Source organism: Triturus cristatus, chromosome 2_1, assembly GCF_964204655.1.
Source record: "Triturus cristatus chromosome 2_1, aTriCri1.1, whole genome shotgun sequence".
NCBI lineage: Eukaryota > Metazoa > Chordata > Amphibia > Caudata > Salamandridae > Triturus > Triturus cristatus.
In genome coordinates, this window is record NC_140581.1 from 461864936 (window position 1) to 461937024 (window position 72089).

Genomic DNA, 72089 nt, shown 5'->3' on the forward strand with positions numbered 1-72089 from the left:
CGTGTCACGCACCGTGCAGACGGGGGCACCTGCTGTTGCGGGGCAACCTACGGACCACCACGCAGTGGTTATTAGTCCTGTTATGGTTAATTCAGTGGTCGGCAAGCGCCCCACCAGTAAGGATGAATTTCCTTATTGGCTTGCTGAGAAATTTGATCAACTGGAAGCAGTTTTTCCAAATACTGCTCCTGTGGAAAAACACAGGATACTCACCATTACTTTGCCTAAAGACCTGGTCCCGGACATTGCCGATTGTGACAACTGGGGGAAGGTCTTTGCGGCGCCCTATTCGAAGTGCTATGGCACTCCGTCTATGTCCGTACTACCCTCCGTCATCAAAAAGGTTCAAGAGAACCATGGGGCAGAGGCGGCTATTGAATTGGGAATGAGGCTTGTCGACAGCTTCGATGTGGTTTGTTCCATGGTGATGGGCAACCTCAAAGGAGATGCCATGCAGTTCCAAGTGGGTAATATGCTGGAACTTGTGGATGTGAACGACAGGCCCAGGGAATTCGCAAAAATTATTGCGAAAGCCTACAGAATGGTAGGTCGTAGCGCCTTGGGTGTGAAACCCACCGTGATCATTCCTGATGTAGAACAACAAACTAAGGTGAGCTCGTCTACTAAAGATGAAAAACCCAACTTTCCAAAGCAGAGTTGGAGAGCAAAGAAACAGGGGAAACAGCAACAGAAACAGGGTTCTCGTTCTGCCTTACCCGACCGGTCGTCCAGTGACCGCACGTATGATCTGCGCGATCGTTCTCGTATTAAGTCACCTGATAGATTTCAGGTTTCTGAACAACGCTCTCCTCGTTCTTCACAGGAAACATCGGCTTCACAATCCGGTGGCGGAGACCGTGGGAAAGGAAGAGGTGCTCAAGGTCGCCAGACCGATGGTAAAGGCAAACAGGACGAGTCTGTACATCAACAGACCCCGTTTCAGAAAAAGAAAGTTGCTGCACTAACAGCGAGGTATGCCTCAGATGGTACGGACACAGCTTCTGAACCTGACATGGGCGCTAACGCTGCTAGACAGCGCGGTGGAAGTTACAGTAGTGCGGCAAGCACTGCGTCCATATCTGGAGGTGACAGCAACTGATACATTTGTAAGTGTTGAAACTGCTGATACCCGCGTGGCTCCCCCTGAAAGACTGTTTAAAATTGTCCTTTTAATTGAGGGTGACATACAACGTAAAATTAGAGTGGTTTTTTGGGATAATCTGACCTCCACATATGATATTCTTTTGGCGGAGGCTGATTGGCCCCCGGCTTTCGTTTTAGATGCTCCTCGAGGGGAGGACGTGATCCTCCCGTCCTTTGGGCACACAGTGCTGACGGAACATTCTACGAGGTTGGCCGGGGAGTGAGCGCTGGTGCTTGCACCTGCGTTGTATCATAATCAGGTCGGCTGGGATAAATTTTCTCCCAACCATGAGATTCCGTTGCGGTGCACGCCCCAGCCACAACCCCAATATCCCATGCGTCGTGAGGCACGACCTCACGTCGCTTCCATCCTTGAACAATTGGAATATCAGGGAGTAATTGAAACATGTGTGTCACCTATGAATAATCCTTTATTCACTGTGACGAAGCCTGACGGATCGTACCGCCTAGTTTTGGATTACCGGCACTTAAACTCACACTGCCGGACGTGCGCGGTGCAAAATACTCACGGTTCGGCTCTCGTCGATAGTCTCGTGAGAAAACGGTTTAAAACCACACTTGACATTTCCAATGGCTGTTATAGTCATAACCTGGCCCCTCTCAGTTATGAGTGGACAGCGTTCACCTCGGGTGGCATACAAAAACAATTCAAAAGGCTCCCGATGGGCTATAAAAACAGCCCTGGGGTCTTTGCTGCTCGAGTGGTCTCTCTCTTAGAGATGGTAGACCCAGAGGTATACTCGTATGCCGACGACATATATCTAACGGACGACGAGTTGCTTCCACACCTTGCTCGCGTGGATAACATAATTACTATGTTTGCTGACTTCGGTTACAAGTTCAACTTTGCGAAGTCCCACATTGCCGAGTACACAGTGTTGTTCTTGGGGTACGAACTCAACAATGAAGGTCGAGGATTGGCTCCGCAATTCCTTGAGAAATGCGCACGCCTCTGTGCTCCTACTACACTGAAAAAATTACAATCCCTGCTGGGCTTTCTGAATTTCGGTCGCACGTACATTCCTGACTATGCCCAGCGTAGCAAGCCACTTTATGCCTTGGTACAACCTACTTTTTCCAAATCATGCTGGCTGCCGGAGCATTCCGCTAGATTACATTTATTGCAGGCTGACCGTCTTGCTTCGAAATACTTACAAACGCGTGATAACCACACTAACCTGGTCATTAGAATTGTGCCGGGTGCAGTGGGTTTCACATACTTAACGCTCGATGAGGGCGACACCGTCCCCATTGCATACAAATCACACCTGTACACTTCAGCTGAGCTGCGATTTTCCGCTGTCGAAAAAGTACTGACAGCAGTTCAGATGGCAATCCTAAAAGAACGTGCGCTATCACAAGGGAAACGTATGCTGGTGGTGACACCATATCCTGCCCTCGAGGCAGTGACGAAAGCTAGTGTACCAAATTCTAAGGCTTTGCATCCAAGGTGGATACAATGGGCCACTTCCTTGACTTCGACGGACGTCACATATATCTTTGACGCGGCATTACAGACACAGGAGTTCTTGCAATATGAATTCGTTCATCCACCTCCTCTGTCTTTGCGCCCGCTCGAGGATTACCATTGTGTCATTTACACTGACGGGTCTGCGCAGCCCGCAACTGGATCAAAGCACGCCTATTCAGCGGCTTGCGCAATTGTGGTTGGTACATTCGTAAATGGTGAGTTCCAATCCGATGTTGTACATACACAGTCATTGGGTGATTGTACCGCACAGTTGGAGGAGCTTCGTGCTCTGGTGCTTGCACTGGAGTTTGCTGATCCTCGAGTCACTACTCTTATAGTGAGTGACTCATTTTATTGTGTCCAAGCCTACAACGACAATCTCCATTTTTGGTCTCAAAATGACTACCATGAATCCAAAGGTAGCATGATTAAGCATAAACTACTTTGGGTTCGAGTGGCAGATCTTAAAGAACGTCTGCCTCTCGTGAATGTAATTCACACTCTTGGTCACCAACGTGTTGGCGTCCATGCTGTCGGTAACAGTTTGGCTGACGAGGCAGCAAAAACCGCAGTGGCGACATTCTTAGTAGCAGCAGTTACAAGATCCAAAAGTAAGATCGATGATGACATCTTGGCGGCTATTGCTGCTACAGAGACGGGTAAGGGCTTTCCAAAAGGTTTCCCTTCTCGTTACCATTATCACTTAAGTCCTGATAACGTCCCGTTAGTGAGGATTAACGACGTTGGTGACAGATTGATTCCCAACGCGGACTGCAGACCATCTTTGATATCAGCAGCCCACGAGGGCATGGCGTCTGCACATGCCAGCGTTGCAGCTACGGTATCTTTATTACAGCAACGTTACTGGTGGTTCGGCTTATACAAACAAGCACGCGCCTATGTTCTTGGTTGTGACATTTGTCAGCAGATCAAACCTTCATCTGCGGCGCGTCCACCACAAACGCAGTTGTATATTTCGAATAAACAACTTGCTTGTGTTTATTTAGATCATTGCGGTCCTTTTACCTCTGATACTGCGTGCAAGTACATCTTGGTTGCAGTGGATTCGTGCACACGTTTTCTGTGGGTGTGGCCACAAAGGAGTGCTGATGCCCGTACTGTCATCAAGGATTTGCGTGTCTTTGTTGGAAGTTTTGCGTGTGGTACCTTTCATTCTGATCACGGCCCTGCGTTCGCCTCTAAGGCGTAGAAAGAAGCTATGAGAAATTTGGGGGTCCAAGTCAAATTTTCGTCTCCATACCGGCCTGAGGGTAATAGTGTGGTGGAGCGGATGAACCGTGACTTAAAGCAATCTTTGACAGCCAGGGTTTTAGGTAAGGGTGGGCGTAGTTCGCGAAGTAGCACTTCGCGAAGCTACGCAAAGTGAAGTTCGCACTACGCGAGCTACGCGTAGCACTTCGCGAACTGCGAAGTAACATGTTCGCACTGTGCAAGATGTTGTTTTCAATGATTGCACAGTGCGGACAAGCAACCGGCACTGTGCAATCATTGAAAATGGCATCTTGCACAGTGCGAGCTGTAGTTTTCTGCTGCTCGAGTAGATTTTTACTCGAGCTGCAGCTTTCTCAACGCGAACTGGTAGTTTCTCATCGCGAGCGGTCGCGAGCATACGCGACCCCTCGCAATGAGAAACCTTACCTTCTCGCGTTGGGAATCTCGCCGGGAGGTTTATTTTCCATGCTCGCGATCGCGAACAAGGAAAAAGTCTCGCCAGGATGTCATTTTGCTTGCTCGCGGTCGCGAGCAAGCAAAAAATGACCGCAGCACTACGCAACACTACGCTACGCGTGTTCGCACTGTGCTACGTGCAGTTCGCGTAGTGCGAAGTAGCGCGAACTTCGCAAACTACGCGAGCGTAGCGTAGTGCTTCGCCCAGGCCTAGTTTTAGGTACTGGCCGGAACTGGCTACCCCCCTTGTATGACATCCAACGTGCACTTAATAATCTCCCTAGAAGGTCTCTGGGTGGGCGGACCCCATACATGATGCTCTTTGGCATACAAATGTTTGTCCCAGACCTTGATGGTCTAGACATGGCGGCGTCGGCCGCACCCTTTGACTTAGATGATCACTGTGCTGTATTGCAGCATCTTCAAGAAGCCAGAGACACTCTAGCGAAGGAACACGTACCCTCCACATCTGATGCTGCACTTCAGATTCCGGTAGTCGGCTGGCTACCTCGAGTTGGTGACCTGGTCCGTGAGAAGGTGGAGAACAAGAAGGAGTTCGGCCCCTCTTATCGTGCACCAGTTGCGGTGCTTGGAGTACAGGGTACTTGTACAGTCATTTTACCTCCACTTCCCGGTCGCAAGGATAACAGATACATCTCTATTGACAATGTCAAGCTACAGCGAGTGGCCGAGACTTCTTAGTATGACACCAGCAGTTTCTTGCCCTTCGATGCTGAGAAATTCTGTTGTAGCCCCTGCTTCTAACACCTTGCCTGATGTTGCCGTCGAGATGCATATGGTTACTGGTCCTTTACTGCCACCGACGGCTGGTGATCTGCCTGAAGATCCTGAGTATGCTTACCCTACAGAAGTCCCGGTGCCTCTTTTGCAATCAACCGCAATTACCCAGTCACATTCTTCCTTTGACAATAATTCCATGACTTCCATTGCCCCGTCGAAGGTTTCCATTTTTGTTGCCTGGTTCAAAAGACATTTTTTGATTCCCCCTTGGACTTACATTTGGCTGGTGCTCATAAGTATTTTTTTGTTTATGTCCATTGGCTTTGTAGTAGTGTTTTTTAGACTTATCAATGGACACTACCTGAAGGAAAGATCTACAATTTGTCTAATTGATGGAACTTTGGCCCCCCACTCCTCATCACATATCATGAAAAGAGACCAGACATTTGTGAACATTACTGCCTGGCCTGTCCGTGATGGGATTGCTTGGGATGCTGTTAAGTTTCAAATTCATGGCCCCACTGAAGTGATTAATGTGCCGAATGTATTTCGTGTTTCTATGGGTGATGTGGTTAAACAGAACATCCACTCGGATGATTGGGATGTCAAAGCCATTGAAGCACTGTTTTCTGATTTGAAATATTATGCTGCATTTGATGCTGAAGATTTGTATTTAGATACTGCAAATTATGATGAGCAATTCTGCTATCAACATTATGGCACACACTTCCTGCACAAAGCAAATACGTTTAGGAATTTTGTAAATTACACTCAATGGGAACACTGTCCCGCACCTAGGCTGGGCAGCTCAGCCACGTTGGTGCACAAATACGCTTATTTTTCTGATGTCAGTGTATCAAACCCGGCCTCCTTTTATTTTAAGGTAGCGCCTGAGTCTGCTTCTAAAGTTAGACTGACACACATCAAAATGTTGTATTCCAAGTCCTTTATGGACGAATTGGCAATTGGAGGATATGATCTGTGGAAGGCTACTATCGATCTTAAATCGGTTTGGGGTTCTAAACCGTGGCAGGTACAGGGAACAGAAGCTTTGCATTGTGCCTGTCTTATCCCGAATCACATGTTATTTTTAAATTCTTCAATTTTTCAGACCACCTGTTTTGGATTGGGTACTACAAAAAAATTAAATTCACCCTCGATTCCGGATCTGGGTGCTTACCCTGGTTGGGGTAATCATACAGATCTTCCCCTTTCTAACTTGCAGGCATACGTGTCCAACACATCCTTGACCATTACTGATTTGAATCCGGAAGGGTGGTTGGTGTGGCAGACAAGTTCAGATGTCTGTCAACATCGGTTTCTTGGTTTCAAACAGGGGTATACACAAGTTCGTGTGGACCCTCGTTTTGAATCCTCTCATAGTGTAACTACCTACTCTGTGGGGAAGTTATGCCAATCATGGCTGCAACATTCTACTTTAGCATCTGTTAAACTTCATTTATCAAAATTAAAAGACAAAATAGATTTGAATGATTTTGTTAAGGGTCCTGCTACTGGCAGGTCCAAAAGATGGGTATATGCTGTTTACAACGAAGTTTGGAAGCTGTCACAGATTGAGGATGCATCCAGGTTACGAGCTATTGACCAAGCCAATATGGAGAAAGTATTGGGTGTAATAGATAATAGCATTCACACCCTGTCTTCCAGAATTTATACCTTAGATAATATTGTGTCATCTGTGTTAGACATTGTGCAAGATTTGTCTGTATTGTATCATGGTCAAAACCAATTGCGTTCTATTATGCAGTTTGCATGGACATTGCAAACGTTAAAGGCAGGGAAAGTCCCTTGGGATTACATGAATGTTTCATCTTTGTTCCTCCCTTTTAATTTAACTGCAAAGCAACAGTTTATGTCCATGAAAGATGCTACTTACTCACTACTGCACATTGAGAAGTTAGAACCTTTACCTTTCTCTGTTGCTGAATTAAATTCTGCCGTGTGGCTTATCCACGTGTTGATCACTTTACCTTTTCCCCTGTTTAAGTTTAGTTTGTGCATGAAACATTATGCTCTTGGCAGATATGAACAACTTGGTACTGCCTTCCTGCACGAAGTTTGGTCACTCCCATTCACGTATAGATGTGTGAGAGACAGTGCGGAAGTTTACTTGAAAGGGGAGGAGTGTACTTGCACTCCAGATCACTCTGTAGTTTGTAGACATATTCAGTTACATGGTGCTTGTAATGTACAGGCCCCTAATTTAGCGTGCATCCTGAAAGGGATTCCGGTGCCAGTTATAACACCGTCGTTTACGCTGCTTGCTAACGGTAGTTATTTGATATTAAATAATGAAGCTTGCTGGGATGTTAGTGGGAATTCCTTACATAGTAACTGTATCACAGCGAGTAGTTTGCTGCAATAATGTCCTTTTCCCACCCCCGCATGGCCGGCTCGATGTTTCTATCTGGCCTTCTATTCCAACCTTGAAAGCAGAGTTCAACAAGATGAGCAGAATAAGGGCTCTATTGTCTCAGAAAGAAGTCGCGTTGACTTCATCCCGTGAAACATTTGTCCTTCACGTAGCTAACACACGCACGGAAGTACAAGCTCTTTTAAATACTGATCTCCCACTACATTTTGGAAACCTGATTCAGACTATCTTTAATGCCTCGTCAACAAGTGGCTTGGTTCATTTTTTAAAAATTGTGGGCTCCGGCCTCGTGACCTCCTTTCAAACTATTTTTGGTGTGATCCCCGCATTTTTTCATTTTATTTTTTTCCAGCGTCTTCGGAGGTCTCCCTTTGCTTCTCGCCCTTGTAGCTGGGGTGCTTCTACTGATTTGTGTGCTGCGCAATGGATGCACAACTTGCGTACCAAGGAAGCATGCCCAGGCTGCTCCATCTGCGTAACCGGATGCTTGATAACTATGGCACTTTACCGTTGGCGACCTTAAGCAGCGCCTATGGATTGTCGTTCCGGTTTCCCCTCTTTACTTGTGTGCAACCTGTTTTTCATTGCCTAGATTGTCCATTCCAGTGGGCTCTGGATTTGTGCTTGTCGTCATTGGTGTCTCCTGCTCCGGATTATGGTCAGCTGATGAGCCCCTTGGTGGTTCATGAGTTGGACTGTTCTGGCATCGGGATTATGGCCTGTGCGGCTGCGCATGGAGTCCTTGGGAATTGGGACATCGGAAAGGTGGCTGCTGACTTCTTGGAACGGAGTTATCTTGAAGTACCCGCCTGTTGTCCAAGTTTGGTACTTGAGGCTCCTTTAGTCGAGGAACACGTGTGTTCCTTTCCCTTGCTTAACTGGATGGCAGATAATTTTGCAGACCGTTCCAATGATTTTCTCTTGGAAGCTGTTGCAACTTATTGTGCCTACACCCTGATGGATTGACTTTGTGCCTTCGTCATTTCATGGTACGGCCATCGATGTTTTGCTTTTTTCCCTTTTAAAGAGTTTTTTTCCTAACAACATCGTTTTTCTTTTTTCTTTTTTTCTTCGAACTTTTTCACTCACCTTATATGGACTTATAGTTCATGCCCTTGGTTCCGTTCTATCGAACTTGAACTCTGCGTTCTTGAAAGTGCGCCACTAGTGGTTAGTGGTCCGATCATAGGGGGGTGTAGTGATGATACCTATCTCCCTATGTACAATGCTAAGTTAACACAACCGCGTTAGATGTTAGAAAGCCATCTTGCCGCTTCTGCTGCTTTTGCACGCGACACTGTTGTCGCATGTTATTAATTAAGAAATGCTTACTCGACTTTGCTTCACATGAGAACTGTCTGTTGTTTAACATCCTTAACAGTGAGCAGTGACCTTGGTCTGTACACCGTGTAAAGAACGAGTCTGGGTCACTAGATGGTGCATGTTGTTGTGTTCAGGTTGATCGTACCACTATTTAGCCATAACATGCGCGCAGCTGCAGATACCTGAAAGACGAGTGCTTTTTAATATTGCAGTGCAGCATGTTTTAGAGTCAGTCGGCAGAAGAGTGTTCCCAGGAGAGAGCCTAGCTGATCCTGTGATGTGATTCCACTAAGCTGACCTATACAGTGGCGGCTGGTGACATTTGAAAGTGGTAGGGCGGAGAGTTTGTGGTGAGTGCGCGGTGGCTTCGATGTCATAGGGAGGGTTCGGGGGGTGCCCCCCCCCGAGAAAATTTTGAAAAAAGAGTGAGCAAATGGTGCATTTTAAAGCATATTTGCAAAAGCAAGAAGGTTAATAAAGCAATGGTCATAGTGTCTTTTCAGACTCACAAGCCTGTCAAAATATCTGCAGGCACTGCTCCAGCTCAGCTGTCCTTACAGACTCCTGTACACCCTTTAGCACTCCCAGGCCTGCCAGTAAGTCTAACGTCGCTGCCCCAGCTCCACTATCCTTTCATACTTCCAGCCCTACCTGTAAGTCTACAGACACTGCCCCAGCTTCACTGTCCTATCAGACTCCCAGGACCGTCAGCAAATCTGCTGGCAATACACCCAGTTCCACTATCCTATCTTTGCTCTCTCTCTGGCAGGAGAGGGCCCTCTAGGCACTAGCAGTACACACACACACTTGATCTTAGCCAAAAGGCCAAGAAGCACTAACAGTTATTTCTTGTCCACTTTCTGACAGGAGAGGACCCTGGCAGGGGCTGGCAGTGGTTGCCGGGAGGATAATGTCTAATAAGTCAGACTTTTTCTGGCTCAAGACCTGTTTCCCTGAACCAAGTGCATTAGCCGGGAACTTTTAAGGGATTTCAAATCACTCTTATTAAATGGGATCCTCATGCACCTGGCAGTGCCACGGGCTGCCAATAATGGGTATCAGGAGTGGGGCACCCCCACCACCAGAGTGCGGGCATTGGGGACATTAGCGGAGACTGCCTTTCCTATCACAGGCACTAGGAGGGAGAGAAGGTAAGAGGCAAGAGAAAGAGAGGGGGAGAAAGGAAGTGCAAAGGAAGAAAAGTGGAGAAAGGAGGGAAGAGAAAAGGAGAAAGTGAGTCAGTAGGGACAGACAGACGAGAGAGGACAATAGAGAGAGAGAGAGAGAGAGAGCGAGATGGGGATTGTAGGAGAGTAGGGTCTGCTATCCTATGGTCACCCCAAATTTTTGCTTTTTGCTTCACTGGTTTTTGACATATTGAGGCTGTGGGCCTGCCAATCAGACCCCCAGCCTGCTGTTCTCTCTACTAAATTAAAACTATGCACCCTAGGTGCATAACCAATTGGAAGTGGATCACCCTGTCAGCCCCTGTACCAGTGTACACTAGGTACCCAGGGCATTGGTGTACCCAAGGCCTGCCAGGGGCTGCAGCATGTATTATGCCACCCCAGGCTTGGCCTAACAATCTGACACAACTGGCTGATCACTCAGCTGGGGTAAGTTGGTGTAATCACCTCTTACTTAGGTGTAGTATACCTATACCTAACCTTAAATGGGACACCTGGTAACCTATGAGTCACTCCTATGGCAGGCCTTAACAATCCTGAAGGCAGAGTGCTTGGTTCCATGTGAGATGGTGCTCTGGCATGAGCTGAGCCTGTCTGCAGTGGTCGGAACAACTTCCTTCTACTGTTTCCAGATATCGTCATACCATATACTCTTAAGTGCATTATGAACCTCGCGGTTAAATGCTATCTTTGGTTTGGCTTTATCAAAACATGTCGAGTAAGGTGTCATACGAATTGGAATACTAACCCCTCGCCAATTCTGGCGACGGGGTTAGCATTCCACCCTTCTAGAGGGACACGACATGTACAGTACCTGAAACCCGGGTAAAATCAGACATAGCCTCAGCTCCACAAAATGGATGCTGCCACCACAGACACAAGTCTGCCCTCCTGCTGCTGGGAGTCCTTCCAGCTTGGGAGGTGTGGACAAAGGGTTTCCTGCCAGGGGAGGTGCGTGCACCACCCCAGACAGGATTTTGTGTATTGGTCAGGTAGGGCTTGAAAGAAACCAGACATGCCTGTGGCTCACAAGGAGCCTCGGTGCAGATGCCAGTTCAAACCGGTCCTGGGGCACACCAGTCCCGGGCCTGGGGCGAGCTGGACAAAGGATTGGGGGTGTAACCACCCCCCTTCCTGGTCCCACCCATAGGGAGGGACCTAGCAGGTAGTCCGGCCCCTAGAATCCGAATAAAGGTAGGAGCTGTGTCCTAAGACTTCAGACATCCTGGAATCAACTTGAAACTAAGAAGAAGACGGGAACTTCGACATTCTGCTGCACAGAAGACTGAAGAAAATCTCCCCTGTGGTCAGGGAGTGACCACCTTGCTAACGCAAGCACCATCCAGCGAATCACCGTCTGCTTTGCCGCCGCCTCCCGCCGGAGCCCGAGCCCAGAGACTGACAAGACCTGGACCTCCAGACCTCTCACCGCCCGATCCACAGTCCCTGAAAAGAGGAGACCCGTGGAGGCACCGAGACACGTGGAGCCAGCCATCTTGGAACGACTACGACAAGCTGACCAGTGCAACAACCGAGGCTCCCTCCAAGTTGTGCTTTGGGTCCTGAGAAGCCCAACCCTCGAGCAGCATCTGCACCAAAGGTGAGCCCTCCAGCATCTCCACGATCTGCGTGGGGCCCTTCTGCATTTTGCCACTCGACGCGCCTAACCGGTTGCTGGCCCGCTGGCTAGTGGCCATCTTGGCGACGAAATCTACGACAAACACCGCTGGTCTGGTTGCTCCAGACTGGCCCTTGCTCCCCTCCAAAGGAGCAATCCCTCTGACCTTGCTGGTCAGAACCAACAGCTGATTTCCGAATCCTCCTGCAATTGCTTTTGCCAAGGCTTGTTTGCTTCGATCAAGTCGCCGACACCGCCGACAGCGAGAGCCTGCGTGGGACAGCTCGTGAGCCGACTCCTGGACGTCGTCGACCTTCAGGGACCACGTGGCTGCGGAGACAAGCTACCCCTCATCACCTGTTTGCACCCGACATCGCCTGGTACCCACCTGGTGCCACGCTGGTCACTGGCTAGTGACTGTGAACACTGTCCCCTCTGCTTACAGGTCTTCAACATCTCCGATCCACTCTTGGATCCACTGCATCTCTTCCCGACCGACCGCCTGCAGCATCTTTGTCCCAGGCTCAACGGAACAGATAGAAGAAACCCGACGCACTTTGAGGCCTATGCACCCGCTTCCTGTGGGTGAGGTAAAGCTGGTACTCCGGTGCCCATGTGTAGTAATACATCTCTAGTGCCTGTGTTCCAAATCTTAAGTTCCTAGGTCATCCGGAAGATTCCTTTTGCAGTAACTTTGTACTTTTTACGCACCCATTGAAACCTATGGGAGCCCGCGTGTGACTATTTGCTCTGCACACGCCACCCGTGGACCTCCTGGTCACTAACTGACGTTAGCTCCTTGTAGGCCCAGCGATTCTAGAGGCCCTAGGCCTTTTCCCTTTTCTGTTCGTGGTACTTATACCACTATTTTAGTATATGGTTTGAGTGGCCACCAGGGCCTATCCATATAAAGTGCAACTTCTGTGTATTCTACTGTAATCTTGTTTGACGATTTGTGCTCCTGTGCTCATAAAGAGACTAGGGGTTACTTTGAGAAATAAATACATATATATTTTGAATACATATCTGTGTGGTGTCCTTTCATTGGTATAAAAGGGGGTTACTATTGGTAAAACAGCTTGCTTAACACGCATCACGAGTTTAGCCTCAAAGACTGCTTAGCCTACGCTACCACTAGGGCAGCTAGTCCGAAAAGGTTGACTTACAACCACACCATAAGGGTTGCTTGGCATGGTACAAGGTGGTCACTAGAACTAGTGAACAGCATATACCAGGCCAACTTCTCACATTGGTGAGCAGCGGTTGGATTTGAGCTTGCTGTGTTTTACCATTGTAATCTCTTGGTTACCAATTGAAAGATCACATAGGTACCTGTAGGTACATATAAAACAAGATTAGATATACTTAAGTTCTACTGAACTTAGTTGTTGTAGAGCAAAGGGAGTAGCACACCCTGACTACAACTACTAGATAGGTTTAGTAGGTAAACCCAAGTGTAGGTAGATTGCAACACATCCACCCACACTTAAGAGCAATGGCCGGGGCAGAGGGGTCCACTGTACCCATCTCTGTTGAGAGTGACCCCCAGAGGGCACCATCCAGCTTTGCTACCCTTAATCAGAATGAGCTCAGGCATTTGGCAACTCTTAGAGGCCTTAAACAGCCCAAGAACCCAAACTCTGCTGAGCTCAGAGAGCTCTTACAGAATGATGAGAATCAGAGAGCACTCAAGAAAGCTTCCCAGTTAGCCCCCTTAGGGACAGGAACAGGAGGCCCCCCTTCTAAAGATGCCACTGAAGTACCCCTTCCCAATAGTCACCCCTTAGATGGGATGCCTACCACAGAGGATGAGAGTGAAAAGGATACTGACAGTAGTGAGGATGAAGGGAGAACTAGCCCAGTGCCAAGTATTATACTTGGCCCAGCTAAACCAAGGCTATTGGGGACTGACAGTGGGTTCAACCCACTGGATCTCCCCAGTGGACTTAACACAGGGCTTGGAAGGCAAAGGAATCGCTCAGGTGACTCCAATGCTTCCCATGGCTCTAGAGGCTCTCAAGGTCACTCCAGGAGAAGGATGACCACCCCTCAGAGGAGGGAACATGAGGCCAAGATGCAAGAGGCCCAGCTGAGGATCAGGAAGCAGGAGCTAGAAGTAGCCCTGATGGAAGAGAAACTTAGCAAGGCTAGACAGCATAAAGAGAGTGGGTCTATACCCACTGGTGGCAGCATTGTCCCTAAGGACAAAGATAGGGTTTTCGACAATAGAAACCTGTCTAAGGTTGTGCCCCCCTACAAAAGTGGGGATGACATCCACAAGTGGATAACTGCTCTTGAGAGAGCCTGCAAAGTACAGCAGGTTCCTGAAGATCAGTGGGCAGCAATCCTCTGGCTCTCCTTTGAAGGAAGAGGCAGAGACAGACTCCTCACTGTTAGAGAAGAGGATGTCAGAAACTACAGAGTCCTGAAGAGTGTTCTAGTTGATGGGTTAGGCTTAACCACTGAGCAGTACAGGTTAATGTTCAGAGACACCCAAAAGACACAGACTCAGGACTGGTCTGAATACATTGAATGTGCCACTAAGGCTTTGGAGGGTTGGTTGCTGGGAAGTAAGGTATCTGATTTTACAGGATTGTATAATTTGATGATGAGAGAGCAGATTTTAAATAACTGTCAAAACCAGCAACTGCATCAACACTTGGTTGACTCTGATCTGACCTCTCCCCAAGAATTGGGAAAGAAGGCAGACAAATGGGTCAGAACCAGGGTTAAGCAAAAGAACCAGAACCAGGGCCAAGGGGGTGATCAGAAGAAAACAGACCAAAAGGGTGGAGATCAGAAACCTAAAGACCAGAAGTCTTCAACAGGGCCCCAAACTACTACTAAGGAGGGTGGGTCCCAACAGTCCAAAAAGAAGAAAGAAGGTCAGAAGAAACCCTGGTGCAATCATTGTAAAAATACAACTCACTGGACTAGTGATTGCAAAAAGGGTGGAGCCCCCAACACTGTTGCCCCTAAGGCACCTGCTCCCAGTACTACTGTTAGCAGTGTTGGTCCCCAGACAAAGGGTGTAGTGGGAATCACTATGGGAACTGAAGGAGATTCTGACTTAGACAGAACCCTTACACAGGCAGTCTTGATCTGTGATGGGGACATTGATTTGTCCCTGACTGTGAGCCCCAGTAACCTGGGCAAGTACAGACAGACTCCTTTAATTAATGACAAAGTGGCTCAAGCCTACAGGGACACATGTGCCAGTGTCACTATGGTGACACCAGGCTTTGTGGATCCTGGACAGTACATACCAGGTGAGAGCTACCTGGTGACCAATGCCAGCAATGCCACTACTTCACATAGTGTGGCAGTTGTTAACTTCTCATGGGGAGGGGTAACTGGCCTCAAAAGGGTTGTGGTTAGTGCAGACCTCCCAGTAGAATGTTTGTTGGGCAATGACCTAGAGAGTTCTCTATGGTCAGAAGTGGAGTACAGGACTCATGCAGAGATGTTAGGTATATCATCACATGTCCTTGCTGTGACCAGGTCACAGGCCAAAAAGTGCCTCACTGAACCACAGGTCTTGGATCCTGGAACAATGGACCAAGCACCTACCAAGAAGAAGAACAGGAGGGTCAAGGCTGTGCCTTCCCCCCTGCCTCAGAGTGGTGATCAGCCTTCCCAGGAAGCTGATCTAGAGGACCCTGAAGGAACTGTCCCTGAAGAGCTTGAACCTGATCAGGTTGAGTTTCTGGGGACAGGGGGACCTTCAAGGGCTGACTTGAGGCAGGCTCAGTTATCCTGTCCCTCTCTTGAACCCCTCAGACAGCTGGCTGCTGCTGAGGCTGCTGGGAATGCTCAAGGTACCCATAAAGTGTATTGGGATGAAGGGCTCCTTTATTCAGAGGCTAGAGACCCCAAGCCTGGTGCAACCAGGAGGTTGGTCATACCTCTGCAATTTAGGGGCTTCCTTCTTACCTTGGCCCATGACATTCCTTTAGCAGGACACTTAGGCCAGAACAAGACTTGGGACAGGCTTGTCCCTCACTTTCACTGGCCTCATATGAATGAAGATACAAAGGAGTTTTGTCGCTCCTGTGTTACCTGCCAAGCCAGTGGCAAATCAGGTGGCACAACAAAGGCCCCCCTAATACCACTACCTGTGGTGGGGGTCCCCTTTGAAAGAGTGGGAATAGACATAGTGGGTCCCATGGATCCTCCCACTGCATCTGGACACAGATTTATACTGGTGGTAGTGGATCATGCCACCAGGTATCCAGAGGCAATTCCCCTTAGGACCACTACAGCTCCTGTTGTGGCCAGGGCCCTGCTGGGAGTATTCTCCAGAGTGGGGTTTCCTAAGGAGGTAGTATCTGACAGAGGTACCAACTTTATGTCAGGATACTTGACAGCTATGTGGAAGGAATGTGGTGTCAACTACAAGTTCACCACCCCTTATCACCCACAATGCAATGGGCTTGTTGAGAGATTCAACAAGACCCTAAAGGGTATGATCAAAGGATTACCTGAAAAGCTCAGGCGAAGATGGGATATCCTTCTACCCTGCCTTCTGTTTGCTTACAGAGAGGTCCCACAAAAAGGAGTTGGCTACAGCCCCTTTGAATTGTTGTTTGGGCACCCTGTGAGAGGCCCACTGTGTTTGGTGAAGGAAGGCTGGGAGTTACCTCTCAAAAAGCCTAAGCTAGACATAGTGGACTATGTACTTGGTCTCCGCTCCAGGATGGCTGAGTATATGGAGAAGGCATCTAAAAACCTTGAGGCAAGCCAGGCCTTACAGAAAGCTTGGCATGACCAAAAGGCTGTCTTGGTTGAGTATCAGCCAGGACAGAAGGTATGGGTGTTGGAGCCAGTGGCCCCAGCAGCACTCCAAGACAAATGGTCTGGACCCCATACAATCCTGGAAAAGAAGGGAGAGGTCACCTACTTGGTCGACCTAGGAACTCCCAGGAGTCCCCACAGGGTACTCCATGTTAACAGGCTTAAAGCATATGTTGACAGGGCAGACATGGGCTTGCTCATGGCTACAGATGAGGGACAGGAGGAAGAGAGTGACCCTCTCCCAGACCTGTTGTCTCAGAACCCTGAAGATGGCTCAGTTGAAGGAGTGACCCTTGGAGGCAACCTCACTGCCCATCAGCAGACTGAATGTAGACAGGTTCTACAATCATTTTCACATATGTTTTCCTTGATACCTAGTCAAACTGACTGGTGTACCCATGTTGTGGACACTGGTGACAGTCTGCCTGTAAAGAACAAACTTTACAGACAACCTGACCACGTCAGGGACTGTATAAAGGCTGAGGTACATAAAATGCTGGAATTAGGTGTCATTGAACCCTCAGAGAGCCCCTGGGCTAGCCCAGTGGTTCTGGTCCCCAAACCTCACACCAAAGATGGCAAGAGAGAGATGAGGTTCTGTGTGGATTACAGAGGACTCAATGCTGTCACCAGGACAGATGCACACCCTATTCCAAGGGCAGATGAGCTCATAGACAAACTAGCTTCTGCAAAGTTTTTGAGCACATTTGACTTGACAGCTGGCTATTGGCAAATCAGGTTAGCTGAGGAGTCTAAGGCCAAAACAGCATTCTCAACCCCAGGTGGGCATTATCAGTTTGTGGTGATGCCCTTTGGTCTGAAGAATGCACCTGCCACCTTCCAAAGGCTGGTGAACCAAGTCCTTACTGGGTTGGATGACTTTTGCGCAGCATATCTTGATGACATTGCTGTCTTTAGTTCCACCTGGGAGGATCACCTGATCCACCTGAAGAAGGCTCTTGAGGCTCTGCAAAGGGCAGGCCTCACTATCAAGGCTACTAAGTGCCAGATAGGGCAGAGTAAGGTTGTGTATTTGGGCCACCTTGTAGGTGGGGGCCAAGTTCAACCACTGGAGAGTAAGATACAATCCATCAAGGACTGGTCCCCTCCAACCACCCAGACTCAAGTTCGAGCTTTCTTGGGCTTGACTGGGTACTACAGGAAGTTTGTTAAGAACTATGGGTCCATTGTGACTCCTCTTAATGATCTGACATCCAAGAAGATGCCCAAAAAGGTTCAGTGGACAGTAAGCTGTCAAAAGGCATTTGATGACCTGAAGGAGGCCATGTGCTCTGCACCTATCCTGAAAAGTCCTGACTACTCCAAAGAGTTTATTGTCCAAACAGATGCTTCTGAGTTGGGTGTGGGAGCTGTGCTGTCACAACTTAATGTAGATGGTCAAGACCAACCCATTGCTTTTATTAGCAGAAGGTTGACCCCCAGAGAGAAGAATTGGTCAGCTATTGAGAGGGAGGCCTTTGCTGTGGTGTGGGCCCTGAAGAAGCTGAGGCCATACTTGTTTGGCACTCACTTCAAGATTCAGACCGACCATAAGCCCCTCTTGTGGCTAAATCAGATGAAGGGTGAAAACCCCAAACTGCTTAGGTGGTCCATTTCCCTACAGGGGATGGACTTTACAGTGGAGCACCGGCCAGGTACTGACCATGGGAATGCAGATGGTCTCTCCAGGTACTTCCACTTAGGACATGAAGACGAGACTGGTCAAGGCTAGTTTAATGTCCCAGCGTTTGGGGGGGGGTTGTGTAGGAGAGTAGGGTCTGCTATCCTATGGTCACCCCAAATTTTTGCTTTTTGCTTCACTGGTTTTTGACATATTGAGGCTGTGGGCCTGCCAATCAGACCCCCAGCCTGCTGTTCTCTCTACTAAATTAAAACTATGCACCCTAGGTGCATAACCAATTGGAAGTGGATCACCCTGTCAGCCCCTGTACCAGTGTACACTAGGTACCCAGGGCATTGGTGTACCCAAGGCCTGCCAGGGGCTGCAGCATGTATTATGCCACCCCAGGCTTGGCCTAACAATCTGACACAACTGGCTGATCACTCAGCTGGGGTAAGTTGGTGTAATCACCTCTTACTTAGGTGTAGTATACCTATACCTAACCTTAAATGGGACACCTGGTAACCTATGAGTCACTCCTATGGCAGGCCTTAACAATCCTGAAGGCAGAGTGCTTGGTTCCATGTGAGATGGTGCTCTGGCATGAGCTGAGCCTGTCTGCAGTGGTCGGAACAACTTCCTTCTACTGTTTCCAGATATCGTCATACCATATACTCTTAAGTGCATTATGAACCTCGCGGTTAAATGCTATCTTTGGTTTGGCTTTATCAAAACATGTCGAGTAAGGTGTCATACGAATTGGAATACTAACCCCTCGCCAATTCTGGCGACGGGGTTAGCATTCCACCCTTCTAGAGGGACACGACATGTACAGTACCTGAAACCCGGGTAAAATCAGACATAGCCTCAGCTCCACAAAATGGATGCTGCCACCACAGACACAAGTCTGCCCTCCTGCTGCTGGGAGTCCTTCCAGCTTGGGAGGTGTGGACAAAGGGTTTCCTGCCAGGGGAGGTGCGTGCACCACCCCAGACAGGATTTTGTGTATTGGTCAGGTAGGGCTTGAAAGAAACCAGACATGCCTGTGGCTCACAAGGAGCCTCGGTGCAGATGCCAGTTCAAACCGGTCCTGGGGCACACCAGTCCCGGGCCTGGGGCGAGCTGGACAAAGGATTGGGGGTGTAACCACCCCCCTTCCTGGTCCCACCCATAGGGAGGGACCTAGCAGGTAGTCCGGCCCCTAGAATCCGAATAAAGGTAGGAGCTGTGTCCTAAGACTTCAGACATCCTGGAATCAACTTGAAACTAAGAAGAAGACGGGAACTTCGACATTCTGCTGCACAGAAGACTGAAGAAAATCTCCCCTGTGGTCAGGGAGTGACCACCTTGCTAACGCAAGCACCATCCAGCGAATCACCGTCTGCTTTGCCGCCGCCTCCCGCCGGAGCCCGAGCCCAGAGACTGACAAGACCTGGACCTCCAGACCTCTCACCGCCCGATCCACAGTCCCTGAAAAGAGGAGACCCGTGGAGGCACCGAGACACGTGGAGCCAGCCATCTTGGAACGACTACGACAAGCTGACCAGTGCAACAACCGAGGCTCCCTCCAAGTTGTGCTTTGGGTCCTGAGAAGCCCAACCCTCGAGCAGCATCTGCACCAAAGGTGAGCCCTCCAGCATCTCCACGATCTGCGTGGGGCCCTTCTGCATTTTGCCACTCGACGCGCCTAACCGGTTGCTGGCCCGCTGGCTAGTGGCCATCTTGGCGACGAAATCTACGACAAACACCGCTGGTCTGGTTGCTCCAGACTGGCCCTTGCTCCCCTCCAAAGGAGCAATCCCTCTGACCTTGCTGGTCAGAACCAACAGCTGATTTCCGAATCCTCCTGCAATTGCTTTTGCCAAGGCTTGTTTGCTTCGATCAAGTCGCCGACACCGCCGACAGCGAGAGCCTGCGTGGGACAGCTCGTGAGCCGACTCCTGGACGTCGTCGACCTTCAGGGACCACGTGGCTGCGGAGACAAGCTACCCCTCATCACCTGTTTGCACCCGACATCGCCTGGTACCCACCTGGTGCCACGCTGGTCACTGGCTAGTGACTGTGAACACTGTCCCCTCTGCTTACAGGTCTTCAACATCTCCGATCCACTCTTGGATCCACTGCATCTCTTCCCGACCGACCGCCTGCAGCATCTTTGTCCCAGGCTCAACGGAACAGATAGAAGAAACCCGACGCACTTTGAGGCCTATGCACCCGCTTCCTGTGGGTGAGGTAAAGCTGGTACTCCGGTGCCCATGTGTAGTAATACATCTCTAGTGCCTGTGTTCCAAATCTTAAGTTCCTAGGTCATCCGGAAGATTCCTTTTGCAGTAACTTTGTACTTTTTACGCACCCATTGAAACCTATGGGAGCCCGCGTGTGACTATTTGCTCTGCACACGCCACCCGTGGACCTCCTGGTCACTAACTGACGTTAGCTCCTTGTAGGCCCAGCGATTCTAGAGGCCCTAGGCCTTTTCCCTTTTCTGTTCGTGGTACTTATACCACTATTTTAGTATATGGTTTGAGTGGCCACCAGGGCCTATCCATATAAAGTGCAACTTCTGTGTATTCTACTGTAATCTTGTTTGACGATTTGTGCTCCTGTGCTCATAAAGAGACTAGGGGTTACTTTGAGAAATAAATACATATATATTTTGAATACATATCTGTGTGGTGTCCTTTCATTGGTATAAAAGGGGGTTACTATTGGTAAAACAGCTTGCTTAACACGCATCACGAGTTTAGCCTCAAAGACTGCTTAGCCTACGCTACCACTAGGGCAGCTAGTCCGAAAAGGTTGACTTACAACCACACCATAAGGGTTGCTTGGCATGGTACAAGGTGGTCACTAGAACTAGTGAACAGCATATACCAGGCCAACTTCTCACAGGGATACTGAAGAAAATAGAGATAAAGAAGAAGGAGTAGTGTGGCAGAGAAAGGGAAGACCAGAAAGGAGTAGGAGAGAGTGCAAATAAACAACATCATCCATCAGCAACAGGCCAGCCCAGACAAGAAACTGAAGTGAGGCACCGACACCACAGCTGATCTATGAGACCTGACAGTCAGCAGTCCTAAGGTTTTTGCTGCCCTTGACAAAAGTGCTCTAGAGAGCGACATCTAGCAGCCACCTCTCTAGTGTGCGCACATGAAGGAACAAGTTATTTTACTTATATGCAGTGACCTGATGCATTTCAAGGTGCATCCAACACCATACTTGCAAACCTATCCCAGAGGAGAGAACCACCACCCTGTGCCCCTAATCACCCACCTCACAGCTTCAGAAATGAAGCGATTACTTTAAGAAATTAGACTTTATTGATGACATTTCAAACTCACCAAATCGATGGCAGAGATACATTACAGACAAACGTGGCATTTAAAAGGCTTGAAGCTACCTCCTAAGAACCTGAATACTATTTAAAGGCGAGGAATACATTAAACACTCCTCCGCAAAGAAATATGCAATGTTCTTCTAATGTAAAAGACAGACAAGATTATAAACGAGTCTAAAACTTACTGATATTAAATAATGTCTGCCGAGACCGGAAGTTGTCTTGTTAGCACTCTTGAAGATGCACTTTTATTGTCTAAATGAAAGTGCACCTTGAGCAAGTGAGCAGTGCAGCCTGCTATTCACTTAGCTGCACGGACTGAAATGATACTCACTCACTGGTACAGCCAGGAGCAGGAAGGTGAAGCAATTAGATTCAGAAGGGGCACCGGAAAGTGTGGAGGGGCCCTTGCAGCGAATTTACTGGCAGCACTGACTAGAGATACACATAGAAAAACGCAGAAGGTGAATGCTGCAATGTCAGCATGATTGGCCTCCTTTACAGCAGCAGCACACGATTATAATACTGACAAAGACTGTGTTACAACACAATGCTGACAACATGGCTTTACAAATAATTATTCATATGCAGATGGAAGACCGCACTAAAAGACCTGTTGACAGTGAGCCCCTTTTATTCCATTTTATAGGCAAACAAATCAATCTGTGGACCATCATGTCTGGCTGACTGTCATACAACATGCCATGGCTTCAGGTGTTTCAGCTGGCACGTGTCACGCACAGACAGGCGAGAAACGGAATATATAATAATGTGAGCAAGCATGTTCTCGATGTAATTTTGAATGCTACCCTAAAATGTCTTTTTTAACATACTTTGCACACATCTGCACATCCCTAAAGCCAAAACTAGGGATATGAGAAGGAATAGCACATTTTATTTGTTTTATTTGTTGCTACAATTGTAAGCGCTGTCACCAAGTGTATTACATTTAACACAAATACCCCTAACAGGAGTATTTGTGTTAAATGTAATACATTTAACACACATGGAAGTTGCATCCGAGAAGCACTCGGTTATTACTACCTCAACCAAGCAAGCAGCGCCAATGAGAAACAACTGATTAAGCGTAGGGCCCATTTTTTATAAAATTCTTTTCATTGAATTTTGAAGTACAAACACAAACAGAAAGCTGTGCAGTCTCTGCCTCTACGTAAGGCTAAGCAACCATGGCAAGGGTTATGCACGGACGCATTTTTAATGTGTTAACGGTTTGTTAAGTGCGGCCCTGCCCTGAACAGCGTGGTGCCGCGCATCATGCTATACCTACTAACTCACCTACATTCATGACACTACTGCGGACGTCTTCAAATTGATTTTTATGAATAACTAACACTCAAAAGTAACTATTTTCAATATTAACCTGTTATGTGAATTCGGCGCTTTCTTCAATACTTTCTTCCCTGGCAACCTTTCCTTTTCATGTCAACAGGAAAACAAAACCTCTCCAACTCCTTGCCATGCCTGATGGTCTTGACCCGATTACTTTAAGATCGGTGACTTCACCTTTGTACTTAAGCTTTAAAATTACAAATCTAAACTACCGCAGCAACGACTTCAAAATTACTTTGAAAAACGTACAATTAAATGCAACGTCTTTCTAAAGACCACACAACAACAATGGCTCAAGTGTAGTGCAATTACGCATAAGGGGGGGGGGGGGGCATTGCAATTTAAAAAAGAAAGCTAAGATTACCAGACCAGGTCCGCGCGGCACCTCTGCTTCTCGGCCGGGTCCCTTTGGCGCCTCTTCTAGTAAGGAACAGCACTGGTTGGCAACCCCTCTAAGCCAATACTGACGCTGCTCCAGCAGCGCCAGCATTGGCTTAGAGCAGGGTGACTCACCGCCCGCCTGCCCATTAGGAGACCGAGGTTTGAGCCTTTGCTCAACCCTCGCTCTCCTAATGGGCATGCGCCAGCCACAGCAGACAGTAGTGCGCATGACTGGGAACGGAGCGAAAATTCGCCTCCTTCACCCAGCATGCGCACTGCTGCCTGCTGTGCGCTCTGCGCCACCCCTGGTCTGCTGCATGTCAGTCACTCAGCAGCATGACGTCGGACCGCCCTCCCCCTTCAGACTCTGAAGGGGGTGGGCAGTCCGAGTTCATGCTGACTGTGACTGACATGATTGTCAGAAAATTCTCCCTCGACGCCGAGGGAGCTGCCGGTGCGGACGGCTTGTGGGGCAACGCCCCAGCGCCCTTAATGGACGCACCGCCACTGGACCTATACGGTATGGGGTTCCCCATTCAAGCCTAGAGACCTTCTAATAGTCTAATAATAATAATATTAGTTTACTAGCAAAAGGAGGGTGGCTGCTTTCCACTGTCATTTTATTATGATTGCTCCTTTCATTTTCTATGGTATTGTAACAATGCTGATGGTTCTGATCTTAATCATTTGTCTGCTTATGTTAGCCAAAATACTGCATCTTAGGACGCGAGGTTTATAAATTAAACTCTTTAAACTTTAACCGTGTCTCTGTATATTCTGTTGTGGACTGATATGAGAATAATAACGAAAAGGTATTTCTGATTCCCACCATTCCTGAGAATATTCTAAGTCGCTTGTTCTGGGTTATCTATACATTGGAACCGCCGAGCTAGATCTCGGATAACGAATGGGACACTAAGCTAGTCGGATAAGGGGTTCTGGGTTCTGATGGGAGTTTTTGGTACACCACAGTTCTCTGAGGTCCTGGGTTCCTGCGCATAGTTCTGTGCATAAGCAGAATCCCTGCAACACCACCACATTGCAGAGCAGACGTGATGCGACGCGGGACCGGAGAAGATGCCTGGTAAATTCTTTTATTAATTAAATTAACCACCCCTACCCTCTCCAGTCATGCCTGTATGAGATGCTCAAGCCTTCTGAAAATGACGAATGCCTACAATGTGCCACTAAATTGCTGGTTATGTGTTAACCTGAGGAATTACTGTGTGCAACCACTTGCACTTTCAGTCTTGCCTTTGTGATAATGTTTTGTGGCAGCTCTCCATGTACAATAACGGTGTGCCACACCGTACACTCGACGTATTATTTGTTTTATAGAAAAGATGCTACTGGGCAGCCAGGTTGCAAGATACTGCTAAGCACAAGAAAGCAAACAACAGGTTATGTGTTTCATTAAATTCACATGCCGAAAGCTTAAATTGGAGCGGAGAAGCGTCACTAGGGAAAACGGGAAAAATAGCCAGAGATGAACTAATCTGATTGACACAGCCACTGGCACTGACAACTGTGTGTTGTATTAAATGGTCGCACTGCCGACTCGTTTTCTGTTTGAAAGGCACTAGTGTTTAATATGGCCTAAAAAACGCCTGTGTAGTTATTATCCGTATTGAATATTGTGCAAAACCTGGGAAGTGATGTTTAAAATCAGTGGCGTAGCAAGGGTGTCTTGAGCCTCAGTGCAAGTAGTGAAAATGAATACGCTTCCTCAAGTAAAGTCACCAAAACAAACAGCATGACAAGCTTTGCTCTGCGCATTATTTTTTATAAATCTAAAATCATTTAAAACATGGTCCATATTTACGAATTACGCAGTTCGTTCTATTTAATAAAACTGGCTTTACACGATATTTCACTGGCAGAGATGGCCCAAATATCCCTGGTTTAAAGGTGCAATGCTGTTCAAAATGCACCATTTGCCTACTCTTTTTTCAGAATTTTCTCGGGGTGAGAACCTCCCAGGGGTTCGGGTGCTCTGGCTATTGTTTTACGCATCACCACTTTCAGATGTCACCAGCCGCCACTGCTCACACTGCTACACGAAACACTGCTGCACGCCTCACACTGCTGCACGCCACACACTGCTGCACGCCACACACTGCTGCACGCCACAAACTGCTGCATGCCTCACATTGCTGCACGCCACACACTGCTGCACACTGCTGCATGCTGCACACTGCTGCACGTCTCACACTGCTGCACGCCACACACTGCTGCATGCCTCACACTGCTGCACGCCTCACACTGCTGCAAGCCTCACACTGCTGCACGTCGCACACTGCTGCATGCCGCACACTGCTACACGAAACACTGCTGCACGCCTCACACTGCTGCACGCCTCACACTGCTGCACGCCTCACACTGCTGCATGCCGCACACTGCTGCACGCCGCACACTGCTGCACGCTGCACACTGCTGCACACCTCACACTGCTACACGAAACACTGCTGCACGCCTCACACTGCTGCACGCCTCACACTGCTGCACGCCGCACACTGCTGCACGCCTCACACTGCTGCACGCCTCACACTGCTGCATGCCTCACACTGCTGTACACCTCACACTGCTGCATGCCTCACACTGCTGCATGCCACACACTGCTGCACGCCACACACTGCTGCACGCCTCACACTGCTGCACGCCGCACACTGCTGCACGCCGCACACTGCTGCACGCCTCACACTGCTGCATGCCACACACTGCTGCACGCCTCACACTGCTGCACGCCGCACACTGCTGCACGCCGCACACTGCTGCACACTGCACACACTGCTGCACGCCGCACACTGCTGCACGCCGTACACTGCTGCACGCCGCACACTGCTGCACGCCGCACACTGCTTTACGCCTCACACTGCTGCACGCCTCACACTGCTACATGAAACACTGCTGCACGCCTCACACTGCTGCACGCCTCACACTGCTGCACGCCTCACACTGCTGCACGCCTCACACTGCTGCACGCCACACACTGCTGCACGCCTCACACTGCTGCACGCCGCACACTGCAGCACGCCGCACACTGCTACACGCCGCACACTGCTACACGCCGCACACTGCTACACGAAAAACTGCTGCACACCTCACACTGCTGCACTCCTCACACTGCTGCACGCCACACACTGCTGCACGCCACACTCTGCTGCCCGCCGCACACTGCTGCACGCCGCACACTGCTGCACGCCGCACACTGCTACACGAAACACTGCTGCACGCCTCACACTGCTGCATGCCTCACTGCGGCACACCTCACACTGCTGCACGCCTCACACTGCTGCACGCCTCACACTGCTGCACACCTCACACTGCTGCACGCCGCACACTGCTGCACACTGCACACACTGCTGCACGCCGCACACTGCTGCACGCCGCACACTGCTGCACGCCGCACACTGCTACATGAAACACTGCTGCACGCCGCACACTGCTGCATGCCGCACACTGCTGCACGCCTCACACTGCTGCACACCTCACACTGCTGCACGCCTCACACTGCTGCATGCCTCACACTGCTGCACGCCACACACTTCTGCACGCCACACACTGCTGCACGCCACACACTGCTGCACGCCTCACACTGCTGCACGCCTCACACTGCTGCACGCCTCACACTGCTGCATGCCTCACACTTCTGCATGCCTCACACTGCTGCACGCCTCACACTGCTGCATGCCGCACACTGCTGCACGTCGCACACTGCTGCACGCCGCACACTGCTGCACACTGCTGCACACCACACACTGCTGCACGCCACACACTGCTGCATGCCTCACACTGCTGCACGCCGTACACTGCTGCACGCCGCACACTGCTGCACACCTCACACTGCTGCACGCCTCACACTGCTGCATGAAACACTGCTGCACGCCTCACACTGCTGCACGCCTCACACTGCTGCACGCCTCACACTGCTGCACGCCTCACACTGCTGCACGCCTCACACTGCTGCATGCCTCACACTGCTGCATGCCACACACTGCTGCACGCCTCACACTGCTGCACGCCTCACACTGCTGCACGCCGCACACTGCTGCACGCCGCACACTGCTACACGCCGCACACTGCTACACGAAACACTGCTGCACACCTCACACTGCTGCACTCCTCACACTGCTGCACGCCACACACTGCTGCACGCCACACACTGCTGCACGCCACACACTGCTGCACGCCGCACACTGCTGCATGCCGCACACTGCTACACGAAACACTGCTGCACGCCTCACACTGCTGCATGCCTCACTGCGGCACACCTCACACTTCTGCACGCCTCACACTGCTGCACACCTCACACTGCTGCACGCCGCACACTGCTGCACACTGCACACTGCTGCATGCCGCACACTGCTGCACGCCGCACACTGCTGCATGCCGCACACTGCTACATGAAACACTGCTGCACGCCGCACACTGCTGCACGCCTCACACTGCTGCACGCCTCACACTGCTGCATGCCTTACACTGCTGCACGCCTCACACTGCTGCACGCCTCACACTGCTGCACGCCTCACACTGCTGCACGCCACACACTGCTGCACGCCACACACTGCTGCACGCCACACACTGCTGCACGCCTCACACTGCTGCACGCCTCACACTGCTGCATGCCTCACACTGCTGCACGCCTCACACTGCTGCACGCCTCACACTTCTGCACGCCTCACACTTCTGCACGCCTCACACTGCTGCACGCCGCACACTGCTTCATGCCGCACACTGCTGCACGCCGCACACTGCTGCACGCTGCACACTGCTGCACACTGCTGCACGCCACACACTGCTGCATGCCACACACTGCTGCATGCCTCACACTGCTGCACGCCTCACACTGCTGCACGCCTCACACTGCTGCACGCCTCACACTGCTACATGAAACACTGCTGCACGCCTCACACTGCTGCACGCCTCACACTGCTGCACGCCTCACACTGCTGCACGCCTCACACTGCTGCATGCCGCACACTGCTGCACGCCGCACACTGCTGCATGCCGCACACTGCTGCACACTGCTGCACGCCACACACTGCTGCACGCCACACACTGCTGCATGCCTCACACTGCTGTACGCCGCACACTGCTGCACGCCGCACACTGCTGCATGCCTCACACTGCTGCACGCCTCACACTGCTGCATGAAACACTGCTGCACGCCTCACACTGCTGCACGCCTCACACTGCTGCACGCCTCACACTGCTGCACGCCTCACACTGCTGCATGCCTCACACTGCTGCACGCCACACACTGCTGCATGCCTCACACTGCTGCACGCCTCACACTGCTGCACGCCGCACACTGCTGCACGCCGCACACTGCTACACGCCGCACACTGCTACACGCCGCACACTGCTACACGAAACACTGCTGCACACCTCACACTGCTGCACTCCTCACACTGCTGCACGCCACACACTGCTGCACGCCACACACTGCTGCACGCCACACACTGCTGCACGCCGCACACTGCTGCACGCCGCACACTGCTACACGAAACACTGCTGCACGCCTCACACTGCTGCATGCCTCACTGCGGCACACCTCACACTTCTGCACGCCTCACACTGCTGCACGCCTCACACTGCTGCATGCCGCACACTGCTGCACACTGCACACTGCTGCACGCCGCACACTGCTGCACGCCGCACACTGCTGCATGCCGCACACTGCTACATGAAACACTGCTGCACGCCGCACACTGCTGCACGCCTCACACTGCTGCACGCCTCACACTGCTGCATGCCTTACACTGCTGCACACCTCACACTGCTGCACGCCTCACACTGCTGCACGCCACACACTGCTCCACGCCACACACTGCTGCACGCCACACACTGCTGCACGCCTCACACTGCTGCACGCCTCACACTGCTGCATGCCTCACACTGCTGCACGCCTCACACTGCTGCACGCCTCACACTTCTGCATGCCTCACACTTCTGCACGCCTCACACTGCTGCACGCCGCACACTGCTTCATGCCGCACACTGCTGCATGCCGCACACTGCTGCACGCTGCACTCTGCTGCACACTGCTGCACGCCACACACTGCTGCACGCCACACACTGCTGCATGCCTCACACTGCTGCACGCCGCACACTGCTGCACGCCACACACTGATGCACGCCACACACTGATGCACGCCACACACTGCTGCACGCCACACACTGCTGCACGCCACACACTGCTGCACGCCTCACACTGCTGCATGCGGTGGCACGCCACACACTGCTGCACGCCACACACTGCTGCACGCCACACACTGCTGCACGCCGCACACTGCTGCACGCCGCACACTGTTGCACGCCACACACTGCTGCATGCCGCACACTGCTGCACGCCACACACTGCTGCACACTGCTGCATTACTCACTGCTGCATGCTGCACGACACTGCTGCACGCAGCACACTGCTGCACGCAGCACACTGCTGGACGCCGCACACTGCTGCACGCCGCTGCACGCCACACAGTGCTGCATGCCTCACACTGCTACACGAAACACTGCTGCATGCCACACACTGCTGCACGCCGCACACTGCTGCACACCACACACTGCTGCACGCCGCACACTGCTTTTATGCGAGTTTATGCTACTGACATTGTAAATGACAATGCCTTTTATTTGTTTTAAAACCAAAACATAAATTAAAGGCATTGTAATTTTACAATGCCAATAGCTCAAACTCTTATAAATGCGAGACCTATTGCATTGCAAATGCTTGTTCTGATGATGCATCAGTAAACTCATCAAAGGTGAAAGTTGCTATGCACAGTTGTTAAGGTCAATGGCCTCTCTAGTAGTTCTTCTCTTTATATTGTCCTGTAATGATGACGGGATAACCCATTGTTTATAAAACTGCTGGATTCCAATAACAAAATCGTATGTACACATGCCAGGAAAATTGTTTGTAAACTTCCTATGCAATTGAAATCCTTTACAACCTTCTCTATAAAGAGTAGAGAAGGCAAAAGGTGTTTGTACTAAAGAGTGCTGTGAGTGAGCAACTCAATTGCACTAAAATCAGCTTAATCTTTGAAATTGATTCATGTTTAATGTGGATCAATTCTGTTTATTAAAGACATATCAGTTCAATGACATACACAGCTAGTTGCCTACAACCTAGGAGGCTGGCAGCGTAACGTAAGGCAGTTGAATCCTAAATAACAAAGCGATCCACCGACAACCCTGAGGCCAGCAGCTTTGCTTAGGCATTTTGAAGTTAAACGTAAAATAATCAAACAACAACGCCCCTCCATTCCTTCTCCTTCCATATAAGTAGCTAAGTGGTCAGTAATGTTGGTATCTTAAAGTAGCAAGGTTTTCAGATGTATATATTGTGATGTGTAACATCAGGTTAGGGCCTAACTATTCGTACGGGCAGTTTCAGGGATCAGGCGTAGCAGCCTCAGGTAGGCTGGGTATGTCAGCTCATGGAATTCAGGAAAGAGAATGTGAATGAAAGGCGCCCATAGATTGAAGTAGGAGAAGTGTTTTGGGTCAATCAATAGGGACAATTTCTCCATACCTAGGATAAACCACAGCTTGTGGAGGCAAGAGGTATAATCGGGAAGCTTGTCAGCAGTCACCGGGTAAACTGCCCACAGGGCCAAAGCCATTTGCCTCTATCTCATAGAGTGGAGCGGGTAGGTCAGGGGATTAGGAAGCCCAAGTATAGGGTAGACAGGGAACCTCTGGATTGAAGTACTGAAGGCGTGGTCAATGTCAGTCAGGATTTGATCTCAGTAACAAGTTAATTTTGGGCATTGCCATAGAAGGTGGAGTAATGTTCCTGTGTCCCCAAACCCCCGCCAACTTTCCTTCGAACGTGCGTGTTCCATGCCTGGAGCCTCGCTGGTGTCAAATACCAATATGACACAATTTTGTATGCAGTCTCTGTGCTTGCCATATTATGTGTTGTGTTTGGGGTTCTGTAGTAGATGTCTTCCCATTCTTTGGAAGAAAGTTTTCTACCCAGCTCAGCATTTCATCTCAGCTGCCCCTTAAATTTAGTCAGTGGAAACCCTTTACCAAGTAGGGCATAAAGTTGTGTAATAAGGCGTTTATCGTCTGTCTTAAGGAGGACCCACTTTTTGAAAGGAGTCAGGGGCCTTCCTTCATACAGCCTAATTTCGGGTTGCATCATCCAAGTTGTATTTGAAAGTACTGTATGCGGTCTATTTCTTTCAGGGAGTAATCAGATTTCAGCTGTTCAAAGGGGATGATCCCTTGGGTGTCAAAGAAGCATCCAATGCTTTTACATCTAGCATCCCGCCAGTGCCGAAACCCTTCCTGCGTATCCCTGGGGGTAAAGTTTGGAATATCCAAAATCAGAGTCATGGGGTAGGGGAAGGTCATCAAGCCTGGCCTAATTGCTATAGAGTCCCATACTTTGAATGCAGAGTCAGTCATTGGTGGGGAGTAGAGGCCCCAAGCTCTATGCTTGCGAGGAAGCCAGGCTTCCTCCCATATGTTGGAGCCCTCAACAGCTTAGTCCAGAAAAGACAAGTGCTTTTCAGAAAGCGGTCAATTCCATTCCACCAGGAATCTGAGTTGTGAGGTGTGGTAGTAGCACAGTAGCATGGGTACTGCCATCCCTTCTCTTGAGTTGGGTGATAGAATAGGTGTTTATGAAGGTGGGTTTCTTCCCATCCCACAGACATTTGTTAATTTCCAACTGGTGGCAATGGAGAGGGTGGTGTGATGGGGTTAAAGGGAGGTTGCGAAATAGATAGAGAATGTGTGGCTGTGGCAGCATTGTCATTTCAACCACTGCTATTATGCCCATCTAGGAGAGGGGGAGGCAGCTCCATGTGGACAAATCTCCATGTATTTGTGAGGTGAGGGTGGCATAATTGGTAGCTACGGTCTTAGGGAGTGTTGGACAGGCCACACGAAGGGCTTGCTCCCTCCCCGCACGACGGGGCCCGAGCTCCGGCCCACCAGGCATAACCCACGAAAAGCACCTGTACCCCGTCTCCCGACGGATCTTCTGCCCTCGGACCTCTACTCATCACGGGGCCCAGCCCCACCGGCTCCCCCGGCCGGTTCAAGCCGCCATCTTGGGCCCTGCACCACGAGGCCGCGTGGCCTCGCCCCGACCCTAACCCCGGGCCTGACCGGCCCCGACATCCCGGCACCACCATCCACCCAGGAGGTGAGCGGACCACTTGGCAGGTCAATGGGAGGACGAAGTGTCAAGAGCTCTTCCCCCGCCAGGTGCCGATCGCCTCCAGCTCCCCCAGGCGCTGGCTCCACCCCCTGCTGGGTGTCTGGACACCTTCATCCCGGGCCCTCCGACCTCCAAGTGCGAGGGTCCGGACATCAAAGAGCGCCTGCCCTATAACTGGGGCAACTCCGGAGCAGGAAGGCAGTTGTATCCTGGAGTCGAGAGACACCGAGAGAACTCAGCCTTGACGGACTACTGGCGCGGCCGTAGCCCGCTCTTGTGAACCATCGTCCTGCCTGCTGGCGCTGCCGCGGCCTTCCTCAACATCCATCCTCGTCGGGACCTGCTGGCGCTGCCGCGGCCCGTTGTAACGACCATCCTCACCGGGACCTGCTGGCGCTGCCGCGGACCGTACATCGACCATCTTTCCGGGACCTGCTGGCGCTGCCGCGGACCGTGTCCCGACCATCTCGACCGGGACCTGCTGGCGCTGCCGCGGCCCGTACCAACTAAACCACCAAGCTCGAGGATTGTGAGCTAGTCATCATCTCATCCGAACTACCTGACTGGTAAACAGACTGTCCCGCTCCCCCTTACCCTGCATTGAGAGACTTGAATCGAGGGGACCCCTGAATCCAGACCTCCTTGTACCATTCAACCGTACCTTAAGAAGTGCTTATAAAGAACACTGAACCTTATCCGTGTGTGGTATCTGTCTGTGGGGGGGAAGTTACTTGTCTGTACGATCGCTGGAGACGGCTCTCCCCGGAGACCTCTCCTCCTGACCCCGGCCGACCCTCCCGGTCCGTCTACCCTTTCTAACATTGGTGGCAGCGGTGGGATCCGAATCAACGCGTAATCGTACAGAGAGTAGCTCACCCCACGACAAAAACACGATGTCAGCCAAAGATAGCAGCTCCACCGAGAAATTCCAAATGGATAAGTTAGAAGAATACAACCACCGCGAACTGAGACAATTCTGCATAGAACTTGGCATTGCTACCACCGGCCTGAGTACCAAGGATGACCTAAAGCACGCCCTAGAGTCGTGGACAGAAACTGGGGTCGCCGGACCCTCCGACCAAAGCAGCATCACACCAGAGGGGAACGCCACGGCTCCCGAGGAGCGGGGAATGGGCCTCTCGCAGGAGGAGATCCGAGAAAGAGAAAGAACCAGATTGCACGAGTTGGAAATGGCACGACTCAAGATGGATGGGGAACTCAAGTTAGCTGAACAGAAACTCAACCTCGAGCATATGCGGCTCCGAGAAGAACGAGAAGAGAAGCAGAGACAGAGAGAGCTGGAGGAGAAAAAAATAACGCTCGAGCACGAGCGCCAACTAGCGGAGATAGAACTTCGGAAACAGAATAAAGAACTGGGGGTGCCTGAGCGACCACACACCCCGGGGCCAATCGAGAAAAAAGTCCACATCCCCAAGGATGTTGTCCGCGAGTATGTCCGAGAAGATGACATACAACAGTGGTTTAAAGCCTACGAGATCGCCATGACCTCCCACCGGATCGACCGGAGTGATTGGGGAGCCGGACTTTGGGGGAGGTTTGTCAACGAGGGTCGCGATGCCCTACTGCAGCTCCCAGATCACCAAATGTCGTCCTACGACCACATGAAGGCTGCCCTCCTCACCCGCTAGGGCCTCACACCCGAGATGTACCGCCAGAGGTTCAGAGATTGCACCCGGATCCCAGGTACAACTTGGGTAGAATATGTGAACTATTTTAGCCGTGCCTTCGAGGGTTGGATCAAGGGGAGCCATGTCACCACCTACGAACAACTCTTTAACCTTATGGTATGGGAGCACCTGTCGAACAACTGTTTCGTCGAGCTCAGGCAGCACCTCCTCGACAGTAAGCTGACTGACCCCCGGCAGCTCGCCGCCGAAGCTGACCGATGGGAAAGCACCCGAGTGGGCCGGAGGGGGCCACACGAACAGAACAGAAGCAACCCAGGCCAGCACCGTCCTCAGGGAGGAGGAGGGGGCCAGGGGCGAGGGAGAGACGCCTTGCCAGCAACACCCGTGGCCAGCACCCCGCCTCCGGCCGACCGGGGCAACCCCCCGTGGCGTCCTGGGTTCCGAGCCAACGTCACGTGCCACCGATGCCAGCGAGTCGGCCACTACGCCAATGACCCGAGCTGCCCGCAGAACCAAACACCCAAGCCCCGCCAGGTAGCTGCCGCCGCCCTGGGGGAAGAGCGATTATCGGGGGAACCAGAAGAGTATGAGCCGGCCCAGCAAGAGTGGGAACCGGCCGCCATGGTCCTGGCGTGCTTAGGGGGAAGAGACATGGTCCCACGGGCTCCCCTACCCGCTAACACCAGGAAATACGGTCAGTGGGTGACCATTAATGGACAGCGAGCCGAGGCCTTGCGTGACACAGGCGCCAGTGTGACGGCCGTCCGCTGTCACCTGGTGAAGCCCGAGCAGATCCTGCCGAACATTCTCTGCCCCGTCCGCTCGGCAGACAACTCTGAGAGTATGTGTCAAATGGCCTGCGTCCCGTTCGAATGGGGAGGGGTCTCCGGCCTGTTGAAGGTGACGGTCCGGGACGATGCCCCCGTGGACTGCCTCCTGGGGAATGACCTCGAGAGTTCCCCGTGGGCCACCGTTGAGAGAAGAGAGCACCTGGGGATGCTGGGCCTCCCGGACTGGGCCTGCGTAACCACCCGGTCCATGGCCGCCCGTGCCGTCCCCCGATCAGAAGAACCGGAATGGCCAGCACCTCCGCCCCCGGTCGCCCCAGTAGAAGACAACGACGAGGCGAGCCTCCCAGACCCGACGACCGAAGGGGACGCGCAACCCCAGAACCTTCCTGACCTGGCTCAGTGGCGTCAAGAAGGGGGGCCCACCCAAGAACAGTTCCGCCAGGAACAAAAGACCTGTCCCTCCCTCGAGGGACTCCGCCAACAAGCCAGCGCCCAGAACGCAGGGGACTCCACCGGAACTCACTGGGTCTTCTGGGATAACGACCTGCTATACAGCGAGCAAAGAATCGCCGAGCTGGGGGCCGGTCGAGTACTGGTGGTACCTCTCTGCTTCAGAGACTTTCTGCTCAACCTGGCCCACGATGTCCCCCTGGCTGGACACCTGGGCCAGGACAAAACGTACAGCCGCCTAGTGACCCACTTTTTCTGGCCGAAAATGAGGAACGACGTCCTGAACCACTGCCGATCTTGCCCCACATGCCAAGCCAGCGGGAAGAGTGGTCGGAAGCTGAAAGCCCCTCTGCAACCCTTCCCTGTGGTCACCACCCCGTTCGAGAGGGTGGGGATAGACATTGTGGGGCCTCTGGACCCCCGCACGGCACAAGGACACAGGTTCATCTTAGTACTGGTGGACCATGCCACCCGCTACCCCGAGGCGGTGCCCCTACGGACCGTGACAGCTCCGGTGGTTGGCCGGGCCCTAATGGGGATCTTCTCCCGGGTAGGCTTCCCCCGAGAAGTTGTCAGCGACCGAGGCACGAACTTTATATCCAAATACATGAAGTCCCTCTGGCAACAATGCGGGGTCACCTACAGATTCACGACCCCCTATCACCCCCAAGGGAACGGACTAGTGGAGCGTTTTAACCGCACTCTCAAGGGGATGATTGGGGGATTGGAAGAGCCCCTCCGTCGCCAGTGGGATGTACTACTCCCGTGCCTCCTCTTCGCCTACCGAGAAGTTCCCCAGAAGTCCCTCGGTTTTAGCCCTTTCGAACTCCTGTACGGGCCCCCTGTGCGAGGGCCCCTCAGCCTAGTAAAAGAAGGTTGGGAGATGGCCCCCCTAAAGACCCCTCCAGACGTCTTCAAATACCTCCTGGCCCTACGCAATCAGACCCGGCGCTTCAGAGAGATGGCCAAGGCGAACCTCGAGGCCAGCCAGGAGGACATGAAGAGGTGGTATGATCACAATGCCTCCTCCGTTGAGTTCGAGCCTGGACAACAAGTATGGGTGATGTCCCCCACCGAACCATGTGCCTTGCAAGATAAGTGGACGGGGCCCTTCAAAGTGGTCGAGCGCAAAAGCCCCGTCACTTACCTCATCGACCTGGAGACCTCCTGGAACCCCCTTCGGGTCCTCCACACCAACCGACTCAAACCACACTTTGTGCGCTCAGAACTCAGCCTCCTGATGGCTACGGACAGTGGGGCAGAGGAAGACTCCGAACCCCTCCCGGATCTTCTGAAGACTCAGGAGAATGACGGCTCCGTGGACGGGGTCCGGCTCTCTGACGCCCTCACTTCGGAGCAACGCCAGGGCTGCCGGAACCTCCTGCTGCAGTTCGCTACCCTGTTCTCCCTCACCCCCGGGGTCACCCCTTGGTGTTTGCACGACGTGGACACCGGGGACAGTCCCCCTGTCCGACACCGGGCCTACCACGTACCAGATCGGGTACGGGCCTGCATACAGGAGGAAGTGGCCAAGATGCTCACAATCGGGGTCATCGAGCCCTCGGACAGTCCCTGGGCCAGTCCGGTTGTATTGGTCCCCAAAGCCGCTGCCCCCGGCACCGCACCTGAACTGAGATTCTGCGTCGACTACCGGGGCTTGAACGCTGTCACCCGGACCGACGCTCATCCGATCCCCCGAGCAGACGAGCTGATCGACCGGCTGGGGGCCGCCCGCTACCTCAGTATCTTCGACCTAACAGCGGGCTACTGGCAGATCGGCCTCACACCCAGGGCTCAGGAACGGTCAGCCTTCTCTACCCCCGATGGCCACTATCAATTCAAGGTCATGCCCTTCGGCATGAAGAATGCCCCCGCCACGTTTCAACGCCTCGTGAACCAGGTCTTGGCGGGGCTCGAAGAGTTCAGCGCTGCCTACCTGGACGATATCGCTGTATACAGCCGCCACTGGCCCGACCACCTCCGTCACCTCCAAGAGGTCCTACAGGCCCTCCAGCGGGCCGGCCTCACAATTAAGGCCGGCAAGTGCCAAATTGGCCAAGGGTCTGTGACCTACCTTGGGCACCAAGTGGGAAGCGGGCTGGTGGCCCCGCTACAACTTAAGATTGCTGCCATCCAGTCCTGGCAGCCCCCCGTCACCCAGACCGAGGTCCGAGCCTTCTTGGGGCTCACCGGCTACTACCGGCGGTTCGTGAAGGACTACGGCAGCATCGTGGGGCCCCTCACGGGTCTCACGTCCAAGAACCAACCGAAGCGGATTAACTGGACCCCCGATTGTCAAGCGGCCTTCGAGAAGCTGAAGGCCGCCCTGTGCACCGCCCCTGTGCTCCAGGCCCCCGATTACAGTCGGGAATTCGTGGTACAGACCGAAGCCTCCGACCACGGCATCGGAGCCGTCCTTTCTCAGTTAAACCCCGAAGGTCATGACCAGCCGGTGGCCTTCATCAGTCGACGTCTCCTGGCCCGAGAACAGCGCTGGAGCACCATCGAGAGGGAGGCCTTCGCAGTGGTGTGGGCCCTCAAAAAGCACCGGCCCTATCTCTTCGGTACCCACTTCCGGGTACAAACCGACCATCGACCCCTGCAGTGGCTGATGCAGATGCGGGGGGAGAACCCAAAACTCTTGCGCTGGTCCATTTCCCTGCAGGGAATGGACTTCACTGTGGAGCACCGACCAGGCCAAGACCACGCCAACGCGGATGGCCTGTCCCGCTTTTTCCGCCTCGACGAAGAGAGTCCCCAAGGAGATGGGTGACTCTCCCCGCCTTCAGCTGGGGGGGACGCATGTTGGACAGGCCACACGAAGGGCTTGCTCCCTCCCCGCACGACGGGGCCCGAGCTCCGGCCCACCAGGCATAACCCACGAAAAGCACCTGTACCCCGTCTCCCGACGGATCTTCTGCCCTCGGACCTCTACTCATCACGGGGCCCAGCCCCACCGGCTCCCCCGGCCGGTTCAAGCCGCCATCTTGGGCCCTGCACCACGAGGCCGCGTGGCCTCGCCCCGACCCTAACCCCGGGCCTGACCGGCCCCGACATCCCGGCACCACCATCCACCCAGGAGGTGAGCGGACCACTTGGCAGGTCAATGGGAGGACGAAGTGTCAAGAGCTCTTCCCCCGCCAGGTGCCGATCGCCTCCAGCTCCCCCAGGCGCTGGCTCCACCCCCTGCTGGGTGTCTGGACACCTTCATCCCGGGCCCTCCGACCTCCAAGTGCGAGGGTCCGGACATCAAAGAGCGCCTGCCCTATAACTGGGGCAACTCCGGAGCAGGAAGGCAGTTGTATCCTGGAGTCGAGAGACACCGAGAGAACTCAGCCTTGACGGACTACTGGTGCGGCCGTAGCCCGCTCTTGTGAACCATCGTCCTGCCTGCTGGCGCTGCCGCGGCCTTCTGCAACATCCATCCTCGTCGGGACCTGCTGGCGCTGCCGCGGCCCGTTGTAACGACCATCCTCACCGGGACCTGCTGGCGCTGCCGCGGACCGTACATCGACCATCTTTCCGGGACCTGCTGGCGCTGCCGCGGACCGTGTCCCGACCATCTCGACCGGGACCTGCTGGCGCTGCCGCGGCCCGTACCAACTAAACCACCAAGCTCGAGGATTGTGAGCTAGTCATCATCTCATCCGAACTACCTGACTGGTAAACAGACTGTCCCGCTCCCCCTTACCCTGCATTGAGAGACTTGAATCGAGGGGACCCCTGAGTCCAGACCTCCTTGTACCATTCAACCGTACCTTAAGAAGTGCTTATAAAGAACACTGAACCTTATCCGTGTGTGGTATCTGTCTGTGGGGGGGAAGTTACTTGTCTGTACGATCGCTGGAGACGGCTCTCCCCGGAGACCTCTCCTCCTGACCCCGGCCGACCCTCCCGGTCCGTCTACCCTTTCTAACAGGGAGAGTCCGGGCCAGCTTGATACTGGAGTCAGTTGCCCATTCAAAAGGGAACATGGAGCATAGCTGTGCCTCATGAGGTGAGGTAACAAAGACATTCAGTACCTGGGAGTTCTACATATTTACTTTAAATCCAGAGACCTCACGAAAAGCTTGGAGCTCCGTTACGAGTGCGAGGAGAAAGGTCATAGGGTCAGTGATGGACAAAATTACATCATCTGCATAAAGGCTGATAAGGTGGTGGTATCTGCCAAAGAGAATCGAACAGACAGCCGGATTGCCCCAAGCCAATGTGCCAGGGGCTCCATGTACAAGGCAAAAAGGAGGGGGGACAGGGGACACCCCTGTTGTGTAACCCACTGGATGGGGAAGGGCAGGCATGTTACCCCATCGTTTCTCACAGAAGCTTGCAGGGCACGTTAGATGCACCTGCAAAATAAGTTACCAAGGCCAAATTGTTGTAACGTTACAAACCGGTATGGCCAGTGTACTCAATCAAATGCCTTTTTGGTGCCGTTGGAGAGATCTTTGGGCCTTATCTAAAAGATGCAGGAGGCATTTGGTATTGTCACCACACTGGCGGGTGGGAATAAAGACTGCTTGATCTGGCTCAATCAGGCGTTAGTGAGTTGAGGCGATGGGCTCTAGTCCGTCGGAGTCCCAATCTGGGAGGGAAGTGAGTGTGACATTGTGTAAATAACTTGAGGGATCTCCGCTGGAACCATCAGAGGTTGCATATAGAGAACCTTAGAGAGTCTGTAATGCTGACACTATTTGGAAATCATTGCAAGCCTACTTTGATGGGCTGGTTCGGATCACCTTAATTGACCCAGAGTGAATTTTGGCCCAAAGGTGTTGAACTAACATGCATCCACAGGGATTATTACTCCCCAAATAAAATGTATGTTTCAAGCGCACCATTGCATATTCTGCTCTATCAAGATCTAAGCTTGTGAGGAGTAGCCATGCTTTTTCAAGTTCCCTCCATTCCCTGGGTGCGCAGTCCTTTTGTGTGTAGTCTTGAGTTCTGAGACTGTCCATTCCAGGCTCTGCCTATTGACTTGTCGACAGCGGTTATTTGCCACGGTGATAACTATGAGCTCCCTGTTGGAAGGCGTTCCCCGGGAAGGCTGCGGAATGCGTTCCCGACCACCCGGAGGCCCACCTTACCCAGAGTTAGGCCGAGCAAGAGCAGGGAGGCCCTTCCTGGAAGGGTCTCGTACCTAGGATCGCACACGCTGCGCTTACTCTCTCTTCGGATAGAGGGACACCACACAGTAATTCGTTGTAAGACAAGATGCTTTTATCGGTAGTTGTCAGGGATCTTTATGATCCGGCAGGCAGGTGCAGAATTAATGCCACAAGCGGCAGCGATCTCGTGAGGAGGGAAAGGGTAGCGGGACAGTCTTTGGATCAGTGTCTCTGCGAGATATCCGGCGCACAGCTCTCAATCCTCGAGCTGAGGGGATGTTGCTTCTCTCGGCAATCTCTGCCGTTTCTCTTGGAGGAGCGGGCCGCGAGTCACTCAGCAGGCACCGGAGGGTCGTAGTTCGGGGAGCCGCGACGGCGTCAGCAGGGCTCAGATGGTTCAGAGTTCGGGGAGCCGCGACGGCGTCAGCAGGGCTCAGATGGTTCAGAGTTCAGGGAGCCGCGACGGCGTCAGCAGGGCTCAGATGGTTCAGAGTTCGGGGAGCCGCGACGGCGTCAGCAGGGCTCAGATGGTTCAGAGTTCGGGGAGCCGCGACAGCGTCAGCAGGGCTCAGATGGTTCAGAGTTCGGGTAGCGTTCTTCTGTTCGGTGAGCGATCGAGCCGCGACCAGGTCAGCAGGCTCTCGTCAGTCCAGGTCTTCTCTGTTCCCGTCCCTTCAGCACCCCTTGTTATACTTCCCCTCCTCTTTGAAGTCCGGAGTCCTCGCGGAGAGGGGTCTGGTGCCTGGGGGGCGGTGTGACAGGGTTTCCTGTCGCTCGGCCCTTTGATCTGTTCAGGTGGGTCTGGGAGGGACTCCAGACACCCAGCAGGCGAGGCCCCGCTCACCGGGGGCCTGGTGGTCGATCGAAACCTCCCTCGGGGGAGAGACCAGAGGTGTGACAGGGTCGGCGCCTCTCGGTCTGGTTTGGGGGGGGTTTCGCTCTCCCTCGGCCGGGCATGCGTGTTGGGGATCTGGTCGGCCCTCGGGATGCTAGCCCACGGGAGCCGGAAGGCCGTGTCCACGAGGTTCGGCGTGGTTGTAGAGTAACTTGCTGGTCGGGAGGGCCCACGCCACGAGGCCGGTCTCACACTCCCCCATCACTACTAGCTTCAAAGCTCCCCAGATGGAGGCCAGATATGTCTCCCATGTATCATTAGTGTGAAGATAGCCTGCGATCACCTTGCAAAGGGAAACTATTGTGGACTGAGACTGAAGCAGGGAGTCTTTAAGCTTTAAGCTGCCAACGGGAAGTCCAGGGGTGGCTGAAGTCAAGGCATAACACAAGGAATAGGGGAGCATGGTCAGATAATGACCGGGGAGCAATTAATGTGTCTGATATTAGGGTTTGTATGGCCAGGGTTGCTAGAAAATGATCGATACAGGCATATGTTTTGGGTGCCATGAAGTAAGATGTGTCGTCTCTGGAAGTGGAATGCAGTTGTCAGACATCTTGCAGCCCACAATCCTATAGCCAATATAGGCGCAGGGCTGAGAAGGGCCGGTCGGAGCACTGACCTGAGCGGTCCATGTCAGTATCCATAACTAACTTCATATAGCTACTGATCAGAAGGGAAGCATCAGGGAAGCGGTGCACAGGTGCTAGGGCACTAGTTGTAACTGACTCCTGGTGTCCATTGAGCACATAGATATTGATACGGGTGAAATGGAAGGTACCTACCCTAAGTCTACATGCTAAAAGGCGTCCCTTGACTTCAGCTATTTTAGATAGTATTTCCGCATAGTATCCTATTGAAAAGGAAATCACTACCCCACATTTTTTGGTGGGGCCTGAGCACCAGAGCTGTCGTGGGAACCGTTGGGACTGCATTCTAGGGACATCTTTGGAAATTAGGTGGGTTTTCTGTAAGAGGCATATGTCACTGCCTGATTGCTCTAGAAGGGATAGGACAGCTGATCATTTAATGGGATTGTTGAGGCCTCAGACATTGAGGCCTGTCATCTTAAGGTCCAGGAAAGCAAGGATGAAGGGCAGTGCATGGGGAATACTCCCAGATCCGGGCGAAGGGACATGGAATAGTGGAGCGGCCCAACAGTGTGCAGACCAGCATAGTGTGTCTTAGAATGCCACAAGTAGACCAGGAAAGCAGAAGGAGTGAAACCCAACAAAGAACATCCCCTAATAACCAATAGAACAGAACTATAAACTTCAGAAGTCCAATGTTTTGGAATGCCGTGCTCGGGTTGGTGCCTGCCCCGCCACCGCAGGCCATTTGAGATATAAGGTGGCCCAGACTAGTGGGAAGATGACCATGCTTGGGCACTTACCGCTGGCAGGGAGAGTCCCAAGAAGTGGCACCTCTGGAGCCCAAGGCTAAGCATGCTATCACCGCTTGTCATTCCAGAGCCCACTCATCAGGCCCAGGGAAGGAGTGTTCCCTGTATCTGCTTACCCATGACAATGCATGGGTCTGTGACTCCCTAGGGGAGCCAGGAGTAGAGTGAAGAGAGGGATCCTCTGGAAGGCCAAGTGCGCTGCGGAAATCCATGAGCGATTTGAGTTGGTGAGTTGATTATCCCATTGATAGACCAGTCTAATGGGATGTCCCCAGCTGTATGACACCTTCTTGGAGTGCAAATAGTTAGTTTCAGGTTTGACGTCCCTGCAACGTTGAAGGGTGCGGTGGGAGATGGCTTGAAAAAGTCTGAAGGTGTGGCCATGAAACAGGTTAGGTTCTTGCTTTCTGAAGAATATCCTCTTTGGTCTGAAAGTCATGTACACAGGTGAGAATGTCTGCATGTCTGCCATTGGGTCCTCCAGGGTGGCTGACTCTGTGTACTCTATCCAGATGCAGGTCAGCATTGGCTTCCCAGTCCAGGAAATATTGTAACAGCGCCTGAGTGTGTTCTCGGATATCTGAGCCCTCTGATCCAGTGGGGACCGTGCGTAGGCGAATGTTGTTGTGGTGGGACCAGTTTTCTAGATCCTCTACTTGGGCCTTGAGGTCGTGGTGTTCGTGGAGGCAGATGAACTCCTGGTGCAACTGTTCCACTTCTTCCCCTCATGTAGTTTCATTATCTTCCAGGAAGGAACTCAATCACTTACTGAGGTCAAGTCATGTTGCAGTTCTTTCATATCCAGTGCAAGGTTTTTCTTGAGGTTATGGATGTCTGATTTCGGAGAGTCAAAAAGAGTGGTCAAGAAGGCCCATGTCACTGGGGCCAAGTCTGATTCAGATGATCCTTTGGGATCAGTCTGTGACAGGGGCTGTAGGTTGGAGGCAGAGTCCCTAACAGGAGCTGGAGTGTTGGGGGTGAACATCTCTCAGCCTGACTTGTCAAGTTTACTTTTAGCCCCAGCCGTATTTGGAGGCTTTTTTGTGTGTCGAGGTCCTGAGTTACACAGGGGTCAACCTGGGTCTGCCCTTCAGAGCCTATCCCCATCCAAAATCTTCAACAGGGCCGGTGTGGAGCTGAACAGAGAGCGTATGCACAGCAGTTAAGGGCACTGCAATGCATGGAAAAAGCAGGAAGCTGACAGAAGGGGCCTGGAGTCTATAGAACAGTGCAGCATAGTGCCTGCAGAGGCTACATATAATGGTGGACTGGGTGGATGGGGTTCATGGGTGCAGGCCCTACCCATTGTCGAGACAAGGAGGGGCAAGCCAGGGCACAGGGCCTCATCCTGGTGCCTCCCTGCATCGTACTCTCGACAGGATCCTACTCCTTCCAGTCACAGGGGGTTGGGGCCCCCGACAGTACTCATGGGTCCAGAAGGGTCGGTGTAGCTGGGGGAAGCAGGGGGCCTGATAAGGACTCTGTTAAACCCTATAGAGTATCTTAGAATCTTGTGCAAGAGTTGCAGGTCCTCAGGTGCGCCAAGTTCAAAGAGGGGCCCAAGTCTCTAATGTGGCCTCTGAGGTCCTGGGCCCAAAGCGCTGCAGTGCTGAGGGGGGCTGCTGTGTCACTATTTGCCTCTCAGGGTGTATCTGCATTGCCTCCTTTAATCATGCCAGGTGGTAGAGGAGCATCCAAGAAGGGGCCCCTAACACAGGGCCGATGATGACAGGCAGCACTGCTGGCACTTTGTGTACACAGCCCGCCACTTGAACTGTTCAATGGTTAGCAGTGCATCTGGGGCCACTAACTACAGGTGATTATCTTTGGCGCGGCTTGGCGCACCTCACAGGCAGCCACAAATAATCTGGATGGCAAGTCAGTGTGGTGCCTCCAGACACTGACACAAAAGCCCGGGCTGCAACATCAGTAGCATTTCATTCACTGACGAACGCTGGAGAAAATTTCAACCGGACAGTGAATCTAAATAATTAAAATACGGAATCATTTGGAATTAGCAAACTGAGTTTAATCAGCTACCTTGAGAAGCAGATTACAATTAGGATGATGGAATCTACCAAGACCTAAATAATGACCACATAGGGGCATATGCATCAACATTAGCATTTGCGATTCCTTATTAGCGAAAAATAAGGAATCGCTAATAAGGAATAGCAAAAGGCTATGCATGTAGGAATCGCTATTCAAATAGCGATTCCTTAACATTCCTTATTACCGAATCGGTAATACCGAATCGGTAATAAGGAATACCTACCCATTCATTCCTATGGGCTTGGAGGCCCATAGGAATGAATGTAAAGCCATTCTGTATTAGCGATTCGGTATTACCGAATCGCTAATAGCTGGAGCACTTTCAAGGGTGCCAGGGTGTCAAAAGGACACCCTGTTGCACCCCTGAAAATGATATATGCACATATGTTGCACACACACATGCTCTAAGGGCATGTGTGTGCGCAACATGACACTTTGAAAAATGCACAAAAGTGCATTTTTCAAAGTTTTTGCAAATTACCATGCAGTTCATCTTCATGGTAATTTGCTCCCCTTATTAGCGAAATCGCTAATTTTTTAACTTTGATGCATTGCATTTAAGGAATCTCACTTTGGGATTCCTTAAATGCAAGAGCTATTTAAGGAATCGGTATTTAAGGAATCCCTATTTAAAGAATCGCTATTTAAGGATTCCTTAAATACCGATTTCTGCTTTTGGGTTGATGCATTGGGATTGGGTATTTTTTACTTAATACCGGGAGCTAATAAGGAATCGGTATTTTACCGACTGGATTTTGGCTTGATGCATAAGGGTGATAGTCGTTTCTCTGTGGAGACTCTCCACCAAAACAAGCATCCTCCCAACTAAGAGTCCAACCGGATGGTGGAATCCTCACTATTTATTGCCATTCACTGTTTCCTTATTCTTGTCCAAAAGATTTAATACTTGGAAACCAACACCACTGCACGTGGCTGTCCTCCTCCATTGTACTGTCCTGAAGAAGACCCTCCGTGATGTTGGTCCAATAGAGCACACCCCTGAGTCAAAACGTCGACGCTCTACATCAAATCCATGTCCCACAGTTTCCTCACCACAAAGTGAAATAGGAATTGTATTAGGGTGTTTGAGAATACATAAAACATAAAATTGTAAAAGGATGGATGCTCATTGATTTTCGTATTGACATTGTTGTGATCTTCCCTTGCTGCTTATATGATTCAGGCACAACATCACCTTGTCACTTTTTTCACTTACTCATGAAAAGTCACCCACTTGTTTTGTTTACTTGTTGATAAGAAATGCTCATGTGATAGCCATATACAAAAAGAATAATATATTACAGTTTGAACTACAGAATCATTTTCTCAGTGTATTTCTTGTTACATATTAACTATGGTATGTTAAGAAATTGCTTTATCCGACAGAACCATGTGTAGATTAGTGATCCTGACTCTAAGCAGTGAAATTTGTGAGTTTGGTGGGGCCAAAGCACCACTGAGATATAGTGGTGCTCCTCCTCTACCAAGTTCTAAATATCTCCCAGATTTCTAATTGACATTTTGCAATGGCTGAGGAAGGTGGCTTCATGGAGGGAGTGCAACTCTCCTCCAAACTGACATCCCAGTAAAACTTAAGACACTTCTCTGAGCTGAGCTGTTCTCTGACACACGGTCTTAAACTGTAGTGCAAGCCCTCCAAAGACACATGAGCAGCTTGAACATAACCTACGGGGGGTGCTAGAGGGCGCACGGCAAGATGGCTGCACTGTAGTGCAGCTCCACTGGCCAAACTGCTCAAACCGCTAATAATCCAGCTTCTCTGCCATTATCCAATGCCTGGAAAGAGAGGGGAATGAAGCGGCAATAAAGCAGTCGGCGTCGGGACGATTGGGCTGTGTTGTGCTGCCCGAATCACTGAACAATGTGGGTTGTCGGGCTGGCGGCCTTCATGCACAGCTTGGTGGCTATGCGGTGAGACGGAGAGCCTCACCGGCCCTGAGTGACACAACCAGCAACGCGATACAATCCACATTAACAACCAAGGGCGGATCCCGGCTGGAACCTACACCTCAGTTGCCGAACTCAGCGCCCTTTGAGAACTAAGGTGTGGGCACGAGCGGCGGGCTGACTGGGCCGGGTGCGGGGGTCGCTGGTCTGCCTGTATGCCCTCTACACTTGCCATTCGTCAGGGGTTGCCGCGAAGTTCGCCGAGGTAAGCGGGTGGGGCTGGGAGCTGGACGAGGGGCTCCATCAACAGAGTGTCTTCTACTGGGCCGGGTGTGGCGCCTGACGGATGCACGCGTGTGATCCCACAAACAATGTGAGGTCTACAACACGCTGCCTCGAAGGTGCGGGCAGTCTGGGCAAGGGGCGTCCATGCTCACAGCCCGCATCTGCCGATCCTGCACGTTTGGTGCTAAGGCTGTGCTTGCCTGCATACTCTGAGTCATCTAGGACCGTGAGTATCCTGACATTGTTTAAGAGGCTGACAGTGGCGGCTGGTCCATTAGGGGCGTTGGGGCAGCGCCCCACAAAAGAATCGGGCAACAGGTGAACAGGAATGAAAACAGACGAATTGACAGCTCACAATTCGTCTGTTTACATTTCCGGGCCCGCCTGTGCGCTTCATTGGTGAAAGTGCGCTGTGCGCATGTCACGCACAGCGCACGCAGGCAGAGACGAGCAGGAGTTCAAAAGATGCTCTGCGCATGTGAGAGAGGAGCAAAGCCCCTCACTCACATTCACAAACCATTAGGTTTGCTGCGCATGTCCTGTGTAGAGCAGGAGTTTGAAGATAGGCTCCTGCTCGGGCGGTGATGTGTTTTGCGCAAAGTCGCCCCATGCCCTATCAAATACCAGGACAGAGTAAACCAGGTTCAGCCACCCGGCCCCCCAGTCTCCTAATTGGCAAAAGAAAAGAGCGGGGAGAAGTTACTTCCACCACGTTGCAGAGCAGACGTGATGCAACGCGGGACCGGAGAAGATGCCTGGTAAGTTCTTTTATTAATTAAATTACCCCCCCCCTACCCTCTCCAGTCATGCCGGCCGGGCCTTTATGCCTACAATGTGCCACTAAATTGCTGGTTATGTGTTAACCTGAGGAATCGCTGTGTGCAACCACTTGCACTTTCAGTCTTGCCTTTGTGATAATGTTTTGTGGCAGCTCTCCATATACAATAACGGTGTGTGTTGGACTTGGCCCTTTTCCCTGAATTTTTTTGTTTTTACTTCTCCCAAGATGGCTGCCACAGGCCCCTGCTACTGCAGAGTGGTCTTTCTAGTAGCACCCTAGCTGCCAGGAGCTGGCTGGAACCCCACAACAATGTTGCAACACCAGCCCGCCTTTTTTGTCCCATAGGTAGAATGGGGAAGCTCCTGGAATGTGCTGGAACCTTCTAGAAGGGAGGTGTGGTTTTACTTTTGCTGCCTTGGCTAGAGGTCACCTGACCTAGGGCTACTTAAGTGAGGGAGGGAACTTTTTCTAGTTAGTTGGCCAGTGGGGTAAAGCAGAGCTGGAGAATCCACGCAGGAGTTGTAGGCGGTAGGGCCTAGCCAGGGACTATTGCCTCTGAGAGTGACAGGATTTAGGTGCTGCCTCTTAAGTGAGTGAGGGATCCTGTAAAGCCCACTGATCTTGCCCAGCAGTAGGAGGACCCAGGGAACCTCTGCCCAGCCTGACTAGGAAGGACCTAGTCGCCAACTCAATCCCTACCCCCCAGAAACAGAACCCCAAGGGCGCCAGAGACATCTGCGCCATCAAGACTTCAGATAGCAACTGATTGCAGAAACTGTATGCTGAACCCTCATGACACGACTGCATGCTGAAACTGAATGCTGAGACTTCGTGTCAAAACTGAACACTGAAACCATATGCCAAGCTGATTGTGGAATTGCTGGGGATCGACCAGGTATTAGCGCTGTGACCCCTGCGCTCCCTGACCTGGCCTAGGACCCCCTGCAGCAAGCCCCGTTGAGCGCGGAACTCTCTGCTTAATTTGACCCCCCCCTGGCGCGGGGGCTAGAGCGCGCTCACCGCCGCGGCCCGGAAGCCTGAAGTGTGCCCCCTCATCCTGTCGAGGCCCGCGCAGAAGCCCGGGGCCCCGTCGCTGCCGTCGCAGCTGCTGGAGGAGGTGCGTGAGGCCGTGGCCTGCCCCCGTCGCGGAGGAATCGACTGCGGAGTCCGGAGCTGGGTTGGACGCCTCAAGACGTCGAGATCAAGGTAAGCCGGGAGGCTTGGGACGGACCCCGGTGCGCCCCCTACAGACCGGGAGCCGCACCGCACCCTGAGACCCTGGTTCCCCTCCGTGGGAGTTCCCCCGTTCACCCAGGACTGTGACACCCCTCCGAGGGATTGCCCCGTCCTACAAGACTGTCGTGTAGCATTGTGCCCCACGATCTGCACCAGAGTACGGGAGGCTTGCTCATTACGAGTATCGTTGTGCTCCGTGAACTGCCCAGAAGTGCCGGATGCTTGCATGTTACGAGTGGCGCTGTGGTTGTAGGCTCTGCTCAGAAGTGCTTCATTCTGGTATATTACGAGTGGCGCTGTGGTTGTAGGCTCTGCTCATAAGTGCTTCATTCTGATAAATTACGAGTAACGCTATGTTTGCAGTCTTTGCTCTAAAGTGTTCAATGCTCCATTATTACGAGTAACGCTGTGTTGGTAAGCCTTGCCCTAAAGTGTTCAATGCTCCATTATTACGAGTAACGCTGTGTTGGTAAGCTTTGCTCTAAAAGTGTTCAATGCTCCATTATTACGAGTAACGCTGTGTTGGTAAGCTTTGCTCTAAAGTGTTCAATGCTCCATTAATACGGGTAACGCTGTGTTGGTAAGCTTTGCTCTAAAGTGTTTAATGCTCCAGTATTACGAGTAACGCTGTGTTGGTAGGCTTTGCTCTAAAGCGGTCGAGGCCCCAGTATTACGAGTAACGCTGTGTTCGCAGGCTCTGCTCTGGAATGTTCGAAGCTCACTTAGTACGAGTAACGCTGTGTCCGCAGGCTCTGCTCACCAGGATTCACGGCGCGATTATCACGAGTAGCGCTGGGTTCTAGAGGGCTGTTCCAGATTGTATCAGGTACTCCATACAGCACTGTTATGGTTGATGGGTGAAACAAATGCTACTCGCTAATGAACTGCATTGACATCTTACGAATGGCTACTCGCTAATGAACTGCATTGACATCTTATGAATTGCATTTACCGCTAATGAACTGCTTTGACATCTTATGAATTGCATTTACATATAAGGAACTGCATTTACCTCTAGTGTAATGCATTTACATATAATGAACTGCATTTACATCTGATGAATTGCATGTACCTATACTGAACTGTTTTTATGCCTATCTGCTTGGATAAACTTGAGTTATTTGCATAAACTCTACAGTGTGGCATCCCTTATTGTGTGCGTTCCCTACTTCAGAGGATGCGTGTGTTGTATGGTCGCTTTACACAGAAGCCTTTGGGTGCCCAGCCGCTCGAGTCACGTTACCCCCTTAGGGCTTGGTGACCCCAGGTCTTACATTGTTGGCGAGCGGTGGGATAAGGACCTGTGACCATACAGCACCCTCCCGTGAAGCGGAGGGCGCCACAATTAAACGCCTATTGATTTAACCTCTGCAACTGTTATTGCTGCATGTATTGATTCCACTGTCCAGACTGAGGGTGTAAAATCCTGGTTAGCTTGCAACTGTCACCCATACCCTAGGAATTTGTTTCTTCTTCCTTAGTATCTAGGTCCCCACCTGTCACGATGGAGTTCCGGTTAGCTGACCTCGAGGGGTACACTGTAAGGCAACTGAGGGAATTCGGGCAGGGGATGGGGGTGCCTGGGGTGCGGAGGGCCAAAGGACCGGAACTCCGTACCGCCTTAAGGGCATGGGTAGAGGCCCACCCAGAAGGGAGAGAGGATGAGGGACAGGAGGCGCCAGATGCACCACCTCAGGAGGAGAGCGCCCAGGAAGTACTAGACATACTCATTGTAGATGTGTCTGAAAATGTGCCTCCAGGGAGACGTTCTGAGGCCAGTAGTAATACAGGGTCTAGTAGGAGTGCATCTCCAAAGGAGTATGAGGACAGGAGGGAGGAGAGGCAGTTAAAGTGGGAGCTGGCCAAGTTGGAAGGAGAGAGAGAAAACAAGAGATGGGCAATGGAGGAAAAGAGGATGGAGCACGAGCTTCAGCTGAAGGAGTTGGAGCTGCGCGCCCTCCAGTTAAATGCGTCCAATAAGGACAATGGTGGCAGCGTACCAAGAGATCCCCAAGAGCCAAAAATCTATGTACCCAAGGATGATATCGCCAGGGTGTCTGTGGAGGCATTGGTGGGTGACCCTGAAGGAGGTGGTGCAGGGATCTTCCAACCCAGCGAGGTGGGAGAGGTGGTGAATAGCCCAGCTAGGTCCCAGGGAAGGGAGAGGGTTGTAGGGCCTCACATCCTATCTACAGGAAGGAGTGAGACGGGGAGGTGTCCCGAGGTGCCCCAACCGCAGTCTCCGGGCCTGGAGAGTTCCGTAAGGGAGCCCCAGGTTGGGAGCCTAGGCTGTCCTGATGGTCCGCCCGGTGAGGGGGAGCCCCTAGTGTCAGGAGGACCCGGGGCGACTGTAATCCGAGCTCCTTAGGTTCTGGGGTCGGCCCAGCCGCAGGGTTTAGATCCTGGGCTGGGATGCCAGGTTCAGGGGTTGCCTGACCTGGCGGGTGGGGCATCTGTAAACAGTGTCCACCCAGGATTGTCTTCCAGGGGTACTTTTCCAGGTGGGAGGATGCGGAACTCTGGAAGGGGGTGCAGAGGGAGGAAGGTCTCGCCTCGGGCACCGGCTCAGCCTAAGGGTTTAGACCCTAGGTTGGGGAACCAGTTGAGGGGTCAAGGCCCTGGACTGGGGAGAGAGTGGTGGTCTGAGGGTGCCTCGCATGGGAGGAGGGGGAGGAACCCCAGAAGGAGAGGTAGGGGGAGGAGAGCCTTGCCCCTGAAGGCTGGTCAGCCTGAGGGTGCGGACCCCAGGTGGAAGGACCGGTGGCAGTTTGGGACTGCAAGGAGGAGGAGGAGAGTGGTCAACGGGCACTACAGGCCTGGGGCTACTGCCCCCCACTCTGCGAGACCACAAGGGCCAGAGACATCTGGATGGCCTAGGGGCCGGTCCTGGACCCAACCAGCTAGGCAGCCCCAGTGGGGTGGCTTTGTTGGTCCAGGGAGGTTGGAGGCAACCATCGGGTTCCAGAGTGGAGGAGAACCTGCGGGTCCTCCTGCAGTTGCGGGCCTGCGTCCACCTTTTCTCGCCCCAAGCAGGGAAGCCCATCAAGGCATTGATCGGTCTACCCTGGCTTTTGGCTGGAAGGGGGTTGTGTTGGACTTGGCCCTTTTCCCTGAATTTTTTCGTTTTTACTTCTCCCAAGATGGCTGCCACAGGCCCCTGCTACTGCAGAGTGTTCTTTCTAGTAGCACCCTAGCTGCCAGGAGCTGGCTGGAACCCCACAACAATGTTGCAACACCAGCCCGCCTTTTTTGTCCCATAGGTAGAATGGGAAAGCTCCTGGAATGTGCTGGAACCTTCTAGAAGGGAGGTGTGGTTTTCCTTTTGCCGCCTTGGCTACAGGTTACCTGACCTAGGGCTACTTAAGTGAGGGAGGGAACTTTTTCTAGTTAGTTGGCCAGTGGGGTAAAGCAGAGCTGGAGAATCCACGCAGGAGTTGTAGGCGGTAGGGCCTAGCCAGGGACTTATGCCTCTGAGAGTGACAGGATTTAGGTACTGCCTCTTAAGTGAGTGAGGGATCCTGTAAAGCCCACTGATCTTGCCCAGCAGTAGGAGGACCCAGGGAACCTCTGCCCAGCCTGACTAGGAAGGACCTAGTCGCCAACTCAATCCCTACCCCCCAGAAACAGAACCCCCAAGGGCGCCAGAGACATCTGCGCCATCAAGACTTCAGATAGCAACTGATTGCAGAAACTGTATGCTGAACCCTCATGACACGACTGCATGCTGAAACTGAATGCTGAGACTTCGTGTCAAAACTGAACACTGAAACCATATGCCAAGCTGATTGTGGAATTGCTGGGGATCGACCAGGTATTAGCGCTGTGACCCCTGCGCTCCCTGACCTTGCCTGGGATCCCCTGCAGCAAGCCCCGTTGAGCGCGGAACTCTCTGCTTAATTTGACCCCCCCCCTGGCGCGGGGGCTAGAGCGCGCTCACCGCCACGGCCCGGAAGCCTGAAGTGTGCCCCCTCATCGTGTCGAGGCCCGCGGAGAAGCCCGGGGCCCCGTCGCTGCCGTCGCAGCTGCTGGAGGAGGTGCGTGAGGCCGTGGCCTGCCCCCGTCGCGGAAGAATCGACTGCGGAGTCCGGAGCTGGGTTGGACGCCTCAAGACGTCGAGATCAAGGTAAGCCGGGAGGCTTGGGACAGACCCCGGTGTGCCCCCTAGAGACTGAGAGCCGCACCGCACCCTGAGACCCTGGTTCCCCTCCGTGGGAGTTCCCCCGTTCAACCAGGACTGTGACACCCCTCCGAGGGATTGCCCCGTCCTACAAGACTGTCGTGTAGCGTTGTGCCCCACGAACTGCACCGGAGTACGGGAGGCTTGCTCATTATGAGTATCGTTGTGCTCCGTGAACTGCCCAGAGGTGCCGGATGCTTGCATGTTACGAGTGGTGCTGTGGTTGTAGGCTCTGCTCAGAAGTGCTTCATTCTGGTATATTACGAGTGGCGCTGTGGTTGTAGGCTCTGCTCATAAGTGCTTTATTCTGATAAATTACGAGTTGCGCTATGTTTGCAGGCTTTGCTCTAAAGTGTTCAATGCTCCATTATTACGAGTAACGCTGTGTTGGTAAGCCTTGTTCTAAAGTGTTCAATGCTCCATTATTACGAGTAACGCTGTGTTGGTAAGCCTTGCTCTAAAGTGTTCAATGCTCCATTATTACGAGTAACGCTGTGTTGGTAAGCTTTGCTCTAAAAGTGTTCAATGCTCCATTATTATGAGTAACGCTGTGTTGGTAAGCTTTGCTCTAAAGTGTTCAATGCTCCATTAATACGAGTAACGCTGTGTTGGTAAGCTTTGCTCTAAACTGTTCAATGCTCCAGTATTACGAGTAACGCTGTGTTGGTAGGCTTTGCTCTAAAGCGGTCGAGGCCCCAGTATTACGAGTAACGCTGTGTTCGCAGGCTCTGCACTGGAGTGTTCGAAGCTCACTTAGTACGAGTAACGCTGTGTCCGCAGGCTCTGCTCACCAGGATTCACGGGGCGATTATCACGAGTAGCGCTGGGTTCTAGAGCGCTGTTCCAGATTGTATCAGGTACTCCATACAGCACTGTTATGGTTTATGGGTGAAACAAATGCTACTCGCTAATGAACTGCATTGACATCTTCTGAATGGCTACTCGCTAATGAACTGCATTGACATCTTATGAATTGCATTTACCGCTAATGAACTGCATTGACATCTTTTGAATTGCATTTACATATAAGGAACTGCATTTACCTCTAGTGTATTGCATTTACATATAATGAACTGCATTTACATCTGATGAATTGCATGTACCTATACTGAACTGTTTTTATGCCTATCTGCTTGGATAAACTTGAGTTATTTGCATAAACTCTACAGTGTGGCGTCCCTTATTGTGTGCGTTCCCTACTTCAGAGGATGCGTGTGTTGTATGGTCGCTTTACACAGAAGCCTTTGGGTGCCCAGCCGCTCGAGTCACGTTACCCCCTTAGGGCTTGGTGACCCCAGGTCTTACAGTGTGCCACACCGTACACTCAACGTATTATTTGTTTTATAGAAAAGATGCTACTGGGCAGCCAGGTTGCAAGATACTGCTAAGCACAAGAAAGCAAACAACGGGTTATGTGTTTCATTAAATTCACATGCCGAAAGTTCAAATTGGAGCGGAGAAGCGTCACTAGTGAAAACGGGAAAAATAGCCAGAGATGAACTAATCTGATTGACACAGCCACTGGCACTGACAACTGTGCGTTGTATTAAATGGTTGCACTGCCGACTCGTTTTCTGTTTGACAGCAGTGGCGGCTGGTCCATTAGGGGCGTTGGGGTAGCGCCCCACAAAAGAATCGGGCAACAGGTGAAAAGGAATGTAAACAGACAAATTGACAGCTTACAATTCGTCTGTTTACATTTCCAGGCCCGCCTGTGCGCTTCATTGGTGAAAGTGCGCTGTGCGCATGTCACGCACAGCGCACGCAGGCAGAGACGAGCAGGAGTTCAAAAGATGGTCTGCGCATGTGAGAGAGGAGCAAAGCCCCTCACTCACATTCACAAACCATTAGGTTTGCTGTGCATGCCCTGTGTAGAGCAGGAGTTTGAAGATAGGCTCCTGCTTGGGCGGTGATGCGTTTTGCGCAAAGTCGCCCCATGCCACAGCCACTGGCACTGACAACTGTGTGTTGTATTAAATGGTTGCACTGCCAACTCGTTTTCTGTTTGAAAGGCACTAGTGTTTAATATGGCCTAAACAACGCCTGTGTAGTTAATATCCGTATTGAATATTGTGCAAAATCTGGGAAGTGATGTTTAAAATCAGTGGCGTAGCAAGGGTGTCTTGAGCCTCAGTGCAAGTAGTGAAAATTAATACGCTTCCTCAAGTAAAGTTACCAAAACAAACAGCATGACAAGCTTTGCTTTGCGCATTATTTTTTATAAATCTAAAATCATTTGAGACATGGTCCATATTTACGAATTACGCAGTTCGTTTTTTTAAATAAAACTGGCTTTACACGATATTTCACTGGCAGAGATGGCCCAAATATCCCTGGTTTAAAGGTGCAATGCTGTTCAAAATGCACCATTTGCCTACTCTTTTTTCAGAATTTTCTTGGGGTGAGAACCTCCCGGGGGTTCGGGTGCTCTGGCTATTGTTTTACGCCCCGCCACTTTCAAATGTCACCAGCGGCCACTGTTTGAAAGGCACTAGTGTTTAATATGGCCTAAACAACGCCTGTGTAGTTAATATCCGTATTGAATATTGTGCAAAACCTGGGAAGTGATGTTTAAAATCAGTGGCGTAGCAAGGGTGTCTTGAGCCTCAGTGCAAGTAGTGAAAATGAATACCCTTCCTCAAGTAAAGTCACCAAAACAAACAGCATGACAAGCTTTGCTCTGCGCATTATTTTTTATAAATCTAAAATCATTTGAGACATGGTCCATATTTACGAATTACGCAGTTCGTTTTTTTTAATAAAACTGGCTTTACACGATATTTCACTGGCAGAGATGGCCCAAATATCCCTGGTTTAAAGGTGCAATGCTGTTCAAAATGCATGATTTGCGTAATCTTTTTTCAGAATTTTCTCTGGGTGAGAACCTCCCGGGGGTTCGGGTGCTCTGGCTATTGTTTTACGCCACGCCACTTTCAAATGTCACCAGCCGCCACTGGGCTGACAGCAGACATACTCTCATTTTACATCAAGGTTTGCAGGCCTGCTGAGTATATTGGCAAAACAGTCGCCCCCCCAGTGCGTAGCTACGGAGACTATGATTATGAAGGTGTACCACAGTTTTGATCTAGTACCAAGGCGCTGGCTTGACTGGTATCTCTGACTGGCATTAATGCGCATATTGTGTGGAGCTGGGCCTCAAATCGTGGCGCCTGTCCCCCACCTCCGCTGAGGATCTAGATCGGCGGGTACATTGCGCTGAAGGGCGTATTGGGTGGAAGTACCGCTTCATCTGAGGTGGTGTGACAGCTGGTTAACCACAGGGTGCCCGCGGTACTAGAAAGAGAACTGTTCCACTTTGCACACAAGCCCACTGAACACTGCCAGAATATATAACCAGGCCGAAATGGGTAAAACTGAACGAAGCCATTCACGACTTACCTTTGATCTGCGAAAGTCAAGCAAATCTCAGCAACGTGCCACCTTGGACTCGGAGCTGGAGGCTCCTTCCAAGAACCCATCATCTCATGAGAAAACGCTCCTCGCCATGCAAAGCAGCCTACCATTCATCGATGGAAAAATAGATGCTCCTAATCTAAGGATGGATCACATGTCGGGGAAATTTGATAAACATGCCGTCCGTCTGGGGGAAAACAACCATTACAACACAGTCAATACAAAGCACTACCATTACAATGCAGTCATTACAACGCAACATCCTTTACATTGCATGTCACTACAACGCATGTCACTACAACGCATGTCACTACAACGCATGCCACTACCACGCATGCCATTACAACGCATTATAAGGTAAGTAATGGGAAATAGTAATTTTTACCCCTACACTATCCAACACTTACCCTTCTGTTGCACTCATTGGAGTGGTAATAGTAATTTTTACACCTACATTATTTAAACACTTACACTACTGTTGCTCTAAAAATATTATGCGCTGTAATGGTATGCATTGTAATGGAATGCGTTGTAAGTGTTGTTTCTAAAAAAGCGTTGTGATGGCATGCGTTGTAAAATCATGCGTTGTAATGGATGTTGCAATGTAAAAACTGCGTTGTAAAGGCATGCGTTGTAAAAAGTTTGCATTGTAACGTGTCCTATTCATCTGGGGGAGGCTGAAAAATGCATTTGGGACACGGGAGATGATCTGCAGCAGATGGCTTCCAAAACTCTTGACATGGGAAAGGTGCTTGCCATTATTCAGGCCAAGAACGAGGACCTGGAGGCCAGGTCCCGTTGCAAAAACCTGAGGATTTCAGGCCTACCGGAGTCAACAAACACAGGGAAGCTGGCGCCCTATGTAGAGGCAAAGCTGCGTGAGAAATTTGGAGCTGAACATCTATCCCATGTGTTGAGCGAGCTCACCGCTGTTTGGCAGCCCGCTCTCCCAGGCGCCCCACCAAGACTGATTATTGCTCGCCTGTTGAATTACAGGGATCATGATTCAATTATGTGCATGTCAAGGGAAAAAGGTGCCATAAACTATCAAGGAAACAACTTGGCCCTCTATCCGGACTTCACTGCTGCGGTCCAAGCGGCAAAAAAAGAATACCAAGCTGTCAAGAAACTGCTGATGGCAGAAAGTGTTCCATATGCCATGCTCTACCCGGCACGGCTGAGCATTGGCGCAGAGGCCAAATCAAAAATTTTCACCAGCCCCAAGGCAGCTATTGAGCTATGGAAAACAATCAAACGTAGAGGCCGTGAAAGCACTGGCACACCAGACGAAGAAGATTGACTGCCACAGAACTATATGTAAAGATGCATCTGTTGTGCACCATGACTATGTAAGAAAGTGTTCTCTGTTTTTTTTGTATTACACTTGTCTCTGGTGTTATGAGAGTGGGGGGTGCACTGCAACCTTGTCGTTCCCCCCAGACTGGCTGTGAATTTAATTGATCTGAGAGTACTGTAAAATGTAGTTATCAACATGAATGCTACTCTCTACCCCTCTCTGGTTTGATACTCAGTAGCTAAGGGAAATTTATAAAGGTTGTTTAGCCGCCTCCCTTTCCATCTGGGAGGTGTACCTGCTCCGGCATTCCCCCATGGGTGCACCCGCACTTATTCTCGAAATAAGTTGTTCTTTTGGGGTTTGACTTTATGTTTATGGGATTGCTTTGGCAAGTTGGGGGTGCTGAAGAGGGTGGGGGAGGCACTCGGAGGCAGAAATACATGAGTTTGCTTTATGTGGCTAAGTGGAACTCATGGATACAACTACCTATTTATATTTTGCCCCAATCCTTAGATATAACGCGCATATGGGTAAATAAGCTTACATGACAGTTCTGGATACAGAAATTATATCCTGCATGACTTGGAATGTTCGTGGTTTGAACTCCCCCCCAAAAAAATAAGACAAGTATTAGCCTATTTGGATAGGCATGATGTCAAGATTGCCCTCCTCCAGGAAATGCATCTGACAAAACAATCTGAGACCAGGGTGGGCATACAGTGGGCGGGCTGCCGACTAGCGTCATCATACTCCTCATATGCAAGAGGGGTGATTACATTAATAAAGAAAAACCTTCCATTCACAATGATTAAACACTGCACAGATTAGGGGGGGTCGCTTTGCAAAAATCCATGGTAAACTAGCTGGATCGCTACTAACTATAGTGTACGCTTATGGTCCCAACATGGATGAGCCTGGCTTCTTTGAAGGCATTTTCAAGGTGCTGCGGGAATGGCCTGAAGCAGAAATGATATGGGGTGTTGACCTGAATACACATTTAGACCCCAGTAAAGACAAGTCGAGTAGGCACGGAGGTCAATCCCTCAAGGCAGCTCGGGTCATAAACGCTGACGAAGCTTGAACGTGATTATGAGACTCTCCCATGCGTGTGTAGGCTAGCCCAAATTAAAGGCTTAATTCTAGGGTATAACGAACTAGCAGCTAGAGAGATGTGTTATCTTTCCAAGAGACAGGGGCCCATGCCTATTGTGAAGGAGGCAGACCCGGGCATATATTTCAGCTACTAAGATCATATTTCGAACAGAACGACACACCATCATTAAAATCACAGATGAAAATGGGGGAGATCATTATAACATGAAGGAAATTGCTGCACAGTTTCGCAACTGCTATACTGAGCAATACACCTCAAAAGGAGGAATCAATTCGAGGGACCTAGATGACTACTTGGCAGACATCGTGCTTGCATGGCTGTCCACTGGGCAACGGGAATATTTATGTCAACCAATTGCTGCGGCGGACATCCGTGTGGCGATCCGATCGCTGCCTAATTAGAAAGCACCTGGACCGGACGGCCTCACTTGTGAATTCTATAAGGAATTTGCCGATGAGCTGATACCTTACATGTTAGAAAGGTATGAGGAAGCCTACGATTTGGGACGATTACCACCAACACTCCGGGAAGCCCTGATAATTACTCTGTTAAATAAAGACAAACTACCTTCCCACTGTGAGTCATATTGCCCATTGTCACCCATTAATATAAATGCGAAAATATTAGCATAATTTCTAGCCACCAGATTTCAACCATTGATGCCGATGCTGGTCCTCCCCGACCAATCTGGATTCATTTGGATAGGTCCACATCACACAATCTGCGAACGATCTTTGCAATGTGGACACTAAAACTCCTGAGGCACAGCCGGGAGCACGCTTGTACTTTGCACCTAATCGCATTTTTAACCTTTTTTGAAATTATTGTTGTGATATTTGTTAGATTTTAATCTCCCTCTCTGCGCTCCCATTACCTCCTCGATCAGGGCTTCCCCACGCAGCTGAATTGAGCGCTGCTACGGGCTTCGAACTTGCCGCCGTTTCGGCAGACAAGGCGACGCCCACTGCATCTGGCCACGCCCCCCGCCGATGTTATGAAAGAGCGCTGACTGCTAGCGCGACTCAGATAGTGGACACTAGAACTCCTGAGGCACAGCCGGGAGCACGCTTGTACTTTGCACCTAATCGCATTTTTAACCTTTTTTAAAATTATTGTTGTGATATTTGTTAGATTTTAATCTCCCTCTCTGCGCTCCCATTACCTCCCCGATCAGGGCTTCCCCGCGCAGCTGAATTGAGCGCTACTACGGGCTTCGAACTTGCTGCCATTTCGGCAGACCAGGCGACGCCCACTGCATCTGGCCACGCCCCCCGCCGATGTTATGAAAGAGCGCTGACTGCTAGCGCGACTCAGATAGTGGACACTTGGGGCCTCATGTAGGTAGCCAAATACCGGTCGGTAACGGCCGATTTTCGGTAATTATACCGTTACCGACCGGTATTTTGGCCATTGGTATGTAGGGGGACATATTTTGCTTTCGGAATTTACCGAATCGGTAAAATTACCGATTCGGTAATAATACCGAATCGGTAATGTTATCGAATCGGTAACTTTTCCGAATCGGTAATTTTACCGATTCGGTAAATTCCGAAAGCAAAATCGAGATGTAGGGGGAGTGTGTGTGTGTGTTTATGAGTCGGTATTTACCACCAACTTATAGTTGGTGGTAAATAATGAATGTATGTGTAAATGCATTTTTACGCGCATAGCAATGTGCAATGTGGCATACATACATGCCCTTAGGGCATGAATGTGTGCCACATGTGCACACATGGCCGAATCAGGGGTGCAACAGGGTGTCAATGTGACACCCTGCCACCCTTGTATGTGTTCCCCCCATTACCGAATCGGTATTTACCGATTCGGTAATGAGGCATACCTTCCATTCAATGGGAAGGTATGCCTCATTACCGAATCGGTAAATACCGATTCGGTAATTACCGACTAGTAACGATTCGGTAAAAAATACCGACTCATTACCTACATACCAGTTACCACTTCTAAAATAACGATTCGGTATCGTTCGGTATTTTAGAAGCGGTAACTGGTATGCTACCTACATGAGGCCCTAGAACTCCTGAGGCACAGCCGGGAGCACGCTTGTACTTTGCACCTAATCGCATTTTTAACCTTTTTTAAAATTATTGTTGTGATATTTGTTAGATTTTAATCTCCCTCTCTGCGCTCCCATTACCTCCTCGATCAGGGCTTCCCCGCGCAGCTGAATTGAGCGCTGCTACGGGCTTCGAACTTGCCGCCATTTCGGCAGACCAGGCAACGCCCACTGCATCTGGCCACGCCCCCCGCCGATGTTATGAAAGAGTGCTGACTGCTAGCGCGACTCAGATAGTGGACACTAGAACTCCTGAGGCACAGCCGGGAGCACGCTTGTACTTTGCACCTAATCGCATTTTTAACCTTTTTTAAAATTATTGTTGTGATATTTGTTAGATTTTAATCTCCCTCTCTGCGCTCCCATTACCTCCTCGATCAGGGCTTCCCCGCGCAGCTGAATTGAGCGCTGCTACGGGCTTCGAACTTGCCGCCATTTCGGCAGACCAGGCAACGCCCACTGCATCTGGCCACGCCCCCCCGCCTCCTCTCCTGATATAATATGAGCACTTCCCGGCCGCGCAGCGGACGAGCGCTGCGGGCGTGCCGTCAGCGCGCCGAAGGCGCGCCTAAGGCAAGCCCGTCTGCGCCCGTCCGCGCCTGGACCGAGCCTAGGGCCACCTCCCCTGCTGGTTTCTCTAATATTGGTCCAGAGACAACATTAACGTATGCTTCCAACGTTCTACATTCATTAAATATCTCACCTCATCACTGCCAGCGTCTTGACCTTGCCAATCAGCCATACTATCTCCCTTATACCTGTCCTAGCTGCTCCTTTGTCACTAATAACTATCGTCGCCTACCAACAAGTACCATTTGCAGGAATAAGATAGTGTCTAAATCATGTGTGGCAGCATTAATAAACGCTCGTTCCCTGCCCAAGCACAAATATGAAATTTCAAACTTTATTGAGGAACGCAATCTGGATCTCCTTTTCATTACTGAAACCTGGGCTGATCTCTCTTGTGGACCTGACTTTGTCACTGCAACCCCCGGAGGATTCTCGCACATTAGATTAGACAGACCACATCCTAAAAAAGGAGGTGGATTAGCCATCATATATCGTAGCAATCTAATAGTGCGAATGGAGGCTGTCCCCATCACAAGTTGTGAAGCTATTTCTTTTACAATTTCCATTCTTCATGCCCCCCCCTTTTAAAGGTATACTTATTTACCGTCCCCCAGGACCTCGCAATCTATTTCTCGTTAATCTACCCACTCTATTAGAACCACTGGCAGGTGAAAACCAGTATACCATTCTGGGTGATTTTAACTTTCACCTCGAGTTGCTGGACAATCCTGACACCGCAGCTCTTTGGATGCAATAGGACTCCCTCAATTAGTTACCGGTCCCACGCATACTGCGGGCCACCTTTTGGACGGTCTTTTTTCTAACAATACATCAATTAAGATGAAGGATGTTTCCCCCCTTACTTGGACTGATCACTCGGCCATTCTCTTTGATTTTCTTTTAAAATCTACTCCCCCCCAGGCTAAAAATCCCCCACGCATTAATCAATTTAGAGCGTGGAAAAGCATTGATATCTCTGCTTCTCAGTCGTCATTATTAACTTCTCTGCCACCCACTGTGACTGATTCTGAATTAGGAGCTAATAATTACACCAATTGGATACTAAACACAGTTAATATGACAGTTCCTCTAAAGAAACAATCAATTAACAGGGCTTCTAAATCTGCACCTTGGTACAATGACGCTCTCAGACAAGAAAAGCAAAAATGTAGACGTCAGGAACGTAGATGGAGACGAGATTACGACCCAGATCAAAAATCCTGTTACAAAGTCATGATGCTTAACTACAAGCAACTTATCATCACGGAAAAAAGCAAATATTATTGTACCCAAATCAATCTTGCACATGACTCCACTAAACAACTGTTTCAGGTAGTCACTCGTCTCTCCGGACAAGCGCCAACCACCCCCATCATAGCTACGCAAGAGCTCTGTGACTCCTTGGCGAATCACTTTCAAAAGAAAGTGACTGATATTTTTACCCAATTCAAGGCTCACACAACCAGTACTGGTTTTTCTTCTTCCACCCCTATTGTTATGTTATGTTATGTTAAAATGGCATTTATAGAGCGCACGGCTACTCAAAAAGAGTGTCCCGGCGCTTTTATTTAAGGTAGACTACAGTATGGTAACATAGCACATTAAAAGAGAAAAAGATACACAGACAGAAAGAAAAACAACGAACGAGACAGGACCTACTGAATAAACAACCAGGATTTGAGATCCTTTCTAAAAGCTAGTAAGCTGGTGGCTCCCCGCAGTGTAAGAGGCAGAGAGTTCCACAGCAGTGGCGCCAGTAGTCCAAAAGAACGACCTCCCAAGCGCGCTCTCATTACTCGCGGGACGGACGCCAAAAACAGGTGTTCTGATCTCAGAGAACGCGCCGGTCGATAGAAGGCAAGTCTCCTTTGGAGGTACTTAGCTCCCGTCGCATGGAGAGCCTTATAAGTCAGGGTCAAAGCCTTAAAGGCAATCCGCTTGCGGATTGGAAGCCAGTGCAGGGTCTGGAGCAAGCCCGCAGCACTGACGCGACTGTTCAAGCCAAAAATCGCTCTCGCCGCAGCATTCTGCACAATTTGGAGCCGCTGTAGCAGGTAGTCTGGCAGGCCCAGGTACAGAACGTTAGAATAATCTAGCCTGGAGCCTATCAGAGCCTGCACAGTCAGCCTCCTGTGCTCCTCCGATAAGAGGGGAAGAAACCTCCGTAGCATCCTAAGGAGGCCGAAGCAAGTGCCCGACACCCCCAGGATCTGAGACTTCATAGTCAACCCCTTGTCCATCTTAACCCCCAGGTTCTTAACCATTTGGGATGAGCAAGTTGGGGGGAACATATTGGTAGGCCACCAATCCTGCCAGTCTGGCTCCGTGTCGCACCCAAAGAAAAGTACCTCGGACTTATCGGAATTGCACTTGAGGCTGTTCAGTTGGAACCATTGAAACACAGCCCCAAGGCAATCCCGGATACTCTTCCCATCAAAGTCTCCTCCTCTCTTACACGAGAAGAGGAGCTGGGTGTCGTCTGCATAGGATACGATCCGGGCCCCAAACGACTCCGCCAACACCGCCAAAGGGGTCATGAAGATATTAAAAAGGGTCGGGCTCAAAATAGAGCCCTGAGGGACCCCGACTCCCAGAGGCGGCATCACGGCGGAATCAGGCGAGGCCCAGACCGTTTGCCGACGGCCCGTTAGAAAGGAGGAAAACCAACTAAGCACCGTCCCCCGTAGTCCAATCTCATAGAGTCTTAAGAGAAGACCATCATGGGGGACGGTGTCAAAAGCCGCCGACAAGTCCAGCATCACCAGCATGGCTTTGCCCCCAGTGTCCAGAACCCCTTTAATGGTTTCTGAGACCTCGAGGAGCGCAGTCTCCGTATTGAGATTTGGACGAAAACCCGACTGAGTGGCATGCAAAATCTCATTCGACTCTAGAAAGTTGGACAGCACCGTCTGCACGTGCTTTTCAACAACTTTCGTAAGAGCCGGCAGCAGAGAGATAGGCCGGTAGTTGACTGGGGCCTTTGGATCCAGACCAGGTTTTTTGAGCAGCGGGATGACCATTGCTTGCTTCCAAGCCTGCGGAACCACTCCCTGACTCAGCGAGAGATTCAGTAACGGATTAGCCAATGGATTGACCACCTCGGCCAGTTTTGCCAGAATTTTAGCAGGGCATGGGTCCAAGGGCGAGCCCGATTTCAAATTGCCCAGAAGTGCTAAAGAGGCGGGCGCAGATAAAGGTGGAAATACGCCCAGCGTCAAACCTGGCGAAGCAGAGGGCGATCGAATGGCCTCGGAATTAGTTCGCTCCACGGATACAGCCGATGGAAAAGAATCCTGTATAAGTTGGATCTTGCTAGTAAAGAAACTAGCGAGATCAGAGGCCCAAGAATCAGAGGGTCTCTCCTCAGAGATGTTAGTCCGTGGAGAAATAAATTCTTTAACTATAGAGAAGATCTCCTTACAGGAGTTTGAGGCAGCCTCTATCCTCCCTGCCAGGTAGGCTTTCTTACTCAGGCGAATGTCCCGGTGATACTCCTTAACCACGCTCTTATAGGTCAACTTAGCATCCGAGTCATATTTTACTCGCCAGGCTCTTTCAGCTACCTTGCATTGCTGCCGCCTAGCCGACAGTGCTGCGGTAAACCAAGGGGCGGAAACTCGTTTGGGAGTAAGACGGGGGGCCAATTCCGGGGCCAAATCATTAAGCCTGTCAGAAAGCCATGCCTGTAAGGACTCCAGATCCTTCGACAGGTCGCCAGAAAGGGGGCAGGGGTGATCCAGGGCCACCTGAGCCAGCATCTCAGGGGTCACTCGATGGTACGCCCTATGGGTACGACCATGCTGCTGTGGGGCGGCAACAGCCAATTTACCTGTGCCTTTGATCGAAAATTTAGCCAGCAGATGGTCTGACCATAGTACCGGGATAATTTCTAAGACCTCCAAAGGGGAAGTCGAGAAAACCTGGTCAAGAGTGTGCCCCTTGGCGTGCGTCGGCCCCTGCAAATAAGGGAGCAAACCCAGCGGTGCCATAGCCTCAGAGAATTTAATAGCAGCCGCATCGGAAGGATCATCCATCCGGAAGTTGAAATCTCCGGCCACGATGCAATGTTCTGCTTTCAGGGCCAGTCCCAGTAAAACGGAGTCAAGATCTTCAAAGAATGTTGCGGGTGGGCCAGGCGGTCTGTAGACCAATAATCCCTTGACTGATTGATGCGGAGCCAGAGCGATGGAAAAAGCAAGGGACTCCGAGCCACGAATATCCTCCACTGGCAAGATAGTACAGGCCGTGCCTTTCTTCACCACCAGTGCCACTCCACCGCCCCTACCCTTCGCTCTGTCCTTCCTGAAGACGTTATAGTCAGGCGGAATTGCCATGGCGACGTCTGGGTTCGAAAGATCTCCCCACCATGTCTCGGTCAGCATAAGACACAGTGGCTTAACCGTGTCAATAAGCTCGAAGATATCTTGTGCATGTCTGCATGCCGATCTGGTGTTTAGAAGCATGCAGAGAAATTCCACATTGGCGATGTTATTGCCAGGGGAACAAGACAGAGCACGGGAGGGACGCCATCCGCAACCGGGGCAGATGGACTTACCACGGTGACGCCCAGGAAAGACAGTGCAGCAGCCACTGGAAGCAGTGAGGAGAGCGCGAAGCTCCCCAGCAGTATAACGCAGCACGCGTGGACCTGTATGACACATGCTGGGTAGCCGATCCTGTCCCGCCGCCCCGAGCGCTTCCGAGACGCTGACGAGCGCAGACGGGCAGGACTCTGGCTGGACTCAGGCGCGATGAAGGCGCTCCGCTGCGCGTCACCGCTGCGCGGCCGATAGAAGGCTCTAGTAGGCTCAGCAGGCCTAAATCTCGCGAGACTGCGCGAGTGCCCGAGCCCTATCCAAAATGGCGCTCAAATTAGTCCCCGGTACCCCGTGATCCCGGACCCGCCAAAGGCAGTGGTGGTAGTCCCCAGAGGGGGTTTTAGAATGCAGAATGAGGCCAGGAAGGTCGCTGCAGGTAAAAACAAGGCAAATCAACATAAACGAAAGAAAATACAAAAACGGGTGATTAAAAGCTGTTAAGCAGGCAGAAAGCGCAGCTAGCGCTAGCGATGTCGATATAAAATGGTCCCCTTCTCCAGGCTGACCTACCGTCTCTCGCTGCCTCAAGTAGGCTCAGCAGGCCTAAATCTCGCGAGACTGCGCGAGTGCCCGAGCCCTATCCAAAATGGCGCTCAAATTAGTCCCCGGTACCCCGTGATCCCGGACCCGCCAAAGGCAGTGGTGGTAGTCCCCAGAGGGGGTTTTAGAATGCAGAATGAGGCCAGGAAGGTCGCTGCAGGTAAAAACAAGGCAAATCAACATAAACGAAAGAAAATACAAAAACGGGTGATTAAAAGCTGTTAAGCAGGCAGAAAGCGCAGCTAGCGCTAGCGATGTCGATATAAAATGGTCCCCTTCTCCAGGCTGACCTACCGTCTCTCGCTGCCTCAAGTAGGCTCAGCAGGCTTAAATCTCGCGAGACTGCGCGAGTGCCCGAGCCCTATCCAAAATGGCGCTCAAATTAGTCCCCGGTACCCCGTGATCCCGGACCCGCCAAAGGCAGTGGTGGTAGTCCCCAGAGGGGGTTTTAGAATGCAGAATGAGGCCAGGAAGGTCGCTGCAGGTAAAAACAAGGCAAATCAACATAAACGAAAGAAAATACAAAAACGGGTGATTAAAAGCTGTTAAGCAGGCAGAAAGTGCAGCTAGCGCTAGCGATGTCGATATAAAATGGTCCCCTTCTCCTATGATCAAGGGACTATTGATCATAAGTCCCTTGCCCGAGCATGTCCCAACCCGCCTCACTCAGTCCCCCTTCGTTCCTTCCAGGAATTTACTCATGTTCCATCGGAACTGGTATCTCATCTTATCTGTACCATGAACTCTGGCTCACCGGAAGATCCTTGCCCCCCTTCCATTCTCAAAAATTTTCCAGATATCATAGGTCCAAAACTTACAGAAATTTTTGATGCCATGTTCTCATCCAATATTTTTCCTTCTATCTGGAAGAAAGCGACTATCAAACCTCTTATCAAGAAGAGTTCCTTAGACCCTTCTATAGTCGCTAATTATCGCCCTATAGCCTGCCTCCCTCTCCCTGCCAAAATTGTGGAAAAGATTATGAACATCCAAATCTCAGACTTCATAGATCAGAACAACTGTCTGGATAACTCACAATTTGGTTTTCGGAAGGGACATGGAACGGAAACCGCGCTTATTAAGGCTACGGATGAAATCAGGATGACACTTGATGGTGGAGGATCAGCAGTGCTCATTTTGTTGGACCTGTCGGCAGCTTTTGACACGGTCGATCACTCTATCTTGATCGACCGTGTCACAGCGGCAGGGATCAGGGATGGTGCTAAGGATCTTATCTCCTTTTTTCTCACTGATCGAGTACAATCAGTCGCCTTCGGCAATTTCAATTCACCTCCCTTCACTCTTCCATGTGGTGTCCCCCAGGGATCCTCTCTAAGTCCGACACTATTTAACATCTATGTGTCGGACTTGGCGAGGGTCATAAAAATCTATCATCTGGCGGTGACATCCTATGCTGATGACACCCAGATTGTCTTAGCCATTAATAAAAATGGAGATGAAGTGGCTTCCAATTTTAATCAGGGAATGCTAGCAATAAGTGACTGGATGTCTACAAATTGCTTGAAGCTTAACTGCGACAAAACAGAGGTGATGGTGTTTGCCAATCTCTCCCCAACCTGGTCACCTACTTGGTGGCCTGTTACCTTGGGATCACCCCCTTCCCCAGTGACCAAGGGAAGAAATCTGGGAGTTTTACTGGACACTAAACTCACTCTTATGCACCATGTTAATGCGGTAGTATCATCCTCATTCTACACCATGAGAATGATTAAAAAACTCCTACCCTACCTCCCCATGAGCATGGCCAGAACTCTGGTCAGTGCACTAGTTATTTCTCGCATAGACTATTGTAACGCGCTCTTAGTCAATGCTCAGGAAGGAGTTTTAAAAAAGCTACAGTTGGTGCAGAATGCTGCGGCCAGACTGATCATGGCCACTCCCAAGTACACTTCCATCTCTGGCACCATCGAACAGCTTTATTGGTTGCCAGTCAAGAAAAGAACCAAATTCAAAGCACTTTGTATTGCGTATAAGGCAATTCACTCTCAAGGCCCTGCCTTTTTAAAGAACGCATTCTGCCCCTACAATCCTGTCAGATCCCTCCGATCCTCTTCTGCCGGTTTTATGCAGATCCCAAGGACTAAGAAGGTCTCATGGGGCGACAGGTCTTTTATAGTGACCACTATCAAACTATGGAACAGTCTTCCACGCTACATCAAAACCTGTACTTCCCTTCTTTCTTTCCGCAAACAGATAAAGACTTGGCTGTTCAAACAATAACTACTCATGGACATGTACAGTGGACACTCAGCGCCGAGACACCTTCGGGTATTTGTGCGCTTAATACATTTTCTAAAATAAATTTTCTAAAATAAATGTATATATATATATTCTTTATTGTCCGATTAATTAAAATCATTACAATAAAACAACACAGTTCGTAAAACAAGGCAATTTCTTACATTCCTTAATGATAAGGAGGAAGTGTTAACATATCTTTATAACTGTTAGAAATACATAAAATATCATAAAAAGGTATTTTGTTCATAACCAAATCTAAACATTACATTTCATTATTATTCACCATACATATTAGTAAACCCATCCATACAGATAATCTTTGAGTCCCCTCTCTGTTGTTTTTTTTATCAGCCCCTAAAAAGAAGCAGAGCATACAGTAACACATGTTTGGTCCAGTTGTGATCTTAGTACTTAAAATATAAAGTGCATCCACGCTTCTTAAAATTACCCCGAACCTCAGATACTTTATAAAAATGTATCAAGTTACATTGCCAGTATAGGGGAAAAGAATATAGTTGGAATCATAGCCGCTTTCTTTTCTTATTAAATGACCACAAAATCGTCCTGAGCCAGCTTTTTCTCAGCTATAAGGATAAGGTTGACAAAGTTAACTGTTAAATTGATGATACGCCCTTGAAGGCACAGTATTATCGCTTGGCGACACGTTCTCACCCCTTGTTTGTTGAATATTGGTTTTAAAAGTGTTAACCTTTCTTGACACAATTTGGGGCAAATGCATACAATGTGCAATAATGTTTCATTAATATAACCACATAATCTACACTTTTGTGATTGCCAAACTTGTACCCATCTAGGTGTACCATCTTTTGTTGGGTAATGTCCAAACCTAAGCTTGAGCAATATATCCCTTACCGCCGGTTTCAAGCAAGAAGTTAGATAGAATTGGGGTTCAATTTAATTAATTACCGACCAGGCATGCTTATTTTTTATAGTCTGCTGCTGATCCAATATTAATAATATCAATTTAGTTGATTGATTTAAAATCTGTTTTAAAATGGTTTTGTTTCTAATCATATTATCAAAAGGTTGGAGCTTAAAAGTATTCAAACTTTCCATTAAGTATGACCCCCATGGTCTAGTATACTCCTTCTTATTCATTTCTTTCCAACACATATATGCAAGAGACTCAGGGTGCGATAAATAAAGTGAATATAGACATTTTAAAAATGCAGCTTGTCTTACCAATGTTTGTTTTAGCAAACCGAATTCCAGTCTAACTGTAGCGTGTCCAAAATTTTTTGAAATCCTAAAAATTGACTAATAATTTATCCAGCAGTTGGCTATCTTTTCCTCGGAAAATTATTGACCCATATGTAAGCGCAGGGATAAGTTTTGCCTTCATTACTTTAAGTAAATGATTGTAACTTGGGCATGAAAGTTTATCACGCAATGAACTAAAGGCAAAAGACAATGAAGTTGCCTTGGCCTTTAAATTAGCAAAGTGTGGTTTAAAAGTCATTCTATCATCCAGCGTAACTCCTAAGTATTTAGACTGCTTTACAGTTTCAATAGATAAATCCTTCATTTTCCATAATTTCTTATCTGATTTTGTTGATCCTACTATCATCATTTTAGTTTTTTTGGCATTTATTTGTAAACCTTTCGCCAATATATATTGATCAAATGACTATCAATCTTTGCAGCCCTATTTGCGTGTGACTCAGCAGAATAGTATCGTCTGCTTATTGCAAATATTTTACACTTTGGCCTGCAAGAATTGGCGAGTGTGCATTGACACTATGTAAACGATCTTTGCAATGTTTCACATTCTCGACCCAGAGCTGCAGGCCGCCGCAGTGATGCTAGATGCGGCCAAGGCCTTTGACTCTATCAAGGGGGGCTATCTGTTTCAAATACTACAGTGTATAGGGATTCCTGAATTCTATAGTAGGTGGGTGCGGTTGCTGTATACTGACCCCACGGCATGTGTTCATGTAGACGGATTCACATCAGATCCGTTTCAGATTGGGAGGGGCACCAGACAGGGATGTCTTCTCCCGCCGCTTCTCTTTTCCCTGATATTGGAACCCCTGGCATGCATCATTAGGCAACGGCACAGAGAGGCAGCCCTGCGTTTTGCACATCACCCTGTCAGCTTATCATTTTACATGGACAACATGCTGCTCTTTATCAGGGAACAACAAGCATTCATGGCACCTGTTCTGTGCAAATACATTTGTTTCGGGTTTTTCTCAGGGATTAACATCAACTAAATCAGTGGCAGTTCCACTGACTCTGAAAACGACTCCTCATGCCTTGGTGTTTCCTCTTGTTTGGTCATCAGAACCGGTCAAATATCTGGGGGTGTGGGTTCATCGGGATCCCAAAATAGTCATCAGGGAAAAATGTAGCGCTGCATGCACTATGCTGGAGTAGCAGGTAGCCAGAGGGTCCAGGATGCTGTTATGAATAGCTGACCGCATAGCCCTCATGAAAATGGTTGTCCTGCCGTGTTTCCTATACCTGTTCAGCAACATACCCATAAAACTGACTCAGCATTTTACGTCCGTTGCTTGTAAAGTTAGTGTGGGGAGGAAAGCAGTCTCGTGTGAGTTGGGAAACACTTACACTGGACTACAGTAAAGGTGGCTTTAGCTTCCTTGACATGTATTTGTATTATCTTTGCGCGCAGGCTCAGTTTGCATACCACTGGTAAAATCACCATGACTTTATCCCTCATGTTGCATCAAGGACGGTGATGCACACCCCATCCCATTGAGATATATACTGTCGCACTCACACTGAGGAACTCCCAAAAAGGAAATTAACTCAATAGACACCACGATAGCAGTCTGGCAGGTTTTAGGACAACGGGCAGAAAAACTTCCACTGTATGCCCCTCTGCTTCCAATGGCTCACCATGCAGCGTTATCGGTCACACGGGAGCTATGCACATCCTGAGATTAGCAGGCATAGATAAAATGCAGGACTTCTACCCAAACGGAGGTTTCATAATGGAAGCCGCTACAATATGTACAAAATAAATTGCCACTATTCCTATTCATATTTCACAGACTAAAGAGGGCAGTGAAGGCCCACTATACCACCTTCCCTCATGAACCACCGACGCTGCAAACCCTCCAAACGCTTCCAGCTAGTCTAACAAGGCACAAATGAATCACTAAACTATACAGAATAGCCAGGGATGAGATACTCACTGCCAACGACAGGAGTCTAGAAATTTGGAACATTAGACTTCACCCCCAGCTCACA

At 50.6% G+C, this 72089-nt stretch overlaps 1 protein-coding gene across 1 annotated transcript; it reads left to right on the forward strand.

The window, feature by feature from the left end:
* Window positions 1-2492: 2492 nt before the first annotated feature.
* LOC146865476 (uncharacterized) lies at window positions 2493-57700 on the forward strand. Its single transcript, XM_085640152.1, has 3 exons — window positions 2493-3718; window positions 39200-39377; window positions 57077-57700. The coding sequence occupies exons 1-3, from the start codon at window positions 2493-2495 to the stop codon at window positions 57698-57700; spliced, it is 2028 nt and encodes a 675-aa protein (XP_085496278.1).
* Window positions 57701-72089: the final 14389 nt, after the last annotated feature.

Bases quoted from the DNA above. Each gene is read 5' to 3' on its own strand.
- LOC146865476 (XM_085640152.1), top strand. From the start codon at position 2,493: ATGGCAATCCTAAAAGAACGTGCGCTATCACAAGGGAAACGTATGCTG. The intron at 3,719-39,199 runs GTGGGTGTGGCC...CTTTAAATCCAG, and splicing joins GATTCGTGCACACGTTTTCT to AGACCTCACGAAAAGCTTGG. The intron at 39,378-57,076 runs GCAAAAAGGAGG...CATCTGGGGGAG, and splicing joins CCAGGGGCTCCATGTACAAG to GCTGAAAAATGCATTTGGGA.